The 72089-nt window shown below is 34.7% G+C and overlaps 1 protein-coding gene across 1 annotated transcript; it reads left to right on the forward strand.

Moving 5' to 3' along the window:
- Positions 1–37569: 37569 nt before the first annotated feature.
- On the forward strand, positions 37570–58126 carry LOC141689613 (uncharacterized). The gene is made up of 20 exons (XM_074493960.1): positions 37570–37830; positions 37905–37974; positions 38866–38908; positions 39204–39281; positions 39404–39482; positions 39634–39716; positions 39807–39864; positions 40377–40487; positions 41473–41530; positions 42012–42108; positions 42976–43011; positions 43768–43904; positions 44669–44739; positions 44880–44933; positions 46012–46154; positions 46746–46874; positions 55384–55617; positions 56162–56221; positions 56981–57232; positions 57619–58126. Exons 1-20 carry the CDS (start codon positions 37707–37709, stop codon positions 57751–57753), a joined length of 2052 nt encoding a protein of 683 aa, XP_074350061.1. The 5' UTR covers positions 37570–37706; the 3' UTR covers positions 57754–58126.
- The last annotated feature ends 13963 nt before the right edge of the window (positions 58127–72089 follow it).

Below are 72089 nucleotides of genomic sequence, written 5' to 3' on the forward strand. Positions count from 1 at the left end.
TGTCATCAATCCAAGTGACATACATCATCCACCATCCATTTTCCTCAAATCTCCACCACTCAACCCACCCAACTTCTCCTATAAATAAACCCCCACCCCAATCCATTTTCTTCAAGCTAAAGAGCCACAAAGTTTCTGGGACAAGAAGTGCTTCTCTTCATCTCTTTCAAATTCTATACACACACTTCTTCTCAAAAACCTTCTCTCTCTTCTATATACTTACATATATACAAGGTTTTTGAAACCCTAGCTTAGTTTCACCCAACCAAGCTTTATCCCACCAAGTGAGCTCATCCACTACCACTTTCCGGCCTCCCGAAGGGCTGCCCAAGTTTGACCAAAGTTCCAAAATCCGGCCGAACCTCCGGCGAATTTTTCCGGCGAACTTTTCTGACCGATCTTTAAAAGTGGTAACTTTTAGCTTCTTATTTGAGTTCTTATTATTTGAGCTTTGTACTTAATTTCTCTACTTCATCTTAAGCTCTAATACAAGATCTCTTATAAACAAAGTTCTCAAGAGAACTAAGATTCGAACTCGGAATTCGAATGAGTACTTGATCTTCACATAAATCATCTCAAAAAGAAGATCTATAAACAAAAGTACTTTATCTCCAAAGGGGAGATTATATTTGACCCAAGTTCACGAGTTAGCCAATTATTTTTATTATTGGATCTTGGCTAACATTATTCATGCACATAAAATATTACGAAGCAAAGTTTTAATCCCTTCTAACATCTCTAGTGTTCCGGGGGATTTTAACTCGATCTATAAACACTTCGTAATTTGTCAATTATCAAAACGGATTAAGTTCACGAGTTAGCCAATTACTTGCACTTTATTTAATTGGATCTTGGCTAACAATTTTGTGCACATAAATTATTACAAAGGAAATTTTTAATCCCTTCTAACATCTTTAGTGTTTCGGGGGATTATAACTCGATCTATAAACACTTCATAATCATCCGTTAAAATTAAGGACGAATCAAATTCACAAGTTAGCCAATTAATTTCACGCTATTTAATTGGATCTTGGCTAACACATATCGTGTATATAAACAATTACGAGTCATAACGTATAATACCCTTCTAACATCTTTCAGTGTTCCGTGGGATTATACTACGATATCTATAAAATACTCGTAATTATTCGTCCAAACTTTAAAAGCACAATCTTAAGCCAATTACTTGCACTTAACTTATTTGGATCTTGGCTAAGACTAATAAATCCTATAAACGTGCTTGAAGTTAAAAGAGTATACTTTGACCTTATAATAGTCAATATACAAGTATACCTTAAAACATTAAGTTGATATACTTAAAGGTAAATTACAACCCCGAGGTTGTAATTAAAGTATTCTTCGATCTATAAATACTTAATCGAAAGAAGAAGAATACTAAAGAAGTCATAAGCCGTAAGTGCTTAAGATAAAAACACTTCTCATATTACTCCACAACTTTATTAAATCTATAAAGGAGTAATTATAAATATACTTGACCATCTTGTATTATTCTAAGTCAAGTATAACTAATTAGTTTTAATATTCTTATTTGGATATTATACTACTTGTGGGATAGTACAGTAACATACTAGTTCAAAACAAATCCTTTCCTACTTGTTTTGTTTCGTGGATTGTCTTGTTAGTTTTATAGTGAGGTGAAGTGACGTGAGGTGATTCTCGTTCTAAGACCCAAGTCCTAGACGTACTAACGGGGAGTTAGTAGTCTTCGCACCGTCAAGAAGAGGAAAGACCCAAGACCGGATCACTAAGATCCAAGACCGAAAAAAGCTAAGGAAGCCAAGTCCACACAAAGGCTCTACAACAACTTTGAAGAAATAGCGGGGAGTTATTGTCTAAGATAAGTTGTGTAGGTAATACATTTCTTTTGAGGTGGTGACCTTTGTGTTATGAACCAAGACAAATACTTGTAAAGGGTGTAATGGCTTCTCCGCCTACTAAAGGAGCGAGTTTATTATAAGGAAAAATCCTGAGTCCGGGAGAGGAGCTCGGGGACTAGAGTAGGGGTGAGCGAATCTATTAGAGTTTGCGCCATCACGAACCAGGATAAAATCACCGTGTGGTATTTTCTTTCCTTGCACTTTATTTTCCGCACATTTAAACTGTATAACCACTCGGTAAAGTTTTAAAAAGAGATAAAATATTTTTAAAATGCCACAACAATTTTTAAATTGGTAATTAAGCTATTCAACCCCCCTTCTAGCTTAAAATAGCCCTCTTACGGGACCTTACAGTTGGTATCAGAGCAGTGCTTTTTAACGTATTTGTTAAGTGATTTGCAGATTTACAGGCACAACAAAAAGTGATCCAGAATGGCGTATATTAATCCCATTTGATGTGGTGAAGGTCTATCTAGCTCACGACCTCTTCTATTTGATGGCACCAACTTTGCAACATGGAAAACGAGGTTTCTTATTTATGCTAGATCTCAAGGAGTCAAAGTTTGGATGGCTATCGAAGACGGTGTTCGCATTCCTACCAAAACTATCAATGACATCATCATCGAAAAGAAGGTTAGTGAATATAACTTAGAGGAATAAGCCACAATGAATATAGCCGCAAAGGCGGAAATGGTTCTCACAAGTGCACTTGCAGAGAAAGAATATAAAAGAGTAAAAAATTGCAAGTCGGCACAAGAAATATGGAACAAATTAGTGGTAACCTATGAAGGAACCACTGATATAAAAGATTCTCGGATGGATATATTGATCCAATAATACGAGAACTTTAAACTCCAAGAAGGAGAAAATATCATTGATATGGAAACAAGATTTACTCGTATTATCGATGAGTTATCTCAACTTGGAAAGAATTATACTCAAAATGAAAAGAATAGAAGAGTGCTCAAATCTCCACCTCCTAGTTGGAAGGTTAAAGTCACTACTATAAAAGAGATGCACAACTTAAATGAGTATAAGATTGATAACCTATTTGGAAATCTTCGTGCTTACGAAGAAGATAATGTTCCGGAAAAGGTTGCTCCAAAAGTGGAGGATAAAAAGAAAAATATGGCTCTAAAGGCCATATTAATTGATGAAGACGAAAATGACGAGGAGTTAAACGAGGAACTTCAAAATCTCGATGAGAGTGAAATTGCTCTACTCACGAAACAACTTTGTCGTGTGCTTCAAAGTAAAGCTCAAAGATACGGAAAAGGCTTTCTTAAATCAAATAATCAACAAAGAGTTTTTAACTCTAACGGAAGGCCAAATTACTCTCAAAATTATTCTTCCAATTATAAGAGTAATTATCAGTCAATGAGCTACAACAAAGGCAAAGGCAATCAAAATACCTATAGTAATGCCAATGCTACTACAAACCATCCTGTTTACACTCCTCCAAAACCTAAAGATCCATCTCCGGAGGAAACACAAGATGTGTGTTTCGAGTGTAAACAACCTGGTCACTATAAAAGAGAATGTCCTAAACTTTCAAAGGGACGAAGTCTCATGGCCGAAAATGATTGGGATCTAAGTGAAGATGAAGAAGCTCCGAAAGCTAGTGAAGAAGTGGTCAATCTATGCTTAATGGCTCTCGGAGATGAAACTACCTCAACGGAAATCTCCTCTTCAACTCAAGAGGTAACATCTAACTATGTCTCAATTAAATCTTTATTAGATGAATCTAATTTATCTCTTATAGATATGAATAAGCATGATTTAATTGAACTTGTCGTAAGTTATAAGAATAAATATAAAGATGTTGAACAAAGGTTTCACTTGTTATGGTCCGAGAAGATGAAAATTGAGGAAATTCATCATACTCAAAATAAAGAATATACTCGGATGATGGACTCAAAAGTCCAAGATGAGAATGAGATTACATCTATAAAAGATCAAAACCATCTCATCAAGATTGAGGTAAATAAACTTCGAGAAAACATACTCAATCTTGAAACGGAGAATATATCATTAATTCTCAAAGACGGAGAGATGAAACGGGAAAAGATACAATTGAATGATAATATTTGTAAACTTCACATTGATCTATTGAACTTAAATATTCTAAATGAATCAAATGTTCAAGATATAGAAACATCTTATAAAAACAATCTTGATAAAGAAAATGAGCTATTAGAAACCAGTGAGCTTAAAGGTGAAGCTCTAAGGTTAAAAGAAGAAAATTATAAACTCATAGCTCAAGTTAAGGATCAAGAAAGAATCCTTAACAACAAGATTGATGCCTTAAAGAAAGAAAATGAAAATCTTGAAGAAGTCATTCAAAAATTAATAAAAGGCAATGAGATGTTGGATCAAATGGTGCATACAAAAACCTCATATAATCATGAAGGTTTGGGATATAATAAGAATTCTCCTCCTAAGGAAATACTCGGAGATTTGTATCACCAATAAAGACTTCACCTGAATCACCATCCTATAAATGTTCTTATTGCAATAAAATGGGACATACTATTCAATATTGCAAATTCAAGAATGGTGAAATTAAGGGGAAGCATGTATGGATTCTCAAGGAATCATACAAGAAAGATGATAAACGTGTGCCTCACAAAAATATGAAATATAAGAATCCAAGGCAAAAATGGTCTCATCAACCAACTATGTTTCAAAATAGAAATACACAATATCATATAAATGGTAATGCATTTAGAAGGCAACAACCTCTTAGTAGAAATGCTTATGCTACTTACCATGCTAATAATAGATATAATGTTTATCATGCTCCATCAAGATTTCATGATAGCTCTAGGTATTATCAACCTCAAACTAGGCCTTATGCATCTAGAAATATTTATATGCCTAATGATAATTATACCATGCCTAGATTCTTTCATAAATCAAATGTTATATATGATGTACTAACCCCAGGACCCTCAAGATAAAGGGGTACCTATAAATTTAACTAATCATGTCTGTAGATTTATCTTGCCGCAAAACAAGACATATGGTACCTTGATAGTGGATGTTCAAGACATATGGCCGGTAATAAGTCACTATTGAACAACATTACAAAGGTTACCATGGGGAGCATAACATTTGATGATAGTAGTAAAGGAAACATTGTCGGCATCGGAGATATCGGAAATGGGAAAGTTAAAATTTTCGACGTTCAATTGGTCAACGGGTTAAGTTACAATCTTCTCTCCATTAGTCAATTATGCGACAATGATTACAAGGTAATTTTCTACACTACTCATTGTTCTATATTAGATAAATTTGGAAATTTGGTTCTCACTTGCCCCAGAAATAAAAATGTTTATACATGTGACATGAGCAAGCAAGTGAACGTGTGCCTAATCACTGTAACATGAAGTTGATAAAGAATATATCAACTAAAGACCATGTCTGAGGTATACCAAAACTAAACTATCATAAAGATCATACTTGTGAAGCTTGCGAAGTTGGTAAACAAATTTGAGCTTCTCACAAAGCAAAGTTTATGGTATTTACCTCGAGACCTCTCGAGCTACTATATATGGATCTTATTGGTCCGGTTCCAATACAAAGTCTCGGAGGTTGCTCATATACATTGGTAGTTGTGGATGATTATTCACGATTCACATGGACTGAATTTCTCAAAGCCAAAAGTGATGCTTTTGAATCCTTCTCATCTTTACGTAAAAGGATTCAAAATCAACAAAATAAAACCATAGTCTATATAAGGACTGATCATGGTAAAGAATTTGAGAATTCAAGTTTCACCAACTTTTGTGATGAACATGGCATCACACATAATTTTCCTGCCTCATACACTCCTCAATCCAACGGAGTAGTTGAACATAAAAATAGAACACTCCACGAAATGGCTAGCAAAATACTAAATGAATATCGTCGACCTAAATATTTTTGGGCCGAGGCTATGTCAACCGCTTGCCATATTCTTAATCGGGTTTTGCTACGACCTATAAAACAAAAGACTCCTTACGAGTTATATTTTGGCAAAACTCCGAAACTAAGCTACTTTCGAGTATTCGGAATTAAATGCTTTATATTAAATTCAAAAGAGTGCCTTACGAAGTTTGATCCTAAATCAAATGAAGGTATATTTCTTGGATACTAGAACAATTGTAAAGCTTACCGAGTGTTTAACCTCAAATCGCTTGTGGTGGAAGAATCTATGAATGTCGCTTTTGATGAAAGTAAACCACCGGCGAAATATAAAGATCTTGTTGACCAAGAAAATGTTGAACAAGATGATATTGAAAAGGTTATTCGACAATTCGAAAATATGGATCTCGGGACTCCCGTATATAAAAATCCATTAGAGTTGGACGAAAAGGAAGATGAACTTCCTAAAGCAATTCCCACTATAAAAAGTCATCCACTAGATAATGTGCTTGGAGACTTAAGGAAGGGATTTCAAACGCGGTCACAAGTTCAAAACGTTGTGAATCATCTTAGCTTTCTATCTCAAATAGAACCTAAGACCGCGAAAGAGGCTTTATTAGACGAGGATTGGATTTCTGCTATGCAAGATAAATTGCTCCAATTTACTCATAGTAAAGTATGGGAACTTGTCCCTAAGCCTCATGATACTTCCATTATTGGCACAAAATGGGTATTTCGAAATAAATTAGACGAAAATGGAACGGTAGTTCGAAATAAAGCAAGGTTAGTTGCACAAGGATATACCCAAATGGAAGGAATAGACTTTGATGAAACATATGCACCGGTAGCAAGAATTGAATCAATTCGAATGATATTGGCTTATGCTTGTCATAAAAATTTTAAAGTCTATCAAATGGATGTGAGATCTGCATTCTTAAACGGGATCTTGGAAGAGGAAGTATATGTGAAACAACCTCCCGGGTTTGAAGATGCGACACATCCGGATTATGTCTATAAATTATATAAAGCTCTATATGGCTTAAAACAAGCCCCAAGAGCATGGTACGAAAGGTTGAGTAAGTTCCTACTAGACAATAAATTTAAGATAGAAATGGTCGATAAAACCTTATTTATGAGGCAAGAAAAAGATGATATATTGCTCGTACAAATATACATAGATGACATCATTTTTGGATCAATGAATGATGCGTTATGTAAAGAATTCTCTGAAAATATGAGTAAAGAATTTGAGATGAGTATGATGGGAGAATTAAACTTCTTTTTGGGATTACAAATAAGGCAATCTGATGGAGGCATCCATATCTCTCAATCCAAGTATTGTAAAGAGATGTTGAAAAAATTCGAAATGGATAATGCCAAACACATCTCTACTCCTATGTCTACATCCGATAAATTAATGGAAGATCCAAAAGGAATTCCCGTAGACACAAAGAAATATCGAGGAATGATCGGTAGCTTGCTCTATATAACTGCAATTCGTTCCGATATTCAATATAGTGTTTGTAAGTGTGCTAGGTTTCAAGTAGCACCTAAAGAATCTCATTTATCCGCGGTAAAAAGGATATTGAGATATCTTAAAGGAACCACTGATGTTGGTCTTTGGTATCCAAAAGGAATACCATTTGACTTAGTATGTTTTTCTGATTCGGACTATGTCGGGCATTTAGTCGACAGAAAAAGTACTAGTGGTACTTGTCAGTTTCTCGGTGGATGTTTAGTTTCTTAGTTTTCAAAGAAACAAAATTTTGTATCCATCTCAACAACCGAGGCTGAGTATATAGCAGCTGCAAAGTGTTGTGCTCAAATACTGTGGATGAAGCAAACACTAGCTGACTATAATATAAAATTTGATGTGATCTCAATCTAATGTGACAATACAAGTGCTATTGATCTTAGCAAAAATCCCGTATTACATTCTAGATCTAAACATATAGATGTGAGACATCATTTTTTATGTGATCATGTCAATAAAGGCGATATAAAATGACTCATATTGATACTAAGATCAATCTCACTGACATTCACAAAACCATTAAATTCCGAAAGATTCACTAAACTCCACTTGGATTTAGGAATGTTGGAATTTGTGAAATAATGGTTTATATAGAGAACAGTTGAGAATTATAAAGAAGTCTCAACGATAAGAATATTCTTCCGATCAAGTTATTAAGTTTATCTGAAACTCTGATTTGTCAATAAAGAAATTTATTGATCGGGTTAAGATAACTTAAACAGCCTAGATTAACCGGGAAAATAAACTTAATAGAGTGAATATTTATTATTCCATGAGATTTATAAATATTTAAAAGTCCTTCTTATATAAACTGATTACTATTTTCAGTTATTTATATATATTTATATATATTTATATATATATATCTATTTTGTTCTTAAATAAATAAATAAATATATATATATATCTAGTCTCATTTTTTTGAGATATATCTATAAATATATGTTATTTAAGTATATATATAGTTCTATGATATTTATATATATTTAAACATTTTGAAAAAAATTATATTAGGATGAATATATAATAATCCATCTATATTCATTTTTTAATCCGGCCCAAATCAAATATATATATATGTCCTAGATATGTTTTAAAAGTTTATGTAGTTTTTTTCAATCAGCCCAGATCCTGTTAAAATAACAAGGCCCAACCCATTTATTTACAAACCCAATTTCTATTAACACCATATAACCCTGGTCGTTCATCAGTAACCCTAATGAATCTTAGTCGTCCTTCCCATAAAATATATAAACGAAACACTGTTTGTACAGTGCACGCTCTCAGTTTAGCTCATAACCCTAATCTCTAAACTTTCTCTCGCCTTGCTTCTCCTCTCCGCCTTTTTCGAAGAACCCTAGATTGATTTCTTCATTTTTCCATTCAAATCCTTGATGAATTCTTACAGATACTAAGCTTAAAAATATATAATCATCATATCTCTAAAAGATATGATGAAGACAGTTGTTTGGGTTGGTAAATCAATTCGATTTAGATGATAAAAAAATCAATAATTTCTATATAAATCGAACGAGAATCATCAAATCAAACATTAAATTAATTGATTTACATATATATACACTCATTTGTATTTTTAATTCATCGATTTAATAAAAATCTAACGTATTTTCAAAGTTTGATGACAGGTTAAGACTGGTAAGTGCAATATCCTCTCGGAAAAGAAGATTCGAAGGCTGCATGCGACGGAAAAAGATAAAACGGAAGTTGACTCGGTCCGCGACTGAGCCAACCAGGTAAATCCTATGAGTCAAGCCAGACTCTAGGCTCAGGTAAGAATTCTATAATCCTTTCAGTCTAATTTGATTGATTTTGTTTGTTAAGGGACTTGACTGAAAGTTAAATTGATTATTATCTGATTAATTTGTATCTTTGTGAGATGAATGTCCTGTGATATGTTTTCGATGAAACTGTGAATTGATTCTATTATGTGTTTGATCGAATTAAAGGTATAAAGTTTGGATTATCTGTTTAATTTATGTTAATCTGGTGAATTTGTGATTAACTGTGAATTTGTGATTACCTGTTGGATTAATTTTTATCTGGTAGATTTGTGATTAACATTGAATTTGTGATTGTATGTTGGTTTGAAGATTACCTGTTAGTTGTGTTGTTTAGTCAGGAAATTTTGTTAATCTAAACTGTATCTTAATGGTTGTTTGAAGTAAGAAATTTGGTAGCTTAAAGTGAGAAATTCGTGTATGATAATCACTGGGTTAAGTTAAGAACCATTTCTCTCAGCAGTTGAAGCTTAATTGGACTAAATATGAGTGTAAAATGTAAACTTGTTGAGTTAAATAACTTGCTTGATTAAAGTTAAAATCTGTGAATCTGTGAATCTGTTTGTTTTAAAATCTCTGTGAAATTGTTTAAAATAAAGTCTATTTACTTGGTATATTATAGAGTTTTGGAATAAAATTTCAATAATAACAGATTGAGTGTTGATACATTTAAGTCCAAGAAAGTCAGTGTCCTAGTTAATTTGACTTTAAGTTCCTTAATAACTTAGTGTACTTCATAAATTCTTATCTGTCTAATGATGAAGTTACCTAGATGTAAACCCTGGTGGATTAAGTTTTTAACACAGCTGTTTATATTCGTGATCTAATTATCTAATTGAGTTTTGCAAAACAACAATTTTATATATCTGTCCTCTGAGTACCTAATTAACCTTTGCAGAACTATATGTATATGTGCTTGTGATCTGTGTGTTATTAAAGTATATTACTTGAATTTTTGACACAGCTTATATACATTATCTTTCAAATAGTACTTTAAAAAGTAATCTGTCTTGGATTGATAAATCACAGTTTTGTCTTAACAGTTCTCTACTAGCACTTTCCTTTAAAAAGAAAACAGACTCTTGCCTTCATTCTCTGTCAGGAACCAAATGTATAATCAAGATTAAAACATTGAATCTGGTCCGTTATCTCTTTAAGTGATAAAATCTGTGTAAAATAGACCCTGAACATGCTAACACTTGATTCTCTTGGTTACTTGGTTAAATTGAACTACTTACATGATAAATATAATTATATGTGATTATACTGCTTAGCATTAGTCTATTTTTAATCTACCTAATTGATCTAAGATTATTGAAATGTTAAGTCTGTTTAAATGTGTGACCAAATGAATGTGCAAGCTGTCCTGATTTCAGTCTTAAGCTGAATACATTGAATCTGGATAAGAAATGTCTTGTTGTCTCCAATCTCTACTTGTCTATTTGATAAGGTGTACTGAGTTTGTGCATCATGTTTGCTTGAATATATATAATCTATAAACTTATAGTGCAACATTGTTTACTATTCTGTGTTTGTTTGTGCTTAAGCAGCTATAAGAAATCAGATAAGGTATATTGAAGACTGGTTTGTGTAATTAAAATAAAATAATACACTCACACACCACCCTCATAGTAAGACCTGGCAGGGGAGCCTTGAGCATCCCTGTATCTGGATCACTGCTGTGATTAATGGCCACTTAGAACAATTAGGTTACATTTTTTTACTTACTGCATTTAAAGTATTATATCTTATATAAATGATCTGAGTGTTGTATTGCCTTGAATGCTTGATGAAATAAATGAAAACTGATTATGTATGCTCTGTTCTGTGTTTAATGTGCATGACATTCCCTTGGTTGCATCTCATTAATAACATAATTTCTTGAGAAATATATGTAACAGATTTTATTTGCATTAAAAATCAGTTCTTCTTTCAAACTCACTTCACACACAGCTCATCATTAAATGCTCTTGCACTGAAAGTACAGTCCCTGTGTAATAGAGTAAACTATGATATCAACTTTATGTCACACAGTTTCCAAAACTTGTACTTATGTACTGTGCTGTTTTCTAAAGTAGACACAAAGACAAAGAATTAATTCATTCTTTATTCTCTGCTGTAATAGTTTATGAATCTGTCTATATGTGTTGCATTTCATCATTCTCTCAATTGCATCATCCTAGTATCTATTCATAAAAGACTTGGATTTTTGTGTAACACAACTATGCATGCATTAAATGTTTTTCACTGTTCATGAACAGTAAACAATTTCTATAAATCTTAATTTTTAAAATCTTTTCTCTTTGCATCTGTGTTAAATGGTTATATATATGCATATCTTGTATGCTACATTTACACACATACTAGTTGCATAAACTCCACTTCACTTGCAACATGAACCCAAATGCTAACCCTTTTTACCCTAAACCAAGACCACTGATTAAAAACCCATATCTTCTTGAAGATATGGAGAAAAATCAATTTCATCGCCACAAAACCTCTGCTTTCAAAACTGTCAATCTTCATATCCTAAACACTATCACAAAAGACATTTTCCACCTAAACAACTCAGAAAGGGATACAAAAATCACACCATTCCTTTCTACCAAAGCAGAAAATTTCAGAACCCTCACTCCCCTAACCCTAGACCTCCTAAACCTTTGCAAGCCAATGATTACACCAGAAAGGCCAATCTAAGACAAAATCCAAACACCTCTATGAACACACCAAAGCCCCCTCCACCAAAACTGTCAAACCCTTCAAACTCCAAAAAGTTTCTTAAACTTATCAAAAATGTCCAACCTGGCACTTGTGTTGATGTGAAGGGTGAAGTAGAGTTCATAATTAGAAGGGCTAGGTGGGATGGTCTCATGTATAACCCACTACTGCACACACCTCATGGGAGAGTTCTATTGTAATATTAATATCATAAAAGGGATAGATGGCATACTGCATTTCACTATATCAGTCAACAAAAAGGTCATTTGTGTTGATAATAAAAGCATTAATAGGGCACTGCATTTACCTTTGCATTTGTGTGAGTTGCCTTGTGAGGATATCTTCTCTTTGTTTGTTTTTAACAAATCTGAATTTGAACTAATACTTGGCACTTTTTGTAAATCTGACATTCCTGATGGTCTATGTGATGTTAACTGTGGTATTCATTTCAAACACTTCACTGGCACATTTCAGCATCTTGTTAGGGCAAATGTTATGCCAAAACCAAATCAAAGTAAGTACTTTGATTTCTTTCATATGAAAATCATGTATCTTCTCTGCACTAACAAAATCCACTTCAGTATATCTTATGTTATTCTTCTAAACATGATCAATGCACATCTTGTAGATTATATGCCTTATGGTATGCTAATCTCATCCTTCTTTGCACTTTGCAACATTAACATGCCTGAAGCATTTTCTAATCTTGCTGATTCTCAAATCACTAATGAACACATAAGGCCACAGGTGCCCCTGATGCACTGTGAGCCTCAAGAGGAAACTCCCACAGTTATTCCTCAATTCATAAGAGAGGAAGATGTGTTTCTGTCTAAGTTTGAGTCTGTCAAAACCATGTTTCATGAGTTAAAACTTGAACTTAAGAGGGTTAAGGAAGAGAACAATGAGATTAAGGAAAAAGTGGGAGAATTAGATAGTCTCACTACCTCTTGCAAACATAGGATTGCATATTTAGAGCATTTGGCTTCATCTACTCTAGGAACTCCTTGCATGACTGATCAAGATGTTGTTAATTCTTTTCAATTCCCTATGCATGATAACACTGCTATGATTCATGAGTTAGAAGAGGTTAATGTGGGTGCTAAAGGTCAATTGATTGATAATTTGCCTAATTTGGTTCATATATGTGATGCTGATGGAAATGTGATTGCTTAAGTTTGCTTGATTCTGCTGTTTGATGAAGTCTGATCTGTGATGTTGCATTGGTACTTGATGTTATGTACCACTTTTGCTATTTTCTGATGTATTTGTACTTTGTAAGGATTTTTTATTGTCTGTTGCTATATAATATTCAATCTTTGTTGATCTTTGAGTTTCAGAAGTGTATGCACTTCTTTGGTTTGTAATGACTTAAAACTGGTTCAGGATTTTGTTCTAAATAATCAGTGAACCACACTGATTATTGAGAACACTTTTGGTAATATATCATGGCTTGTTTTGTTGCAAATCTGTCTTTATAAATCTTATGCAAGAAAAATGTTTATACTATCATGTTTCTCTATTATGATAAAACTGCTAGTATAAGAGTCAGTAATGTTTGTCAGATTCAGTCTTATTGTACTCTGCCATATCTAGTATTTTGTGGTACTTAGCAACTTCTGATTTATACTTAACAGAAATATTTACAAAATCAGTAATCAATTTTTAACCATTATGCAGAACTTTCATGATTAATCTAAATTGATATATAAATCTGCTGAATTAAAACTGACAGATTACCAAAGGGTGGTCCTTGTACTATATCTAATTAACATGCAGGAAAAATGTCCCTGAGTGAACTCCAGAAGCAAAGAATGGCAAGGTTAAGTCCTTTGAATCCAGCAAGAACCTTTCAGAAGAATACAAAGGACACAAATTGACTTCCCAAGCAACCTGTCAAAGTCCACAGGGTAAAACAGGTATATATATTCTCAACTTCTACTCTTTTTACTTCACATACACATACTAGATTAATGTATGGTGTTTCAGTCTCAAACCAATCCAGCTGTGGAAATTGACTGTGTAAAATTATTAAGTATCAATAATGTGGATTTATATGTATTGTTTTTGGTTATTTTAGAAATGTTATTTTTCCTTAGAATGTATTAGATCTCCAAATTGTGTAGTCTGTTACTAAGACCTAGAATAGACAGATTGTATTAGTGTTAGAATTTGTAACATGATAATCGCCAACAAAGTCGAGTTGACCAAATAGTATGTATTAGATCTCAGACTTTGTAACATGAACATTGATTATATTAGTGAAGGTCTTTGTAAACTATGATTGAAAATTATGTATGGTAGACTGTAAATCACTAAGGACGTGTTTGCATGAATCATGTTACGTTATAGACAAAAAAAATTGGCTTAAAACAATTTGTCTAAAGTTACATGCAATCTATCAAACTGAAATGAACTTGCTAAAACTAAAATGACTGATCTTTGATATGAGTTCAAACAGACGGCTAAATCACACCATCATGCAATTATACTTATGAAAACTGTATTGGCTACTAATAGATATAATCAGTATTGGCTCCTAAAAATTACATCCTATCTTTTAAATTAAACCATGCATGCTTAAAACACTCGTTCTTTTTGATCTGCTAAACTGACTATATCTCAACAGTCTTACATCAACTGTTTTCTTTCAATACATGCAAAAACAGATCAATAATATCATGCATATAATTCCTAAATGATCACAATACATGACTAGATCTATTATTATCAAAATGCCATGTTGTAAGGTCCCGTATGAGGGCAATTTTCAGCTAGAAGGGGGGTTGAATAGCTTAATTACCAATTTAAAAATTGTTAAGGCGTTTTAAAAATATTGTATCCCTTTTTAAAACTTTACCGAGTTATTATGCAGTTTATATGTACGGAAGATAAAGTGCAAGGAAAGAAAATACCACACGATAATTTTATCCTGGTTCGTGATGGCACAACCTCTAATAGATTCGCTCACCCCTACTCCAGTCCTCGAGCTCCTCTCCCGGACTCGGGATTTTCCCTTATAATAAACTGGCTCCTTTAGTAGGTGGAGAAGCCTTTACACCCTTTACAAGTATTTATCTTGGTGCGTAACACAAGGGTCACCACCTCAAAATAAATGTATTACCTACACAACTTATCTTAGACAATAACTCCCCGCTATTTCTTCAAAGTTGTTGTAGAGCCTTTGTGTGGACTTGGCTTCCTTAGCTTTTGTCGGTCTTGGATCTTAGTGATCCGGTCTTGGGTCTTTCCTCTTCTTCACGGTACGAAGACTACTAACTCCCCGTTAGTACATCTAGGACTTGGGTCTTTAAGGTGTGATCGTTGCCAAAGAGTGGGAAATTTGACGAGAAAGGATGAGATGTCGTTAAATGTGATGCTTGAAGTCGAGGTCTTTGATGTTTGGGGAATCGATTTCATGGGGCCTTTTGTCTCATCCTGCAATAATCAGTACATCTTGCTGGCAGTCGATTATGTCTCAAAATGGGTAGAAGTCAAAGCTCTACCGACAAATGATGCAAATGCAGTGCTGAATTTTCTTCATAAGCAGATTTTCACAAGGTTTGGAACACCTCGGGTAATCATAAGTGATGAAGGGTCGCATTTCTGCAACCGTAAGTTCACTTCTATGATGGAGCGTTATAATGTGAATCATCGAGTTACTACTGCTTATCATCCTCAAACAAATGGTCAAGCGGAAGTGTCTAAAAGAGAGATCAAGTGCATTCTAGAGAAGGTTGTTTGTCCGTCAAGGAAGGATTGGTCCTTAAAGCTCGATGAAGCTGTTTGGGCTTACAGAACAGCATACAAAACTCCACTTGGTATGTCCCCGTTTCAGTTGGTGTACGGTAAGGGATGTCATTTACCTGCGGAGCTTGAGCATAAGGCCTACTGGGCGTTGAAAAAGTTGAACCTGGATTTAGATGCAGCTGGTAAGAAAAGAATGTTTCAGCTTAATGAACTTGATAAATTCCGACTTCAAGCGTACGAGAATAACAAAATGTACAAGGAAAAGGTGAAGAGGTGGCACGATAGGAAGCTACATCCTAAGTTATTCGTGCCGGGGCAACAAGTTCTCTTATTCAACTCTCGTCTCCGACTTTTTCCTGCGAAGTTGAAATCAAGGTGGTCTGGACCTTTTATTGTCAAAACTGTGTTTCCACATGGAGCGGTGGATATTTTTGAGAATGATCCGGACCAACCATTCAAGGTTAATGGTCAGCGGTTGAAGCACTACTATGGGGACATGGAAAACCGAGAAGTGGTTAGTGCCATTTTATTGACTACTTGAGAAAGGTACGCAACGTCAAGCTAATGACGAAAAAGAAGCGCTGCGTGGGAGGCAACCCATGATTTATTGTTACAGGAACCCTTAGAAGTTAATAACCTATCCAAAAACATAAAAAAATCAGAAAAACGGGACTGAAAAATAAAAATTCCAGTGACCCCCTGAGCGCCCGCTCAGCTCTGCTGAGCGACCGCTCAGCATGCTGAGCGCCCGCTCAAGGCTCAACTGCCAGAATTTTTTTAAGTTCAGAAAAATTACAAAAAAAAAATCAGGAAATTAAAAAAACCCAAACACAGCCCATAAACCCACGACTTCTTTTCCTAATACCCCATGATTTCATCCCTCAACCCCACTCCTAATCTAATTTTAACCTAATCCACACCCTATATATACATACACCTATCCTACATATCTCCCCCAAACTTTCTACACTCAAACTCTCTCCCAAACACAAAAACTCAGTTCTTAACACTTTTATTCAAGATTCAATGGCACCCAAGAGAGCACGAAGTATTGATAGCAGTAGCACAGTCCCTACTGCTGATTCATCGAGGGGTATCGCTGCAAGGCCTCGGTTGAATGACAGAGCTGCGGAGGAGGAGTACACTAGGCTTTTGGGGAAGCCGATTCTGAAGGAGAGAGGGTTTTTACCATCGGGGAGGGATGGTGAGTTGCTACCTATGATTGCAGAGAAGGGGTGGATAGCTTTTTGTGAGTCGCCCGAAGCAGTGCCGATGAGCGTGGTTCGCGAGTTCTATGCGAACGCGAAGGCCGAGAAGAATGGGTTTTCTGTGGTCCGAGGGTTGACGGTTGATTATCACCCAGCAGCGATTCGCCGTGTGATTGGGCAGCAAGAGAGGAAGCCCGAGGAGGAGAACTGGAATGAGAAGACTGCTGAGGATTTCGAATTGGATTTGATTTGTGCTACTCTCTGTAGGCCGGGCACAGTTTCGACCTTCAAGACCGGCACTAATGAGTATCGTCACTTCCCGGCGATCGCTATGAACAGGTATGCCCGTGCATGGAATGCATTTATTTGTGCTAATATTTTGCTTTCTTCGCATGCACACGAGGTCACAGTTGAGAGAGCACAGTTGTTGTGGGGAATTCTTAATGAGGAGTACTATGTGGACCTTGGTGAGTTTATCTACCAAGGAATTCTGAAGTTTTTGAGGGGAGCTAAGCATATGAACATCCCTTATGCATCCACGGTCACAAAGCTTTGCCAAGCAGTGGGAGTGAACTGGTCGGCTCATGAGCAGTTGCAGTTGTCGGCCGCTCCAATTGATTCTGGGACTCTGAATGGGATGCAGGAGTGGACCGGTGGTGAGCCCGAGGAGCATGGGCTGGGTTATCGTCTTCCAGAAGGGCGTCCAGCACGAGGTGCTACTATGGCTAGGCCTAGGCGTGATGAGGCTGGTTCTTCGAGAGCTCAGGAGGGTGCTGGGATGGCTGATACCTAGTATAGGAGGCTTTCACGGCGGATGGATGCCATGTACGAGACATAGAGCAGGTTTTCTCAGGAGCTCACCCTTGCGTTAGGGACTGCTTTTCGGGGCCTTGGAGCCGATATCCAGTGGCCAGTTTTTGGTGAGGACTCTGCATACCCGCCGCCTGATACTCCACCCACTGAGGCTGATGATGATGATGACTCCGAGTAGGTATACCCTGTGTTCCTTTCTACTACCTTCACTGGGGACAGTGAAGATTTTAAGTTTGGGGGTGGTAGTTGAGGAATATTTTGTGTGTGTCATATAGTAGCATATTCATGCCATATAGTTTTTTTTATATAGCTTTATTTGTTTATCATGTCATATAGCTCATGCATATACCATGATCCCTTTTGCGATGATTTATCGACTGAATTGTGATATTGATGCGCGTGTAGTGATAGCATTAAAGTGATATTGAGTCATGTAGGTTGATATGCATGCTAGAAGCACTTGTATTTTCACTAAGTCTTAGAGAATGCTTAAGGGCTAGATTGTTGTTATGATCTGATTGTTTTCGAGGTTAATCTATTTATTATGTTTAGAATTCGATAATAGGTTCTTAGTGATAAAGGCATGAAAAAGAAAAAAATGGAGTAAAAATGGAATTTGTTGCTAGTTGTGGCTAGGCGTCAAATGGCTAGTAGCTGGCTCGCATGTTATGCGAGTAGTCTAGGGTTGAGCGAGATGGAGCGAAACGCACTTGCTCAGAAATTTTGAAAAAAAAAATTGTGGTGTTCACGAGTGGGCTCTTTGGTATTCGAGTTATTAAGTTCTTAGGGGACTTTGTGCCTAGTGACCTAAGGCTTTTAGAGTCTGGGATCCGCTAACCTAACGCTCACTACATGGATACCATTGTATAAGTCTTTTATGGACCTCACTCATTGCACGGTCAAATAAGCATTGTTGTCGTGAATAAAAAGCATGATTCCGTAATAAGCTCCAGAATTCTTACAGTGTTATATGTCACTTTGTGCCTAGAATTTTTATTCTTTGTATAATCATGTGATTGCCTTGATGATAGTTGAGTCATAATAACTGGTCTAGTTCCGAAGCATATCTGTTAAGCATCTGCACACACCACGTTTCTGGATGTATGTTCGTTTGCATGAGTTTATTGATCTTTAGTCGCCTAACTGCATTTGTTGAGATGTTGCAATTTGGTTGGTTTGTTCGTAGTAAGGGGGATCGCTGCATTTTCATATAGATTGCATTCATGCATGTTTTTTATTTATTTTTGAGTCTGTGACGCTTGAGGACAAACATCGATTTAAGTTTGGGGGTGTGATAAGTGGCATTTTATACCACTTAGAACATCTTAAAATGGCTTAAATTGGTGCCTTGAAATCAAGTATTTTGTGTATTTGATGCGTTTTTCTAGTGTTTATGTATTTCAGGGTATTAGTTGCATTTCGGAGGAGTAATCATCAAGAATAAGCCTTGGCATATGTTTACCATTGCGAGAGGAAAGAAAGGGGCAGATTACGGCGAAGAAACGGAGCAAACTCAGGAAAAATCCAGTAGGGTCCTGAGCGCGCTGAGCGGCTGCGCAGAAAGTTAAGTGCCCGCTCAGCTATGCTGAGCGGCCGTGCAGGGTCGGGAAATTAAATAATTATTTTTAGACTTCTACTTCTGTTTGGCTTCCAACTTCTATGTAATTTGAGTTTTATGGGACTATTATATAAGTAGATTTGGAGACGTTTTCACGAGGTTGGATCGTGGTATTAAGCAAGGAGCAAAGGAGATAAGGAAGAAGACCGTTTTAGCACACAGCAACGAAGAGGAAGCATACTTTCTTGTGATTCTTATTTCGTTGTAACGTTGGATGCTGGTTTTCTTACTTTGAACTTAATTACTCTTGTGACGTACTCTGATTTAATATAATTAGTTTAGTTATTATTTTCTTGTGTTTGTTTATCATGATTTCATATGAACCCATGATGACGATAAGTGCTATTATGGGCTAATCGTGATCATGGGGTCGCAACGGATTTACTATGGAATTCTTTAGTTAATTGTTTAATACTTTAGTGTGTGATGATTGTATGATATCTAGTATTAGTTGTGCATATTCGTCTTATGTGCGTCGCGAACATATAAGATAGGGTGTTAATCTCTTGTGAAGCGACGGTGGATCTTGAGATTTAGAACTTGCCATGCTAGCATAAGTTCATGTATGATGTGCATGATTAGTGGGTAACTCTAACAGTTTTATTTGCCCTGTGTAATCAAAAGGAATAACTTGTGCTTAAATCGTTGTGTTGTCAATTTCTGTAGACATATAGGAACTCAACATAATTGATGCATATTCAACTTCTATCTTAATTGTGGATGCTTGGTAGAATGGTATGAGTACAATGAAAGTTGGCTTTTCTCAGTTTCGTGTTATTCGATTAATATCATCACTGTCACATGCTAAAGGTAATAACAATAACTATTGAAGGAAGTAGTAATGAAGTTGTGATCTCATAAGTGTTTTAATATTGTTAATTGAAGTGTTATTTAAGTGATAAACTAAGTAATTAATTGTAGTTAATATTTAGTCAACAATTATAAGTGTTAGTGTCTTAACATTGAGAAGTAATCATACGTTGGTGCGTGTGTTTAATTAAACAATAATTATTCTGAGTCTTTGTGGGAACGAACTAGAAAGTATTCTATATTACTTGCGAACGCGTATACTTGCGTGAATATTAGCACGTGTTTTCGCCCTAACAGGGCTTCTAAGAGAATTACTTCAGGCACAACCAAGGTCTGAATTTCAATATCAGCACTTGTGCCTGTACTAACAGGAGATACAAACTTTCGAACAGGAGACACAGATGGTGTGTTGGCCTGTTCAGGAACAGCTTCCTGAGATGGAGTTGATGGAGAAGAAGTGACTTTAGCAGATTCCTTTTCTTGTGAGATCAGAGATTCCTGATCTTCTTCCTTAGTTGCTGCTTTTTCATCATCTGAAACTGGCATTTTTGCCCTCTGTTTCTTGTATCTCTTTGTAGATATGGATTCCTTGGGAGTTTCGGGAACAGTCATTCTTCTAAGCCTCTTGAGAAGCCTACATCCCCCAATTCCAGAATCCTTCTGAGAAGTCACTTTCTCAGCTTCTTTTACAACAGGTTCTGATGTAGAAACCTGTTCCTCACTGTCTGACTCATCTCTCAAAGCAATCATCCTTCTCTTTTGAGGTGGTTGAGGAACAGTCTTTATCCTCTTTGGCTTGGAAGATGAAGGCTTCACAGTAGGTGCTGAGGATGAGGGTTGAACTGGCTGTGAAGTGGAGAGATAGGATTTGATATATTGCCTGAGGGTTGGTTGAGTAGTATGAGTGGTATGGTCTGATGGTTGTTGTGGTGTTTGGGAGGTGGTTGTTGGTTGGACATCAGGATAAACAAATATATAGGAATCAGGGTCAACATTTACTAAGATCTGTTTTACAGACTGAGGAATCTGTAAAGGTCTAACCACTGGTTTCTTAGTGTCAGCATTTACCAGGTCATTAAAGTAACGTTTTGCAACTTTGAAAGGTGGAGTTAAGGTACTGGTTAGTCGAGGTTCATCAATACAAAAAGTATATATAAGTTGACAGAATCTAGCAAAGTAGACAACATTCCTATCCTCTGTCATCTTATCCCCAATAAAACCTATTATAGCTAATGCAAAATCAAAATGAGTTTGGTTTATAATGGCATACCCAATGTGCTGACTCATTATGGGGATGTCATCAAAATTCGAACACTTGTTCCCAAAAGCTTTAGTGATGCAGTCGAAGAAGAAACTCTATTCCCTTCTGATATGAGCCGTTTTCAACTGCCCAAGCTTTGCCAAACTCTGTTCATACCCCAAACTGGCCATTAACTCCTGAAGAGCTGATTCCTCTGGAATTGAAAAAGTACATCCTTCTGGAAGATGTAGAGCCTTGCGTATTGTACCAGGAGTGACTGCATAAGGAGAATCACCCACTTCGAAAACAATACTAGGAGTACCATTTTGACCACCATTATCAAAGTTTCCAGTCCTCCAAAGTGTCAGAACTTGTTGGCTTGAGAATACTGAAGGTTGGGTCAATGCATACCCGATTTCACTGTGTGCAAGAAGATCTTGCACAAAATGCAATTCAGACGGAGCTTCAGCATTAACAAGAATTACAGCATAGTTGTTTGGAACAAATTTAGCTCCATCAATGATTAAATCTTTAGGTGTCATGAAATTAATCGAGATGTATAAGTGCCTGTTAGGTGTTTGATAGAATGTCTATATGAAAAACCAACGTTAGAAGAAGAAAGAGAGTAAAAGCAAATAGAGAGAAAAAAGTATGAAAGGAAATAAAAGATTAAAAAATCCTCTCTCTGTCTTACTTATACTTTTAAAAAAAATGTAACCGTTGGACACCTGTCAGACATGCAGTAAAAATGAATAGTTAATGGGCACGAGAAAATAGTAATCATTACTTACCCACTTGCAGTTTTTCAAGGAAAAAACCGTTCCACTTACCCAGTTATTCCATTAATCAAGGTGAAACAGTTTTAATTCAAAATTGAAACCGTTCCCACTTATTTAATTATTTTTCACTGCAACATCAAGATAAAAAAAATCGAGTGAAAATGACCATAATAAATCAGATGAGCAAGTACTGATAAAATAAAATTAGAACTTAAGTTAAAACATAATTTATATGGTCATCAGAATATGTATCAGAATTTATCAATGCATTACAAAATATCTCAGAGACAGGATCTTGAAACAAAAACAAATTTCATTAATATATCAAGAGAATACATTCATGAAATTTAAATTACATCAGAACTTGTACAAGATTTCCCTAAGCTGCTAAACCTAACGTCAACAGCCTTTGTCCTAGCTCAAGAAGCAGGGCAAGGCTGATGATGAAGAAAAACAGGAAGAAGAAAATAAATCATTTCTTCTTCCTACTCTCGACAAACAGAATAGCGAGTCGTATGATTCGCTCTTGCTGACAGAGAGCTTCCAGCCTTTCCTCCTCCAATCGCTCCAGATGGCGATGGTAATCCATGTAGAAGAACAGGAGGTGGGTGAGTACCTCCTGGGGAACGGAGTCCCATATCTCATCAGGAATGGCAGTAACGTGCCATTCCTGCTGACAATCGGCGCAGCTCAGCTCCATGTTGAATGTTTCGTAGTTCAAAAACATATTGTAATTAATCATGGTGTTTTTGATATAAGGATTATGAAGGTGAGTTTGTGATAAAAGATTTGATGGGAAGGCTAATGTGAAGTGGTTGCTTATATAGGCAAGAGAATGCCAGGAGACACAAAGAAATTTAATGCTAACAGGTAGAATTAATTCTACTTCGTCTCCTCAGATTTGGAAAAAGAAAAACATTCATTGTAAAGGGAAAACATGGTTTAATACGCACAAGAAACAAGTAAAAGTTGACTGCTCATGTACGAGTACCACTATCCCTAAATATACTGACTGTTAATCTTCCACTTCAACATATTCAGATTTGAACCGAGACTGTTTCCAAATTTTATCCACAAATAAGTCAAGTAAAGAATCAGACGTTAATATCATAACTTAGACTTATATCAGAACTTAACGGTCATCAGAACATAATTTCTTAACTTGAAAAATGAATGCCTATCTTAGTAAGTCCTCACACAAACTCTGATTTATATTCTTCAGAACATAATCATCAGAACATGCAATTAGAACTTGTCCTCAGAATTTGTGCAATGTGACACAATGACTGTTCATCTAAAACAACATAGATCACCACAGTGATTTTCATCATTCATATGGAGTGTTTAGTGTGTGCATTAAGCTAAATATCAGACAAGGAGAAAAGTCTGATTCACTTCAGTACATCTTAGAAATAAGGCATAACTAAAACTTTGCTAAAGAGATGTCATTATTCTGAAACCTACTGTTGAATGAGTTCATGCTTGAGTCCACCTCAACTATTTTGTGCTAATTTTGTGCATCTTTTTAAATTCCATTTTACAGTGGCTTCTCAGTGTAAGTGAGTCACGAATGCCTATCAGAATTTATGTTATTATCAGAGTATTTCTCTAGTAATCATAGAGTGTGAAAAGTCACCACGAAAATATTTCGCTTTTCTAATGCATATTTACTTAATACCAGCCATGCACTTGGGTCCTCCCTTCCACATTTTTACTCTAGATCTCAAAGGAGTACCTGAATTTTAATCCTTGATTCTTTTGCTTTTTCTTTTGATAAGTGAGGTTTGTCAGCACTTAGTACATTCAACAGATTTACTATCATCAGAACTTAACAGATGAGAAGCAATATTCTAGTTTGTGACTTAGTAATAAGATAGACAAAGTAAACTCAACTAAGCTCAATTATCATAATTTGCTTGAGTCAATAGATTTCCACAGAAATAATTACTTCTTACATGGGATCCCTTGTTTATTGAAGACTACTAGGTCAGCATCTAGCACAGTTATCCTCATAGGATTGAATAGTTACCTAAACAGACATATCACTATCAGAGTTTAGAAACATATATCAGACAACAGTCAGTACTTAAACATATTTTTCAATTAAGCACAGAATACACAAAGAGATTAAATTCTGTAAATACTGATCATAAAGTCTGATGCATCAGAACAAAACTAAGCAGATTTAGAGAAAGAACCTGAAACCATTCCAAGTTCATTTACCAATCTTGTAAAAGTAGCTTCACGCAATGGTTTTGTGAAGATATCTGCTAGTTGTTGATCTGTTGGAACAAAGTCCAATTCCACTGTACCTTCATCCACATGTTCCCTGATGAAGTGGTACCTGATGCTGATGTGCTTTATCATAGAGTGTTGAACTGGATTACCTGTCATAGCAATAGCACTTTGATTATCACAGTAAATAGGGATTTTGAAATATGTTAACCCATAATCCAATAACTGATTCTTCATCCAAAGAATCTGTGCACAACAGCTTCCTGCAGCAATATATTCAGCTTCTGCAGTTGATGTGGAAATTGACTTTTGTTTCTTGCTAAACCAAAAAACCAATCTGCCTCCAAGAAATTGGCAGCTTCCACTTGTGCTTTTCCTGTCAATTTTGCAACCTGCAAAATCTGCATCTGAGTAACCTATTAGTTTAAAATCTGATTCTCTGGGATACCACAATCCCAAATCAGCTGTGCCCTTAAGATACTTGAAAATTCTTTTCACAGCTGTTAAGTGAGGTTCTCTTGGATCTGCTTGAAATCTTGCACAAAGACAGGTAGCATACATGATATCAGGTCTACTAGCAGTTAGATAGAGTAGAGAGCCAATCATACCTCTGTAATCAGTAATATCTACTGATTTACCAGTATCCTTATCCAGTTTTGTTGCAGTGGCCATGGGAGTGGATGCACTTGAACAATCTTGCATTCCAAATTTCTTCAGCAAGTTTCTGGTGTACTTAGTTTGACAAATAAAAGTGCCTTCTTCATTCGGCTTGACTTGAAGGCCCAGAAAATAGCTAAGTTCCCCCATCATACTCATCTGATACCTTGACTGCATCAGTTTGGCAAATTTCTTGCAAAGTCTGTCATTTGTAGACCCAAAAATGATATCATCAACATAAATCTGGACCAGAAGTAAGTCCTTTCCATGGTTGAGGTAGAACAGTGTTTTGTCTATAGTTTCTCTGTTAAATCCACTTTCCAGAAGAAACTGAGCTAAGGTCTCATACCATGCTCTAGGAGCTTGCTTAAGTCCATAAAGTGCTTTATCAAGCCTGTAGACATAATCTGGATGTTTGGAATCTACAAAGCCTGAAGGTTGTTCAACATATACTTGCTCCTCCAATTCTCCATTGAGAAAAGCACTTTTCACATCCATTTGAAAGACAGTAAACTTTTTGTGAGCAGCATAAGCCAAAAATATCTTATGGCTTCTAACCTAGCAACTGGTGCAAATGTTTCATCATAATCAATTCCCTCCTGTTGAGAATATCCTTTTGCAACCAGCCTTGCCTTATTCCTTGTAATTATGCCATCAATGTCAGTTTTGTTTCTGAATACCCATTTTGTACCAACAACATATCTATTCTTTGGTCTTGGCACTAGGGTCCAGACTTTGTTTCTTTCAAATTCATTTAACTCTTCATGTATTGCTTGCACCCAATCAGCATCTTGAAGAGCTTCTTCCACTTTCTTTGGCTCAGTCTGAGAGAGAAAAGAATTGTAAAGACATTCGTTTGAAGTACCTGTTCTAGTTCTGACACCTGCATCAGGATTTCCAATTATCAAATCAGGTGTATGTGATTTAGTCCACTTCCTTGCAGATGGAAGGTTTTCTCTAGAACTGGATGCTCCCCCATGATCCATGCTCTCTTCATTTTCATTTTTTGATGCTCCCCCTGAAACTATGCTCTCTGAGTTGGATTCCTCAGAATTTAGATTTTCAGAACTATCAGAACTTGGCTTATCAGAACTTGACGGATCAGAACTTGAAGAGCCAGATGTATGTTCTGATGCTTCTTGAGATGTGGTATATTCTTGAGTATGCTCCCCTTGTATAGGTACACCTTCCTTTGGCGTAGTCACCACAGTTTCAATAACATCAGAGTTTAATCCATCAGAGTTTACAGTATCAGGACTTAGACTGTCAGGATTTTCGGTATCAGAATTTGAGTCTTCATTTTCAAATCTCAACTGATCATGGTCAATAAAATCTTCAAGACCAGTAATCTTCTTGTCATCAAAAGAGACATTAATAGATTCCATGACCACTCTTGTTCTCAAATTATAGATTTTGAAGGCTTTTATGGAAAGTGGATATCCAACAAAGATTCCTTCATCAGCTTTTAGATCAAATTTGGATAGCTGTTCAGGATGAGTCTTGAGAACAAAACACTTGCATCCAAATACATAAAAGTACTTCAGATTTGGCTTCTTTTTCTTCACCATCTCATATGGTGTTTTTCCTTGCTTGTTAATGAGTGTTGCATTTTGAGTAAAACAAGCAGTCTGCACACCTTCAGCCCAGAAATAGGTTGGAAGTTTTGCTTCTTCAAGCATTGTACGTGCAGCTTCAATGAGAGTTCTATTCTTCCTTTCAACAACTCCATTTTGCTGTGGAGTTCCAGGAGCAGAAAATTCCTGCTTAATTCCATGGTTTTTACAGAACTCTTCCATTATCAAATTCTTGAACTCAGTGCCATTATTACTCCTTATGATTTTCACAGAATCTTTGACCAATTTATCCAGATGTTTGACATGATCAATCAAGATAGATGCAGTTTCACTTTTTGTGTGCAAGAAATACACCCATGTGTATCTGGTGAACTCATCCACTATGACCAACGCATATTTCTTCTTTGCAATAGACATGACATTCACTGGACCAAATAGATCAACATGTAGTAGATGATAAGGCTTAAGAATTGATGATTCAGTCTTGCTCTTAAATGAAGATTTTCTTTGTTTGGCCTTCTAACAAGAATCACACAGGCCATCAGGAGCAAATACTGACTTTGGCAGTCCTCTCACAAGATCTTTCTTGACCAGTTCATTTATATTGTTGAAATTTAAATGAGAGAGTTTCTTGTGCCAATTCCAGCTTTCTTCAATTGATGCTCTACTCATCAGACAGATTGCAGAACCATCAGTACTTGTTGAAAGCTTAGCTTCATAAATGTTACCACGCCTGTATCCTTTCAGAACAACTTTGCCTTTAGTTTTACTCACAACTTCACAGTGTTCTTCAAAGAAATCAACATGATAACCTCTGTCACAGATTTGACTTATACTCAGCAGATTGTGTTTAAGTCCTGAGACCAGAGCTACTTCTTTAATGATGACATTCCCAAGATTGATATTGCCATATCCCAATGTTTTTCCAATGTTACCATCTCCATAAGAAACACTTGGGCCAGCTTTCTCCAGAAAGTCTGATAGCAGGGCCTTATTTCCATTCATATGTCTTGAACATCCACTGTCCAGAACTAGAATATTTTTCCTGTTGCCCTGCAATCACAAAGGCCACTAATGATTAGTTTTAAGGACCCAGACTTGCTTGGATCCTTTGGCCTTATCAAGTTTGTTAACATTTGCAGCGGATTTAGCATCAGAGTTATGTTAACATTATTCTTATCAGAACTTACACTGTCAGACTTTGAATCAGAATTTACACTAGAAGGAACAATGGAAACTTTCTTCAAAGAAGGTTTTATTTGATAATAATCATAGTACAAACTATGATATTCCTTACAAGTATAAATGGAATGCCATAAACTACCACAATAAAAACAAGGATTTTGTGGTTTATATCTAACAGACTGACTCTTAACTCCTGATTTTGAAGGTAAGGAGTTTATGTTCTTATTCTTCCTGCAAAAAGAAGCCAGATGGTTAGAACTTCCACAGTTATGACACGTTTTCCTAAGAGCATCAGGAACAGGCTTATAATCATTGCTTTTATTCACACCTTCATTTCCATTCCTATTTTTCCTAGGTGATTTTACCTTGTTTGCATTCTTAACATCTTTCAGCTTATGCTTAAGCTGCTTCTTTGTCATTAAGCCTATGTTTACTTCAGCTGTCTTTTCCTGTATTAGTTTGTCAGAAGTTAATTCCACTTTAACTTCTGATTTCTCATTATCAGACTTTATAGGTACAAACTTAACAGGTTTTAACTTTGGCTTTTGCTTAACAACAACAGGCTTAATTTCTACAGTTCCTTTATCATTTTTATCCTCTCCATAACCTAAGCCCTCTTTCCAATTTTCACTACTTAGCAAATTTTGAGTTGTTCTTCCAGAGTTAGACCAAGTCCTGATAATCTCTCTTTCCTTTTCTAACTCAGTTTTTAGAGATTCATTCATTTTTAGCACTTCATCCCTAACATAAAAAGCATCATCTCTATCCTTCTGAGTTTGATGGAACATAACTAACTCTTTTTCTAAGAAATCATTTCTTTTCTTAAAAGCAAGATTTTCAGAAGTTAATCTTTTACATGTTAAAGTTTGATCTCTATAACTAACAAACATGGTTTTAAGATATCTTCTCAACTCATTAATATCATCAGTATGAAAAGCATAAGTAGTCTGAGGTACCTTTGTTTCAGTAGCTTCAGAACTGCTCTCAGCACTTTCTTTATCAGCACTTGCCATCAAAGCATAATTCTCCTCACTTTCAGAGTCTGAGGTGTCTATCCAGCTTTTCTTCTTTGTGACAAGAGCCTTGCCTTTGTCACCCTTCACTTTCTTGCAATCAGGAGATATGTGGTCTTTCTCACCACAGTTATAGCATTTGACATTGGTATAATCTCCTCTATCAGACTTTCCTCCTCTGCCCTCAGATCTTCTGAAATTCTTCTTATCAGAACTTGTGCCTTTCCTGGAAAACTTCTTTCCCTTCCTGAACTTTCTGTATGCAATCTTTGTGATCCCTTTCACCATAAGAGCACACAGCTTCATCATCTCCTCATCAGCATCAGTCTCAGGCAAGCTTTCAGAATCTGAGTCATCATTACTTTCAGAACTTGATGACTCAGTATCAGACTTTGTGAAAAGAGCTTTACCCTTGTCTTTCCTTGAGGTAGCTGCCTTGGGGGATTCTTCTTCAGCCTTAAGAGCAACTGTCCTTGACTTTCCTCCTTTCCTCTTGCTTCTTTGTTCCATCTCAAGTTCATGAGTCTTGAGCATTCCATAAATTTCATCAAGAGTTGTTTCATCAAGATTGTAGTTGTCTCTTATTGTTGTTGCCTTCAAATCCAAGCATTCAGGAAGAGCTAACAGGAATTTAAGGTTTGAATCTTCAAGATCATACTCTTTATCAACCAATGACAAATCATTCAAGAGTTTGACAAATCTATCATATAAATCAGTCAATGACTCATTAGCCTTTGAGTCAAAGTGTTCATACTCTTGAGTGAGTATTGTCTTCCTGTTCTTCTTAATTGTATCAGTTCCCTGACACCTTGTTTCCAGAGCATCCCATATCTCCTTAGCAGTCTTGCAGTTAATTACCCTGTTTGACATTACATTATCAATGGCACTATGCAGTAAGTGTCGTACCTTAGCATCCTTAGCAATTGATGCGATATCTTCAGCAGTATAATCACTCTTCTCCTTTGGTACGGTCTTTGCTGCTTCACCTGCAACTGCAACAGCGAGCTTGGTTGGTTTGTGAGGCCCTTCCTTGATTCTATCAAGATATTCTGGATCTGTTGCTTCCAGGAACATGGTCATCCTCACTTTCCATATGGGATATTCATATGGTCTCAGTATGGGAACTCTGATGGTCTCATACCGACTTTGAATTTGTGTCTTTGGTGGTTCTTCAGTTTTGGTAGGCTTAGTTGGAGTTTCTGTGTCAGACATGATTGTGTTTGGATCTTAAACTGTATGTGCGTTAACAGATCGGCTCTGATACCACTTGTTAGGTCACACACACTGTAGAGGGGGTGAATACAGTGTAAAGTACAATCAAATCGAACTTTAATATCTCAAGTAACAGAAAACAAACTTTATTGAAACAATAAACTCTGTTACAGTATGGAACTGTTACCTCGCAGTGATGAATAATTATCACGAGAGCTGCTAGGGTTACAATGAATAATCTTCTCGAATATGATAACACTTATAGTGTAAACCCTATGTCTGTGTTTATATACTACACAGTTACAAGATAATCGCTAATTGATATGGAATATAATTCTGCTTCCTAAAATATATCAATCTGATATCTTTTCTTCCAAGTATTATATTCTTCATAGAACTCCTTCTTCATGCATATCTCTTCTTATGTTTATCTCGATCTTCTTTCCTTTAATCAGCTACTGTCCTTATCTGAACATCCTTCAGCACTTAAGTTCTGATCTCCATCTTCTGATGATTATCTCCTGATAATATAAGTACTGATATCCTTAAGTCCTGACTTCCAGTAAGTACTGATTTATCCTGTTCAAGTAAGATCTGAAAACTAAACATAAATCATATTAGCCATGACATTATCAAATATATCTAACAAAATAATTAATTAATTAATAAATACTAAATAATTATATAAATAAATAGATAAATAAATAGATAAATAATTAAATAATTACTTTTCGAATTTCTAAATTAATAAAATAATTTAGAATTTATTTACAAAATATTTCAGATTTTTAAATCTGATTTTTATTTGATTTTATAATTTACAAAACTAATTTTATGTTTTATAAAAATAAAAGTAAATAATTAAATTTCAGAAACACAATTAGGGAATTGGGTTGGGGGTTTTCAGGATCAAACCTGGGTTGAAACCGGGTCGAACCTGGTTCGCAAAGAACATCACCGCGGTTCCGCCGCCGGTGATCGTTCCGGCGTTTCGATCGACCAAAACACAAGATTCTTGACTGATTTCATCTGCTTTCTCGTTCCACAGCAACCCACAGCAACCCCCCCCCCCCCCCGCATTCCTCCTCTTTCCTTCGTCGTTCTCGACGTCGGAAAACTCAAGAACACTGCCCGCGGAGGCGGTTCTCCGGCGACACCAAAATCAAACCCAAATTCAATGAAACAGGAACCGTTCGATCAGAAATTCGACGATCTAAACATCCCCACCAATTTAATCATCAAACAATAAACCAATCATGAAACCCGAATTCAAGAATAAACCCGAAAATAACAATTTCAAATTCGACTAATCCAACAACAAAATCGATTACAGAAATGAAAACTAGATTCAATAAGCTTCACAACGAGTATTTACATGATCGATTTGGTGCACAGAATCACGTTCAAATCGGCTTTGATTCCCAAGAACTTCAAACCCTAATTTCCAGAGAATTTGGGGATTTTCTTGAATTTTCTGATTTTTTTTTATGATTAATTAATAATTAAGCTGGTGTTTATATTATTATAGATAATGCTCCTAAATAAAATTAAGGGTCCAATTACACATCTAATAAAATTATTTGGCCCCAATTTTTATAATTTTTGAGTATTAAAATTTAATTTTTAAATATTTTATATATATAATATATATGTCAAAATTTCCCAAAAATTATGGATAATTCAAAAATACAAAGAAATGGCATAAATGAAAGTCCTATAATTTTATAAAAATAAAAATGTGATTTTTGTGAGGTTTTTGACACCCAATGGGGCCCAGAAAAGTCATTTTTCGCAAAAGAAGAAAATTTATAAATTATCTAGACACGATGGTACAGGCTATTTGATGAAAAATAAAGCTCATTATTTTATTTGAAATATCAGCTATAAAATCCTAGTTTGGGTTGTATAACTTTTGATACGAAAGCTGTAAATACAAAATAAAATATCCGGAAAACACCCTGAAAATACCCGGACGATACAGAATACACATAGCATGTAACAGTTAGGGTTTATAGCTAATTACATAGAAATGACATATTAATACACATAATTTATTATAAATATGATATAATACAAGCGTAATTTTCCCAGACATTACAGTTAAGTTCTTATTCTTATACATGAGTAAGACCGGGGATTTCCGAAATATTTTATGTTATTAATCATGTATCGATTTTATATTTACGATAATCAGAACAAATATTCAAGTACATGAATCAAACAATATAAGATATGTTACACAACAATACGGAGAAACGAAAAGTTATTTACAAAACACGTAGGCAAACAAATTATACGGAGCAACGAATATATATTTACAAAACACATAGACAAACAAATAATACGGAACAACGAATAGTTACTTACTTCAATCATGAAAACATATAATTCACATTAGAGTACATATTCAATACATATTAACCCATCAAAAATAAAACATCTAAAATCTTGAACTTCTCCACGATTCCAATTCTGATCAGATTTTAATTTTCCCCTTTTGACCCTCTAAACGACATTTTCTTGGAAACCACAAAAAATGAAAGTTGTAGAGAACTAAAAGAGATTTTCAAAAATCCAAGATCAACGAATTCTGACTTACAAAAAATTTTCTAAGAATTTAACAAGATTGCTAATTTTTCTATAAATAAGCCTATGAATTTTAATAATAAAGATGAAGAAAAGAAATGAGATGTATTTATAACGATATAAAACCCTCATTCTTAACCAAAAAAATATCCATATTAAAATCTGATTCAAATTTTAGGTCCATTAGTCGAATTCAAATTTATATCCTAGTCCTTTTCTAATTTTAATATTTTTTTTCTATTATTCTATTAATAATCTAATTTTAAAAATTACTGGATATTACAACACTTGTGAATTGAGGTATAATATTTGCAATCACCTACATAGTATGTTTTTATGACTTTCTATATTTTAAATCTCAGGTTTGGACAAACTATAAAGTTAACCGGGTGTGCACTTAGAGGGTCTCTCTCTCTCTCTCTAGACTAATTTGCACTTTGCATCCCAAAACTTTGGCTGAATGTCACTTCAGGTTAAATATTTTAAACTAAAATAATTTGCACCCCAAAGTTTAGAAACGCTGTCAATAAGCATCCCTTGAACGTTTCTGACGTTAAGTCAGACGTTAACGTTATTGTCAGAGGGGTATTTCTAGTAATGTATATTTTTAAAAAATTTATGCAAACGTAAATTACAGTCTACATCCCATATTTTATCTTTAATCTCATTTTAGGTCTATAACTTTAAATAATAACAGTTTGCATCCCACCATTATTTTAAACAAATAAACAAATTTATCTAAAATATTCAATTTTCTTTTTCCAAGTTTATATAATTTAAAATGAAATATATTAAGTCGAAGTATATTACTCTCTCTATCCTACCCAATTCTTTACATTGGAATATGAAGGCTCGACACGCATTTTAAAACTCTTATGAAATATAGTTGCCTCATTTTTTTAAATTCTTTTCTTCCAAATAAAAATTTAATGTTAAATTTTTTATAAAAAAAAGAAAATTTTAAAAATCAATTATGGTACTATAATTTGTAGTAGCCTCAGTATTATATTAAGAAAAAATAGTAAATAATCATTAGCTAAATAAAAGAAGCGTAACGAGAATAATTAAAGATAGTCTGATCCTAATACTTGAAAAATAATTTAAACGGAAAAGATTATATAATATTATATGATATCTACTTGTACAATACTTAAAATATATACTTAAATTCATAAATAACTTATACTTTTATAATTTGTAAATTTTATAAATAAAGTAATATCATATTATAAAATTCTTAATCATCTTTCTCTCTATTTTCTTTCTGATTTCAGTTATATTATAAATGTGAAAACAACACTGAATTAATTATTATTCTATGAGTTTCATGTAAGTCATAAAATTTTAGAAATTGACTTTTAGAACTTAATATGCAACAAATATAGTAAAGATTCCGCGTTAAAAAATTATATAAACTAGACCAAATTAACTAATGGTCCAATTTTAAAATCCTAATGTGAACATAAAAAATAATATAACTCGATTTATTTTTTGATAATTTGTAATTACCATTATTTTTTTATAACTGAATTACAAAACTCTAGGATGCAAAGTAAGATTTGAGGAAAATTCTAGGATGCAAACTGAAATATAAAAATATTACCAAAAATGCCCTTCTGACAATTAACGTTAACGTCTAACTTAACAGCAAAACTACCAAAGGGATGCAAAAAGTCACCGTTTTTTAAGTTTAGGATGCAAACTGTTAAGGTTAAAAATAATAGTACCAAAGTGAGATTTAGCCAAAGTTTTGGGATGTAAAGTGCTAATTAGTTATATATATATTATAATCTTCAGAGTAATCAAATGTTTCAATGTCAGGCCTTTTTTGTCATTTGTAGGCCACTTCAACATTTTGTGGGTCATCTTAGCCCCGAGATTACGGACGCCACTTAGTTTTCCTGCTCTTCTGTTTATAATACTTGCTCGTAAGTTTAAATTAGGTTTTTACTCGATATATAGTAGAGTGAAGTTAGTGGAACTATGAACCTGCCTTTTTATTCCCAGGTGTATAAGAGGATTTAGGTTTGTTTCTTGTTAGAATCAATAGGTTATTAAATTTTATTTTATTTTTCTTTCACTTATATCCGTTTACATGGTTACGTTAAGTTATATACCCTACTCATAACATGAACTTAGATTAGTGATTATTTATTGGAAGATAATTCAAGCAGCCGAGAGAACACCGCGAGAGAAGTTTGCATATGGGATATGATTCAAACATGATTGATGATTCTAGTACCAATAGTGTTTTTGATGGTGGTTAACTAGTAGTGTTAAACATTTATGTTGGTTTGTGGATTGTAAGGTAGTTTGAGTTTGCTTCTAGGTTGTAGTAAACGTTGATGTTGGTTTTCCGATATAGTTGTTAGGGATTATCCGATATAGTTGTTAGGGATTATGGTACTTTTGTGTATGGTATGAATGTTGTTTGAATGAGAAGTTAAGTTATGGTTATTTCAGCTAATGTATTATTTTTCTGGGCAGCATTACGACAGGTACAACAACAATGTCCTGTAAAATAGATAGTTTATAACAAAAAAAAATATTTTACTAAAAATTGATGTAAAAAACCACCGATCTAATAGTTTTCAGCAAACAAAAATGATGTCTTACAACATTTTATACATCAACACTTGATTTAGAACTGATGTTAAGTAGCAAATAAAGACATCGGATTTTTTCGGAAAACTGATGTCTAAAGCATATATAAACATCGTTTTAGGAAATGAAACAAATGTCTAACTCTAAATTAGACATCAAATTATTTGAGAAAACTGATGTGTTTGATGAATTATACTTTGTCATCTATATGTTCTAGTACATCTAATACAAGTAATGTAACAATATAAAAGTTTGCCTTATGTAAGTTATGTGGAAAACTTGATTTTAAACATCGTAAATAAAAATTAAACCGATATTTATTTCCATATTAAACATCAGTCAAAAACCGATGTAATAAATATTAATTTTTAACATCACCCACAAAGACATTGGTCAAAAAAAACACAGACATCGACGATAAACCGATGTCTATGAGCCAATTTCTGGTAGTGCATGTCTAGTTTCTGCTTCTTATTTTTCTAAAAAATAATCATTCTAATATTTATAAAGTCATCTCCCAAGACAAATTATCTTGCCTAAAAATATCTTTTTAGCGTCATTTCCATAATTATACAAAGTACAATTGCAGATTATTAAGAACTAATAATTATTCGTTTCACAATTCGTATATCAATCTCACGAGCTAATATTTAAATTGGGTTTATTATATTGTGCAGTAGAATTAGGATCCTCGCCCGATTCATTATAATTCCTATAGATAAGATCGAAAGTTCGCGACCCCCTTAATTATTTTAAGCCCCTCAATGAAAGATTAATAACATAACTAAACGAACACAATAAGCTAAATAATAATAACCAATCCTTGGATAAAGAGATTAATTACTCATAAACAACAAATATAAATAAGAATACACAACATGAGTTTATGAATTGATGTGGAAAAATAGAAGTTTGAAAGATAAATAAACATAATCTGGCGCGTAAAAATAATCAACACAACTTTATATGTTGCATTTGACACATTAGGGTTTTACCTTTTGATGTTATTAAATTTCAGAGTAGAGTTGAAAAAATCATGAACAAAAATGTATTAATAAAAAGTTCGTATGAATACGTATTTCAACGATTAGAATTTGCAACTCAACAAAATCTTACGATGCTTTGACCGTTCATCTCACACATTTGTAATCTAATTATTATTTTTAGAAATTTCTAGATTAATAAAAGAAATACAAAAAATAGATATATGTAATTTTTATTTTTTTATGGATAGTTGAAATGCGTATTACAATTTTATTATTTTTCTAATTTTCTAATTTTTATTATATTTACACTTATAACCATTTCTCAAATTTAAGTAAGTTTTAGGTTACACTCAAATAAAAAAATGTTATTTACGAGGTTTATTTTTTTTCGGAGCGAGAAGATCGAATTACCCTCGCATTGATTTTTCTGGTGAGTAACAAAAATAACTTTTTTAAGAGACCGACAAAAGTAGCCGGTTTTAAAAAAGTGGCCAATTTTAATGGATTAGATACGTACACATTCGTCACAAGAGTAATCTATTCAGCATAGATATATATTTAATGAGTACGTAAATGAGATCAGAGTATCATAATATATAAATATTCCTTCAATGCGTATTCCACTGTAATAAGCATTCAATGAATGCATAAATTTATTAGTTGTCATTATGATGCGATAGAGATAGTTTTCAGTTTCCTACCATTTTTTCTCTTTCCCGATATCAAGGACATACGACATTACGTAATCGGTAAAAGATATTAAGAGATTGTTTGGTATGCAGACTTTTATCCAGGAATTTGAACTTCCTAGGAATTTATTTATTATACACTTGTTTGGGATTCAAAAATAGAGGAAATAGAAATACCTAGAAAATTAAAATACATGTATAATAGAGGAAGTTACTTACCCCCTCCCCCTTATTCACACTTCCCATCCTAAAAAATAGGCATAGACATATTTGCTTATAACTATATATATATGTGTATATATATTTTGTAATTACAAGTTCCTGCATGTTAACCAAACAGAAAATTTCATTTCCCAGGAACTTTAAAAAAATAGAAAATATGACTTACCATGAAAAGTTAATTCCCAATGTATACCAAACAAGCACTAAAACAGTTACGATTGACCAACTTTTTTAAAGTTGTTAGTTTTGTTAAAATTTCCGAAAAGAAGTTATATTTATCATTTTTCTGATTTTTTTCAAAGGACTATTTATGCGACTCTTTTTTCTTTCTGCCATATTTTTGCTCTGAAATTTATCTTTACGCTGAAATGAAGGAATGCCTCTGAAAATAACATCCCGATCAAAACCGTAATCCTATTGTAAAAGTTTTAAAAAAAGTTATAACGACATTCTATTTATTATTTATTGTGAACTTAAATCATTTGGCCAAAAATTATGGCATAATTGTAACTGAAGCAAAATGTTTGTTACAGGAATCACACTTGCCCCCGAAAACCTACCTTTGTACTGTCCGAATGAGAAACAAATTACACAGCGAGATAAAACCTAAAATAAACGAGAGTCAAGCCAAGCTTTGTTCTCCTCTTAATTCAAAGAATTTTAGGGTTTTTTAATGGCAAAATCTGCGGTGACTTCGATTCTAAAAGCTTACTCAATACCTTTAATTCTCTTCATACTCTCTCTTTACTGTCAACTTATAATCATTCCTCGTTCTTTTCCTACTTCTCATTACGACGGTAATTTTTACACCTCTATTAACTTTTTTGTGTGTGTTTCTTTATTAATTGTTTGTTTTTGTTGTTTTTTACAGTGCTTGGGATTAAGTTGGATAGCTCTATCGAAGAAGTTACTGATGCCTATCGCGATCTTACAGCTCACTGGTAATTTTTACTTCTATTGCTGTTACTATAAATTGTGTGTGATAATTCGGAGTTCGGAAAGTAGTAGTTTTCACTTGCGGTTGTTGTCGTAGTTATGGAATCTGTTATAATTGTATTCACGGTTGTCAAGTTAATGAAATTGGTAAGTAAGCTCGGCATTTTTACTAATTAAACTCCAATTTACGGAAAACTACTGGTTTTAGTTGGGGTTATAATTGTAGTCACGGTTGCTGTTATAATTGTAGTCACGGTTGTTAAGTGAAGGGAATTGGTAAAATAACTAATTAATTTTACATTCACGATATTACAATATTGAAATTACCACCCACACATTTTCTGAATGCGTACTCGGTCAGTATAAAGGGACAGTCTTCTGAAAAGCGATTCGAAATTAGTTGGTGTGGGAAAAAAGCTATATAGGGCTATCACCAAACCACATAAGTAAAAAACCGCAAAATTTGATCCATTTTATTTTCAGTTGTACTAAAAGTATAGAACACAAATACAATGATATTTATAAATTTATTTATATATATTCCCTCTATATTAAATTATAGGTAAAAATGTAAGCATTTTAAGTTGAAGTAGGAAGTAGGATTTGTGCAAGTTGTTATATATGTGACACATAAACATTCCGGATGTAATGAAAGCTGATTTGTACAGGGTTGGCTAAATTCTGTGTCCATTTTAGTTGTAGTGCATGTGTGTACGTATAGTTGGTTTTATATGTACATGTTTGAATTTAAAATCTTGCAATGCAAAAATTGTCAGGCAACGTAGAGGCAAATATAACTATGAAAGAACATGGTTATGGATGTTGATAAATATAAACATGATTCTTTTATTGTGTTATTAGTTTTTCCAATATTATATTTGTTGATCTATAACCAGGAATTCCAGCGTTGAACCACTTGAGACTGCGGAATTTATCAAGGTCTGTTATTATTCTTTCTGATGCTAAAGGCAGACTGTTATTAATGCACATGCTTATATTATATCGATCATTTATTTTCTAATCACTTGGAAAAGGATGAGGTAGAGTAGGGAGTTTGGTGTAAAACATTATGATGGTTTAGCCATAAATGTAAGTGGTACACCATTATCTTTGTTCTCCCAGAGTAATCACTGAATTGGAAGGGGGAAGTTTTTATATTGCTTTAATAATTAGTAATGTCTGTAGTATGTCTTTCAAATTTAATTTTATAATATTTTACTCGACTTCTTTGCAGATTCAATATGCATTTGAGCTACTTACAGATGATTTGTGGAAGAGGGATTATGACATTTATGGTATTGATGAGCAGTATGTGAGTAACTAACTTTTGTAACTTAATATTTGTGTTTTAAATGTTCATCCGTATTTTCTCTACTTTTTTTTTTGTGTTACGTATTATTCAGTAATTGTAATTCTTGTACATTTTATTTCTAGCATGTAATTGAAAAGGAGCAGTATTCCAGGGAAAAAATCTCTGATGTGGCCCTTCCATTGCTGGAGGCGAACTCTTTTAGTTAAGTCGTTTGATAATATACAACTCTTTAAGTTAATTTGTTTGATAAGATACACTTACTTCTACTAGTAAAATTGCTCCTTTAAATATGTAGAACGAATATGAAATATTGTTATGTCATATTATTGATCTGATTTCATTTAAATTCCAGATCCCTTGGATCATAATACTGATGTCGTTAAATCAGAGGATTTTTCATCTAAAGTTGGCACTGGCAACCAAATGCTAATTCAGGTACAATAACTTGTAACTTGGATAATCACTAAATTTCTGTTCTTTTTATTCTTAATGGTCATATTTCTCATAATGGTCACTGACATTCAGGTTTTTTCTCTTGGAAGTAATCGCTGTGCAAAATTTGCCGGAATATGGAAGAGAATCAGTTAGTAATTAATATTCTTAAACAAATCCAATTTTTTTTTTTTTACATTTATACTTCTTGATAATGATGGAAATTCAAAGTAATTTCGATTTGAATAAAAATGCAATCAAAGCTTGGAACTTACAGTTGAGATGAGAAAGAGCAATGTAGAAATTTTATAATTGTAAATCAAAGAAGATGCGGACTATATAGAGTCTTGTATTGTGTAAGTTCAATGCATAGTATAGAAGATAGCATGCGTAAAAGCAACAATGCACAGATTTATTGTAACTATATGATTCTGGCAGACATATTAATTGTTTGCATACTATGGTGGACTTTGTACGTGATAGGATTGCACCGAGGCAATAAGTTTTTAACCATATGCAACCTGATTGGTCATTATATTTATTTTGATGACTTATCATTGTATTTAATTTTCAAAATAAACCTTAATTTATATGGAAAGTTCTGATATGTATGGATTTCAAGTATAATATATGATAAATTTATCTTCTTCATTATTTTTGAAGCAAACCTACTGGAAGGGATTGCAAAGACTGGTGTGGTTGAACTTGGTGATGTTAAGCTTGCTGCATACTTATCAGAGAAGAGATCTACTGGAAAACCTTTCTTTCGGAATGGTATATATAGTGCAATGCATCTGCATATTTTATTTCATTTCTGCTCACTGGTTTTCTCCCAGTGACGACATGTATATGTGGAGTCTAGGACCAACGACCAAGTATGCTGACGTGTAACTCATGTTTTTATTAAATGCATACATTATTAAGGTAATTTTGAGGCGAACTGAATCATTTAATATGAGATCGCTTCACACCTCACGGTGCTTACACCTCTAGCCTGTCGAAGTTCTGCTCAAACCTCGTCCGAGAACTTGTATAGAGAGAGATATCCTGGGGTGCTCATTTTTTGGCTTGGTTCACGGTGAAAAGGTGACAGGGCCTGAAAATGGAAACAAAGTTACGTGGAATTCATGTTGAGGCATTTAAAAACCATTGTCTCCCTTGAATGGAAATATAGGCAGGAGTCATCATGGTGACCCATTTTATGCGCTGCAGCTTTTAATGCCTAAATGACTATTTCTGACTTTTGTTGTTTCACCATTAGTATCCCATGTCCACTATGAACATGTTCTATAATTATCTAGTCCAAACAGTTACGTCGTATCTAAAAACAGATAACCGCCTAGCATACTGCCTAAGTGAGCTAGGAAAGAAGTGAAAAAAGTTTGGCCTGGTTATTTATTTCAGAGTTATTCAAGTATGCACGACAAACAGAGAGAAGAACCAGTCTAGCAGTAGCTCTCAGACTTGTTTATATTTTAATTGGCAGAGGGTATGTTTTTAGTTTGAAGCTCACCTAGTGACCTCTCCTTCATAATGAGAAACTTCAAACTAAACTAGTACAATAAAGTTCTAACACTTAGAAAAACATTTGCCTGCCAACTAGTTTCAGATATGCTTAAGTAAAATATACTATACTATGTACTACCAGTAATCTTTATTTTTTTCCATCCAAATTGGAGGAGACATCTCACTCTCCAACCTTCTGAATGTATTATAGTCATACTCCTTTCTTGTTATAACTCGTTTAATTTGTACACAGGCCTTCCCAGTCTTTTGGCATTCCCCCCTGGCTGTAAAACTTCAGAGTGCCTTGTTCGGTAAGTGTATATATTGGGAAAATTATAGTACTTGATAAACCAATAAAATAATGATCCTTGCTTTGTATTTCTGTTCCACACCCTGCCAATTACTAAAATTTTTAGACTTTACACCCCTTATTTAACAGATGCCACAAAAGGTTGCTCCTTTTAATGACTTGAGCATTTTTTGGGGCCATTTATCTTTGTTAGCTCGAGTATATTATTCACATTTAATTTGAAATTCTGGTTCTTGTGAACTGCAAAGTAAATAGGAGTTACATGTTATTATCGTAATTCTGAGAGGACCAGTTAAACCTCTCAGTACACTAAATGTGATTTATTACATTCGCCATTGGCAGATTTGTCAATATACCATGTACATACCAATTGGAACTATGTTGGGACCTTGGATTTTTTCAGTGCATATTTCTTTCTGTCAAATAGTGGGCCTTGTAGCATTTGTTCATTATTCCTTTTTTATGTTTTTGAACGTCGTTAGGTATTCAGGGGAGCTTTCTGTCGATGCAATTACTGATTGGTTTTCAACTACCATTCTTGGTTTACCTCGTATAATGTACTATACTAAGGAGTCCTTGGTAACTTTTCTCATCCATTTTGCATCACATATGATATGACAATATCACCTATTTTTGTTGGCATTTATGATATTGTGGTTGTACATGAAATGCTTGTAGTAGATCATTATACTGTGAAATGTAAATGTTTGCATTCAGATATGTTCTTTACGAATATTGAGATGCCGTAGGTGGGTCTAGCTTCTTGACTATGGGGTCTATTTTCCATGTTGGTGGAAGGATCCTGGACCCTGGCCCCTGACCCATCCATGTATCTGAATGTAATATATTCAATATAAGGATGAGCTTGTGTAATTCGAGTAGAGGCCAGTCAGCAGTTTAAACTTTTAAAGCATTACACATGACTTGATACATCATCATCTATACAAGTATAAATCAAACCCTAGTAATTTATATATCCTTGTTTTTGCATTATTATATCTAAGAACATTTATTACCTTTTAAAATAATTTTATATTTGTGGTTTTCTTTTAATTTGTCTGCTTTTGATATTTACTGACTTGGTAATCTATTTATCAACTACATCTTTTTACAAGAGGGTTAACCTAGTGTATTGGACTAGTTTTCTGCAAAGAGAGCTTTTAGATGCTTTGGGTACATAAAAAGAAAATGAAGGCCAAGAACCTGAGAGTCATTAATCTAGGCTCTGAATTGTAGTGCGTAAAAGGGATATCTAATTCTTCACTTTCACATCCTGATTGTTTTCAACAGTCGGATACTTGCACTGTTTTCTTAAATTTTTAGTAGCATCAAGTATTAGGTATAATTTGTGATATGTAAAAGCCCACCTCTCAGTCATGTTATCATTTGTTTTTACTTTTCGTTTGTTGTTCATGTTGATATAGTACTGGAAATCTTCAATTCCAGGTTCAAAATTTCCTACAAAAAAGTAGTCGCCACAAGGTACGTACTATTTGATTTTACTGCTTTTATGTCTACAGTTACAATTTTATACATTATAATTTTCGGATGTAATATTTTTCTTTCTCGTAATACCAAAGACTAGTTCTTACATAAGAATAAAGTATCAAGCACTAATTTAGGTTGAGTTGGAAGTAACTTAATGATGTAGGATATTGCAAAGATGTGAGACAATTGGTGTACAATATAGAAGACCTTAGGTCAATTAATAGTAATCTGTTTGTTATCGATGTAGGATTGTATATCTGTTTATCTTTATCCTTTTTAGAATTTGATTCGGTTTATAAAAGTTGTTTACGTTTGTTATATTTAGGAACTTTATATGTAATTTAGTCGGCGTTTTACTTTTGAGACTAGTGCATTGTTGGGTTTTTACTGTTGAGAATTCCCCAAAACCTTAATTCTGTTGCCGATCCCCATCACTTTAAACCCAATATTGCACCACATGTGCTTGTATTTAGTCATATAACTTTCCTTGATGTATAGATATTCATCTTATCGGTTAGGTTTCTTATCTTAAAGTATACTTTAGTATGTTGATTTTATAAATGCGGCCCATGTAAATGCTCAAGTCACGTCTCGGCTCAAGCTTGTTCTGATCTTTGTCAAGATGTGCTTGTCCTGTACGTTTTTTGTGTTTATTACCTGGAGATTTTACTCACATGCGAACCTTGAATTCTTGCCAAATTGGCAAAACAAGCTATACTATATCTTAACAATCGCCATTATTTCTGGTAGGTCAAAACTATTTTCATTTCAAAAACTGGAGAGCGTGCCACTCCATTTGTACGGCAAGCTGCGAAAAAATATTGGGCATATGTCTCTTTTGCCTTCGCACTGTGGAAAGAAGAGGAATCTTCCTTTTGGTGGAATACGTATGTTGATATGCTCGTTTATTCATTTTATTGCAGACAGTATTGTTTTCTTACCAGAAGTGCATGCTTATAGAGTTGGTGTAAACAATTATTTCACTTACAAACTTTCACTCTCACATGTATTCCTTAATTATATGTCAGTACCTAAAGATTCATTTGCTTAACTACTTGACAATCTACCAAGTCTCTTCAAATCAGTAGAAAGTTAATTACATCCACCACACGACACCATACCACTTTCTTTTAATTTGTGTTGTGTATCGAAAGTTTTGAGCTCAACCTTCCAAGTACACTGTCTTTATCTAGGATTAAATACAGCTTTAGTTTTGCTTATGATTTTCTACAAGGTATAGTTTTCATGAATAACCCATCACTCGTTCATTCCTCGAAGAAATGACAAAGGAATTAAAGGCTGAAACTATTTTTCTTAGCTGTAGAGTGTCATTGCAGCCTACAAATCTAACACTTTTCATGTGAAAAAATGAGTAAGGAATTAATACTGAGGATTAGTTTGGAAACAAGTAACTTAAAGTTGGATGATAGTTTCCAAAAAATATATGGGAGAAATCATTCAGCTTCACCTGTCCATCCTTCCTTTAGGCTGCATACCTCATTAGCAATTACATCCTTGCCCCTCAGTTTTGTACTTTGTTAGTGAAATTAAACCTGCAGCTGACTTTTTTGCATAAACAGAAATTATAATTGGTGAAGTTGTAATCATGCATATCATGCTAACATATAGTTCATGCAAAAACAATCGACAGGTTTGGCGTGGAATCTGCTCCAGCAATCATATTTTTGAAAGATCCTGGTCTTGACCCTGTTGTGTACCATGGCATGTTTCTCTTCCTCGTTGTTTGAGGACCCTCTTTAATATGTTATATACGGATAACTTGTGTATGTGTGGGTGTGTGTACAAATTGTAGCAATGATATATCAAATCATTTCTAATAAGCTGAAGTGTTCTCTTTGCAGGGTCAATCAACAACTCATATTTTATAGATATTATGGAACAGAATAAGTATCATGGTAATACTTTTGTCTTCTAGTGATTAACTGTTGGTCTTCTCCCTGTTAAATAAACAAATGTGCTTTCTAATGACAGGAAAAATATTGTATGTTTTTGTGGTTGCTTGAAATATAGGACCTTATATACAGATGAGTTCAATAATATTTTCAAGTACTCTACTTTGCGATTGTTCAAAAAAAAATTCCCTATACATTTTCCTTTACACCATGTTCCAGTTAGTTTCCACGAAGAAAAGAAAAGAAAAGAAAGAAAAATACTTTCTATATGTTCTTTTCTCACATCCTGAGTTTTTGCAAAGAAAAAAATGCGAGGATGTGATGGAATATATAATTATTATTATATTTGTCCCTCCTCCAATCTTTCCACTTTTTGGAGCAAGATTTTCGGGAGAAATTAACTTTTATTTTTCTAGTTTCCTTTTCCTTTCTCCACTTTAAAAAGCTTGGGACCGCAAGAGACATTTCCTTAACTTTTCCTTCCTCTCAAAAATAAAAAAATTGGTAACAGTGTTGAAGGATCCTGATGCATATAGGTACGAATGGAGTTCCAGAGCAATTCCGTATAACCAAACTTTGTAGCTTCTTGAAAATGTACTGTCAATTTTTTTTCTCTTTTACTTTCATGCACATTACTATCCTCAAGTTTGACTAAAGTAATGATTAAAGGATAGCCACACCTTTTCTGCTTTTAAGTTCTGATGGGGTAATACTTCCATACATATAGAAACTACCAAATTTTCCATCTTCAGTTTTTCTTCTTTTGGGAAATGTGAGTTCACAGTTTAACTTCAATCCTGCACCCATATCCCTTTTTCTCGGAGTTTTAGGTACTGATCTGTTATAAAATTAAAGACTTGTCTATCCAGTTCCCATAACTTGTAATTTTAGGATGTTCTCTATCATATCTTACTAATCATCTGTTACGGGGAGCACATGCTATGGGAAGGTAGAGTTAATTCTACAAGTTTGATAATTATATGTCTGATTAATTTTTTCGTGTAATTTGACCAGAATATATAAGGCTTTTTAAAGTGATTATGTGATATTGCTGTCCTTTGACTTCAATTTTTTACCCCAGAGCTTCCCCAGTTGAGGAGTGTGACGTCTATGGAGTTGGGTTGTGATCCCCGAGGTTATTCTCGAGCCGGGAATGATATGATGGTTTGGTATTGTGTTGTTCTTGCTGGGAGGCAAAGCCTGGAACTTAACAAAATGCGTCAAGTAAGCAACTTTTCTTTGGCATTACTAGTCATGAAGTTTTACTTGGTAACTCTAATTTACATAGGTTTCAGCTAAGCTAAACTATTGAGGCACATGTAAGTTCTTATACATAAAGAATAAAATGACACAGATGAAAATGGGAAGAATTGTGATTAGATACATTAAAGTTAAGCAGAAAGAGTTGGTTGATTGTCTGGTTGATTGTCTGCCAAATTTTTATTTTACCAAGATTAATTGATATACACCAGGGAGACATTAATCTTTTTTTTCCTCCCCCTTTTCTTGGCTCTGTAAAAATTGGCAAATGGAGTTAGAAGGTTATCACCATTATAGATAGTTTCCTTTAAGTTCTGAAATTGTCTCGTAAGTGATTTTCTATTCACAGTACATGAATCAGTATACCTTGTTATGTTTTGAATTGGTTAAGACCTGATTAGAAGCAAGATAAACCAGATTTTGAGTTTCTAAACTTCCATGCAAATCTTTAGAGGCCAGAGACCAAATATGCCATCTTACTTATCTGCTATTTTTTTAGTAGCAGGTAGCAACATACTCTTCCATTATGGCCAATTTTATTACATTTTTTCAAAGACCATGCGCAGGGTTCAGGAAAAGCTATCAAATGATGGAGAAGCAGCTGCTCAAGACGAATTGTCAGCAGCAATTGCTTTGAAAGATAAACGACTGACATTTACATGGCTTGATGGAGAAGCGCAAAATGTTAGTAGCTCTCTTGCTTATTAGGCTTGGTAATGTGTGTTTTTGCTTGTTTTTGTGTCATCAAATTTGTCAAAATCTCTATCTCTATCTTGAAACTTTTCTTGTGAAATAATAATGGGTGGTTCTTCATGTTTGCACTCTCTAGTGCACGATGAATAAATAAACATTTTTAAATAACATATAACTTTAATTTAGTATAGTAATAAATTATAAATAAAAAAGTTATTGCATACTACATAATTGCGTTAATGAATCTAAAGCATCAATGTTTTGAAATTTATTATTAGCATGATTATTTAGTAGGACTGCAAATGAACAAACAGAGCTGTTCGTGAACAAAACTCGGGCTCGGCTCGTTTAAGCGAACTCGGCTCGGTTTGTTTTTTTAAACGAGCCGGTCATCGAGCCGGTCTTGAACATGAAAATGAGCTCGGATAAATAAACGAGCCGAGCCGAACTGAGTTCGGCTCGGACTCGACTCGAGTTCGGCTCGGACTCGACTCGTTTAGTTTGGGATCGGCTCGGACTCGGAGGCTCGGACTCGGAGGCTCGAACTCGGTAACTCGACTTGGATAAAGTTTATATATATTAGAGAGAATTGCATTTTGCACCCCTTTTTTTGGCCAAAAGTCAATTTTGTATACCTATTTTTATAGATTGCAGTTTGCATCCCCCTACTTTGAAATCCGCTTCAAGTTGCACCCTTTTTGCCAAATTTGTCAAATTTTTTCCCCAAATTATTATCTTCAAGAACATATATAATCTATTATTGAAGAGAAAGATGAGATATATTGTTGGAGACAACAATTAGGGCTAAAAAATTAGGCAAAAAGGGTGCATGTTGAAGCGAATTTCAAAGTAAGGGGATGCAAACTGCAATTTATGAAAATAGGTATACAAAATTGAGTTTTGGCCAAATATAAGGGGTGCACAATGCAATTCTCTCTATATATTATAAATAATAAATTATTACTAATCACATAAATGTTGCAAAGTTCATCATTCAGCAGCGGGGTGTTCATTTTACTGGTACATTTATTTATCATTTATTAATAATTTAATTGTTTTAGAGATTTTGTTTATTTTTCTAAATTTAACCCTTAGTTTTTCGTAAGTAAACTGTCAAATTGTTATTATACATTCATCTCCAATTATTCATATTTCATAAACATCATTAAATAACTTGTAATTTACATAAAATAAATTTAAGTAAAACAACAAAACATATAAAATTTGACATCGTCATTTTAAAAAGTAATGTACGATTTATAAAGTTAAGAATATCTCAATAATTAAAAATAAAATGGGATATATTTTTAAAAATCGTCTTGAAAAATAAAATGAGATAGCTAGATTAAGAAATAAGTGTAAAGTGTGAGTATATATAATTTTAAGGTAAATCTAGTAGTTGATCTCAATACAACTTGTAAAATTATAAATTATAATTTAAGGTTATTCGATTTAAAAATATATTCAAAATATTAGTGGACAACTCGACTCGGCTCGAGTTCGGCTCAGCTCGGTTGTTCGTGAACAAACTCGTGTTTGGTTCGGGCTCGACTTCTTTATAAACGAGCCGAGTTTGAACGTCACTTTCCGCTCGGTTATTGAACTCGACTCGGCTCTTTTTTAAAAATAAATTAAGCTTGGCTCGGCTCGGACAGAACTCGGCTCGACTCTGTTTGTTTGTAGCCCTGTTTGTTTGTAGCCCTCTTATTTAGTAATCACAAACAGGAATTTGTTTGGATTTTTTTATTCGTGCAGGTTAATAGATAGTGCCCATAAATATTGTAAATGAGAATGTATACAACCCTACTCCGGTATGGTATTATTAATAAATTTTATGAATATTTTAATCTCAAAAAAGAATGCAAAATTTTATGTGATTTCATCTTCGTATAAGTATTCATTGAGCTTGTCTTATTAGTTGTCAATTTTATCTAATCTAACTTCTTGAAATAAAAATTCTATCGTACTTTGATATTGAAATTTCGAGTCAACTGTATATATATAAATATTTAAATTACATCATAGTCACATATTCAAATTAATTACTTGTATGTAGTTCATATTTAAGTCTCCTACTCGTGTTACACTTTCTGCTTTCAGTCTTCTATTTACGAAACCCTTTCCTTCCTTCGTAAAACACTAGGGAAACATTGAAAAGTACATAAATCACCATCATATCAGATTCTAACGGTATTCTAACCCTTTTATACGTATTTTTAGGAAATGTGAAATTTATTATAATTAGGATTGATTAATTTAAGAGGTGGTGATTTAAGTTTACTACGTATATGTGAGCAAAGTAAATTATATTAAATATAGCCTAGTGTATATAGGTTGAGAACTTGAGCCCTTAATTTTTCATCTCCAGCTCAGTCGATCTCCAAGTGGAGACATGTCTTTTAAAAAAATAATGCTTTAAAATGCATTTAAGCGATTGAAACTTATGGAGACTTAAGGGTTTGATTATTCAGAAACTTTAAATTGGTAAATGATTCCGGTGCTTAAGTTAAAGGATTATTTGTGTTCTTTGGGAAATTTGAAACAATGTACATTGCATTTTGTAAACTTGCTGTGAATGAAATATATATCTTGTTTGGACATATATTTTTGAATATCCTTTGTGGCTTTTGCCGTTGGTACCACTACCTTTTTGACGCGCTTAACATCCCTATATTTTGAACATTTATCAAACTTTTCATTAACGGCCAACATGAGGGTACTTGATGTAGGACAGGGTTAGGGAAGGGGTAAAAGGAGGGGATAAAGGAATTTCTCCGCAGAGAATCAACAAGAACAAACAAAATCCGCAGATTTAATTTATAATAATCAACTCTATATAATAAAGAAGGATTAGAAGACTTTATATAGCTAAATAATTACTTGGGAGCCAAGTAATTTTCTATAAAACTAAGCCCTATAAATATCTACTACCATAACTAATTGAAGGAAACAAATCCTTCTATTATTCTTCTAGAATCTTCCTAATAAATATATTAAAATAACTTAGCTACCTAATCAATCATAATTACCTTTAAATCTAAAATATAATGTAAAACATACATAAAGTAAATTAATTATTCTTTGTTCCGCATCATTCTACTCTCTAAAAAACTCGACCGTGAGTTTTATTGTAAAGGAGAATCCACAATCCTCGAACAGGACTCCACACGTGTTGAAGATAAAGAAATCTTTGGAAGCCATTCAGAAATATCATTTACATGTTTGACTTCGTAAAACCAACGAAGAAATATGAAGTCAATATGATCAGTTCGAAAACTTTCTTTGACATCTTCCAGGAATGACTTATCATTGATATCCTTGTTATGATCTTCCCATCATCAACATCAATCTCGTGAACTGGAACATCAATTTGATGACGAACAAGTTTTTCATTGTTAACTTGTACATCTTGCACATCTGCATCGCCAAAAGTGTTCTCAGCTATGGTTATACCTGAAGTTGTCACATTTAGTTGCTCAACAATACGAGGTTTTATAGGCTGTCAACTTGATGTATAATTCTTCAAAGAGTTTCGTTTGATTCCTCACAGATTCTTTGTACTCATCATACAATTCCTCACGTTTGATCCTTAGTTCTTTGTACCTATCAGCGGCTGCCCAATAGTCAGAATCACGTTGATTTTATTGTTCAAGAATGTCTTCGATGCCATGAAATAATCCATTAAGTTTTGAAACTTGAACATATAGTACTTGTGGATCTGTATTAGACATGATTTTTGAATAATTATAGGGTTTTGGAAGCCTTATAACTATTCTGGAAAGTACCAGAGGCTGACGGCGGCCGCTGACGGCGGCCGCTGACGGCTGTTCGTGACTGTTAACGGCTGCTGGTGACCGATGGAGGCAGGATATGGCTGTTGGTGGCTGATGTTGGCTGGTGGTGGTTTATGGAAATGTGGTTAAAGGCGCGCCGAGGCGCACGATTAACGCATAGTTTTTACCGAGGCACAACGCCTTCAATGATGCGCGCGCCTAGACCCCTGAGGCGAGAGGCGCAGCGAGGCACAAAAAACTGTCAAAAAAGTCAAAACCAGCCCTAAAACCATACTTGTTATTAAGCCCAAAATCCCATAAGTGTTTAGAAATCCATGTTATTAATAATAACAAACGTGAAGACATATCCTTACATATACATTTATATTCTACTTCTTTTCCTCTTGAGTAAAGATGTGTGTGTATCATATTTATATATAGTTATATATATATTGTGTGTATTTTACAGTAATAGTGTTCTACACACTAATATACCATGTATTTGCTTGTTCTTTTGTGTTTCCAGTTACATACTAATCTATCTGTATGAATTTACACCACAGAGGAGCAATGGCCACCAAAAAAGTGATAGTAAGAAAACTGATCCAACATGGAAGTTCCTTTAAGGTTTCATAATCCTATTTGTGCTGTTTTTGCAGAATTTCTATAATAAATAATTTGTTTTCTAAATAAATTCATTTCATTTCGATGAATTTGTTTTCTAAATAAATTCATTTCATTCGCACCTCATCGCCCAGGCTCCAAGGGACCCGAGCGCCTCGGTGCCATCTCGCCTTTAATAACATTGGTTTATGGTGTTTGGGTGGAGGAAGAGTGGCTCTTGATCCCACTTGACGTAGGGCAGGGATAGGGAGGGGCAAAAGGAGGGGATAAAGGCCTATCTCCGTAGCAACAAGAACACATAAAATCCGTAGATTTAATTCATAATAATCAATTCTATTTAATAAAGAAGGATTGCAAGACTTTATATAACTAATTAATTACTTGGGAGCCAAGTAATTTCCTAATAAAACTAAGCCATATAAATATCTACTACCATAACTAATTGAAGGGAACAAATCCTTCTATAATCTTCCTAATAAATATAATAAAATAACTTAACTACCTAATCAATCATAACTACTTTTAAATCTAAAAAATAATGTAAAACATTCAAAAATTATTTAATATTCTTTGTTCTGCATCAGTACTGTAAATAAAAAATAGAAAGTTCAAGGGTGCCACAAGTAGAAGTCAAAAAGGTAGTGGGGTCAGCTGCAAAAGCCAATAGCACGACGGTGCTGTAGAGAATGTCTTCTTTTTTAGCCTATGTCCGCTGCTTAAAAGAAGTTGCCTGACTAATAATAACTTTTAGTACGGAATGATATCTTCTGATCGTGTATTTCTTTGTTCTTTCATTATGGCATACCTTTGTTTCCTGGTATTGGTAAAATTTGCAATTAGATTATAATTATAACATTTAGTGCGGAGATCTAGGATTGTCAAGTTCTATATAGATTTGTGTATTCCTTTTAGAGCCGGTTTAGATTGGCTTAAGTTTAGATAATATTGATATTTCTTAAAAAGGGCAATGTGCCTTCTTTTTTTTCAGGAAATAAACACAAATCTTTAGGGTTTTTAGCAACATGGACTTTATCCTTCGACATTAATTGGTTTTTTAATAGTGTTTGATATAATAATAATATTATATAATTGCAATGACTTTTGACTTCATGATATCTTCTATTAATCCGTAAATAATAGAAATAATATTATATAATTATAATTTCAATTTTTTTAATTATTAAAAGTGAACACAAAATATTCATTTATAAGCCTTGCTTAGTATAGGTATGTACTTTCGTATGTAGGAATGAAAAGACGTTAAAAAAACAAATGATTCCAGAGGCAACACATCCTTCTTTTTAAGAAGTTTTGTTTTTCAAGCACAAACTGTTAGGCTTTAATTTCCGAGTTGAGACATTTTTTGAACATGAATTTGATTTATTTTTTAAAGGAATTTTTTTAATTAAATTATCAAAATTGAAAGATTCTTAATTTTTGAATTATATTTAGGCATATACTATTGTTAGGAGGAAACACAAACACATAGATTCGAGATTCAGTTCTCCTAATACATAGTACACACAACATATATCACGCGAAAAACCCACGCTCCAACTTGTATTATTAATCCAAACAATTATCAGTAATAAAATCAATACATAACACCTCAGTAGTGTCCTGAACTGATACTTGAGCCAACCAATGCTCAAGCATCTCTCACACGATACCTAAGACGACTACATCTCTTAAGCATACATCAAAACAATAACATGACTATGTATATATAGCCATAACAAACTTAGCCAACAAGACAAATCTAATCTGATTATAATAATAATAATTGTCTACCCATTCAATTATTACCCAATCCCATTATGATAATAATTCTCAGCACATACAATTATTACCCAATCCAATTATGTCTTGTATCACCAAACTCATATCCCGTATTGGGTTTAAACCCAACAATCCTCCCCTTCAACCCAATACACCAAATCAGATTGAATAGCAACCATCAAAACATCAACGTCCGTTCGCCGATACCTCCCCTCGAACAAGAAACCATTCATCTCGCTCTTCCAACTTTTGCGAATCACTAAAACCCGTATAGTGACCTCCAATAACGCCAAACTACCGTTCTTCATTATAAAGACAGATCCATCCACAAAATCACCTGCATCAACTACGAGTGCCTCCTTTCACCATTGAGTCACTTGATACTTTTACAATCCTTCGGCCTCTTTTGAAGAACATCACGAGCATCATCCAAATTCTTCACCTGGTTGATCAACCATCAAACCATTGAAACTATTGCAATGATTCCGTCCATCTTCCGGCTCGAGTCTGAACGAATTGATCCACGGTGCAAGTCAACCGCCATACTGCATGTAACTTTGTCAGCAATCCATCACATACCCCACCATACCAATTGAAATTCAAACTTTCCTCCAGCCCAATTCATCACGAACCTCGAACCTGGCTCTGATACCACTTGTTAGGAGGAAACACAAATGCATATTCGATATTCAATTCTCTTAATACATAGTACACACAACATATATCACGCGGAAAACCCACGCTCCAACTTGTATTATTAATTCAAACAATTATTATTAATACAATCAATACATAACACCTCAATAGTGTCCTGAATTGATACTTGAGCCAACCAATGCTCAAGCATCTCTCACACGATACCTAAGACGACTACATCTCTTAAGCATACATCAAAACAATAACATGACTGTATATATAGCCATAACAAACTTAGCCAACAAGACAAATCTAATTTGATTATAATAATAATTGTCTACCCATACAATTATTACCCAATCTCATTATGATAATAATTGTCGGCACGTGCAATTATTACCCAATCCAATTATGTCTTGTATCACCAAACTCATACCACATATTGGGTTTAAACCCAACAACTATAATTTGAGGACAATGTGTTGTTTATGAAGATTATGATTAACATATTAAGGCATGTAATGTGTTTGTTAGTAGTTTATTTTTTGAGTTACACAATTCTTGTAGTAGATACTAATTTTTGTTACCTGAAGGTTAAAGTCAAGTAATAGGGGAGTATAAGATAATTAGTAATAAATAAAAAAAGGAATTCCATCACACATAAGAGCAGATTCAAGTACTTTTTTCCCTTTTGGAGGTCAATTAAGATATTTTAAATACTCTCGCAGACATGTGTCTCCATTGAGGCCTAAATCCGTGACCTCTTTAAAACAAGGATAAAGGGTTATCCACTAGGCTTCAATGCTTAGTATAAGCATATGCAGTTTCTTTCCATCCCGAGATTCGCTTTTCTCATCTTGTGCAGTAAAGCCGATATGCTCTCTATTTTCTAGTGGGAATATGTATTTCCTGCAAATTCCGTACTAGTAGTGATATCCTAATCCAGAGACTAAACGTCTCCCAATATAGATCCCCTGTTTCTATCATTTGATGACGCAAGTGGCAAATATCTAATCTTGGTCCACCTTATCGTTTTGTAGTATTAGATCCTCTGAAGATTTGAATTTGTAGTTCTGGGATAATTAATTTGTTAACTCTATCAGCCAGCGCTCTTCGAATGTTGGAGTATTTTATAAGTACAACAATTCATTCTTGAGAGGAACCAGAGACCTATTTCTGAATAATGAGAGTTCTAACCACCAAGCTAAGTGCACTTTGTATTTCAGCTAATACACGTTTTCATAATGCTTGTTAAATATGGTAAAGAGGCCAAAAGTTAAAAAGCATAGTCAAAAAAATGTAACGCGTAACGTTCTTAATTTTGCATGTGTGAAGATTTATTATATGAACCACTGACACTTTTATAATATGTAGTACATTGCTGGGGATTTCTCTTTCCAGTACTGTATTAGTTTTGGACCTTTGGTGCGATCCATTGTTCTAAATTAAACGGCGCAACATATATATTTTTACGTTTCTGTGCTGCCCATAAGGGTTTCTATGGATACTTGTGTTTTTATAAATATTTAGTCCTTTCTAGGCGTTATAGTTTTTCTCTCTAGGATATTTATTGTCTATGGATACTTGTGTTTTTATAAAGATCTTGCATATTTAGACATTCATGATAGTGTTCGTATTGTTTTCTATGATTAAGTGTTCATACTAAAACTCAATCTTTTCTTGTCTAGAGGCGCTGTCTCTTCTACATTCATTCAGAGTACAGTTATGAAACATGTGGACCAAGGAGGGATTTAAGTGATGTCCCAAAGTTAATTATTGTACGTTATGCAAGAAATGATAGTGAAGTAGATGATAATATAGAGAAAGATTCAAGAAATTATATGGCTGCATATCTTGCTAAAAATATTGATCCTACGTCCCAACTTGTGGCGCAATACAATGGTTCAGATGACATCGGTCAGGTTTGAGACCCTCTGTCTTACTGACACAATTTGTGATATTGTTTGCAAGCAAATAATGATTTGATTACTTGTGTGTATTTTCGTACTCCCTTAGTTCCTTTTATATCGTCCATGTCACAAATTGGTTTTTACTATTTATCAAAATGTTTTTGTAATTTAGTATTTCCATATGTTACAAAAAAAAATTATGAACATCCAATAACTTGGCAATGCGGCTGAAATAAATGAGATAAAAGAGGAAGGAAATTTAACCAAAATACAAGGATGAAGGGACTATCTCCTAAATTTAATTTGAATACTTAAATACTTTGTCATATTGTGTCTATCTTGTAACTTATTCTGAAGGTATTTAATCTGATGTATTAGAAGTTTAGAACTTTATCATGGATTTAGAAGTATATATCACTAAGGGGATAAAGGTGCAAATGGGAATGTAATCCTTATAACATTCTTGTTATAATAAATAAAAAACTGAATGCACAGTTCACTACTCTTCATGATTCACTTGTTTATTATTGCGCTTGCTAATGTATTTGTTTGGCAGATCACGCAATGGATCTCTACTATAATAAAAAATGGTGATTCACGTAATATCCCCTTTTTTGTAAGTCAACTCCTGTACCCTTTTCACAGCCAAATTAATATATCGTTTCTGATATTCCCTTATTTATCCTGGAAGAAGAAAAAATAAACATTCATGGTAGATGCATCAAAAATTTAGAGACCGTGCAAAGCAAAATGTTAGATTGCAGTGAATTAATTTTTTCTAGGATATAGGAAATGATTTTTCTGGAATGAGTGAGCTGAAGTAAAGTATATGCACTAATATACTAATGTTCTTAGTACTTGCAATCTTCAGTAGGCTTAGATGTTCCCCAAAAGTTACCACTAAAGATTGTGCAGTAGTTTGTAATATTAGCACAAAATGGAAGCCTTTGTATATCTTTTGCAATAAATGATGTTTGCTGTTCTTTTTAAAGTTCTGTAATTCTATTGTCCCTAAAAAATAAAAAGCTTTGTACTTCTATTTAGAATAAACCTTTATGTACTGATAAAACTGACAAGAATTTTACACTGTGATGAAGATTATAGATAGTCAGGTGTCATGGATGGTTTGAAAGCTGAAACTTGTACACAAAAATAAAATGAAAAGATATTGTAAACCGAACCTATTACAACAAATCACCCCCCGCCCCCCCACCAAGTGAACCAGAACTCCAAGCCGCTGCATTCTAATTGTAATTAATTCCACGACTAAGAGGCAAAGAATACCTCTTGAGCTACCAGTTCTGGAAGTTTTGCATATTCATTGTTCATATCGAATTCTGTATCACGTGGAACTAATTTTGGTCTCCTGATATAGAAAACAGAAACTCCTGAGCTTGTTCCTGAGGATGTGGACCCTATATGGTCAACTGGCACAGAGAAGATACTTTCCTCGGGTAAAGGAATAATGCAGCGAATCATCAGTATTACTACCGGATTCTATGATCTCTTATGTGATCCACGATGCGGACCATTCTTGCTTCTAGGAGCATTAATGTCTTTTGGGGGTGTTTGGATGCGGAGATCTCAAGCAACTAATCTGAAGGAGAATAAAAAATCTAGTGCAGTGGTAAGTTGTTGGTCTAGAAATAATGTCTTCTCATATCACTGATCCTTTTAATTACCAAATATATCTTTTGCAGCTTTCCATGCGTTTATCAACCTTGATTGTTTATCAATATTGACTGTTTTATACTTCATTGTATCTTTATTAATCAAAATATCATCTTTAATCAGTGAGACCAAACTAAACAAAACAGGGCGGCGTTTTTTTTGAACTAAAAGTGCAATGGAGAACAATTTTTTTTTGCAATATAGCACTAAACAAACTTATTTATATGCTCTAGTATTCACATTTTCCATAGTACTATTGATTTGCACAGCAATGTTACATTTGCTGTATTTACTTTAAACCCTTTTGCCTTGGCCTGTTATGTGTTGTTTTTTCATTTCCAGGATAATGAGGTTAGAAAAAAGCGTAGGCCCCATTTGGAACCGGGATCAAAGAGATATAAACTTTCTTCCATGACGGATGAAGAACCAAAAGATGCTTATCAGGTGCCATTTTCTGATTCTGATTCAGACGAGTAGGACAGTATCTGTAAAAAGCAAGTTGGTGGGAGTGTAGGACGTGGTCAACAATGTCCCTTATTGGATGACATGGCTGCTCTTATATTTTACCAGGGAAATCGAAATTGATTGTGTGTTATGACCTGTGCCATCATAGAAAGGTAGATTCCAAATTTTCTTTACACATGAAGTAAGATTTCTGCTACTATGTTCAGGGGGAAGGCACGTCGCAAATAATATAAACCAAAAGTACCCTGATATTTCATAATATACTCCCCCGTTTCAAAATAGTAATCAAGTTTCCTATTTTGGTCAGATAATTAGTACCCATTTATTAAGTTTAATATGTGATGGTTAACATGTATAACCAAGTTTAATAGAGTTATTTTGTTCAGCGTAGCATTAAACTTTATTGTTTAGAATTTTTTTTTATTATCCCGGACGCGACTGCTCCATGGACGACTGACAAGTGTAATCCTCGAACATTAAGCGAGGGTCCATGAAATCTTTTTCTTGTAGTGATACTAAACCCGCATAATACAAGTCAAACAAAAACTTTTTACAATTCGAGGTGCTTAGAAGTACTAATCCATGTTTAATGAACACTAATACATGCATTCGGTTAGTATGAGGTATCTTATTATTAATAATCTAGTGGTTAAATAGGGGGACAGGGTTAATCCTCACCGACTTAACTGAATTTATAAGGGCCTACGGTAATACCAATGTCTTGGGCAGATATATTTAGTGGATATAATTATTCTATAACATCTTCAATTGCATATATGTAAGTAGATGCATGGAACAGAGGAGCATGTGCCAAGGCAAGGGTATCATTTATAGTATGCTGGAGACATGAAGAAACAAAAGTAAAAATATATGTTCATTTTTATTTATCAGACTAGGCGGCCTGCCCATTGGATACAATATTTACAAGATGAGACTTTGTAAAAAAATCAAATAAACAAACTAGTTGGGGGGGGGGGGGGCTTCTTGGTTGGCTAGTGACCCTGAGTACACTCCAGACTGTTAACCGGATCTTAGGGTCATGTGCCCCCCAGGATGCTTGCTGAACAATCCCATTTTTTTTTATATACCTGATCCTGATTTATATTGTACACATATCACCTAATCTTTCTGTTTTCCTTTGTTATTTAGTTATAATTTAATCAAGAATATATCATATAAAATATTGCAAAATTTGGTTCCGTAAATCTCAGACACACGGGTCAGGTGCCTAAACAGACCATGAACGAAATGAACATATGTTTACAATTGTATGATGTTTATACACCGCAAATCTTACGGTGTGTATATTGGGAATAATGGAACATGAAGCAGAGTTCATGTGTGTTCCTGCTGAACTAGGAGAGCTTGTGTTTCTTCTGAACTGGAGTTCATGTGTGTGCTGTGGCAAAACCATAGGGAGCTAGCCTAAACAACGGTCTTTAGGTCCAATATTTTCGTAGGCTTCTGTTCCTTACGAATTGAGTACCATATGATATAACAAACAGGTGAGTGAGAATTGAACTTGGAAAACATAGGAAATCACTTTAGCCATCGTTCAATTTTTTTAAGCCCTATCTGACATCCAAAAGTCACTTCCAAGTAATTTTGGATGGGCACTAGAATATGTATATATATGTTAAAGGGAGAATTCCGTTTAACAGTGTTTTGGAGGTTGGTCATCGGAATAAAGATCAAGAATGGTGTTCTAGGACAGAGGAGTGTTGTTTATGGTATGATGACTTCTCAAGAAAAAATAGGATTTTCTTTATTTTTTGTCAAGTATCAACTCATTTCTTATATAAGTGTCTACGTACCCTATTTATAGGGATTAAGTCTCACGTAATTTTTAGGAACAAGTTACCAAGCTTAGGGTTAGGGTTTTTCTATCCATACAGCCCAAGCTCATTTCTTAGTCGTGCCTTGAGCCAATTAGTCACGCGAATTCCGACCGACCTCACACGCTCCCTACAATCTCGTGGTATCTCTGCATTTTTTCCGTGATCGTAGAAATATCCTGTAACAGCCCGGAAATTTATGAATAATCTAGTCATTTATGAGTCATTTTCCATAATGCGAGCCGAGGAACAAGTTACCTAGCTTAGGGTTAGGGTTTTTCTATCCATACAGCCCAAGCTCATTTCTTAGTCGTGCCTTGAGCCAATTAGTCACGTAAATTCCGACCGACCTCACACTCTCCCTACAATCTCGTGGTATCTCTGCATTTTTTCCGTGATCGTAGAAATATCCTGTAACAGCCCGGAAATTTATGAATAATCCAGTCATTTATGAGTCATTTTCCATAATACGAGCCGGCTTGGTCACCTCGACTCGCATCAACAAGAATTACTCAAAAAAGCAGAAAGGTGAGCCCGTCTGGTCTCTGATGTTATGCCAGTTCCTCATTACTTTATTCTAGCTCGCATGACCCTTTCATGCAATGCGAGCCCGCAATTTAGAAAGTCTTAAATTGTCTTATTTACTGGGTGCGAGCTCATGAGCCCAGCGTGCGATGTCCATCGATCGTGTGACAGGCCTTCATGCAGTGGGTCTGCATCCCATTCATCCAAAATTAGGTGATGCGAGCTGGCCGGGTCACCTCGGCTCACACTAACCCTCATGGCGGGGACATTCCCACCTCCGAAAGAAAGTCATGAAGTGAGCTATCGTGGTCTCGCTTCGTTCTTTTTTCCGCATTTCCTTTATGTATTTGTATTCATGATGTAGGTCGGCTGGTGTCTCACCACAATTCAAGTCTTCACAATAGCCCAAGTATTGTGGGTTTGCGACATATCTTCTAAATCATGCCCGTGATGAGAGTTGGAGCTTCTGTTAGTGAAGTGATGCCGAGCTTCTGTTAGCGAAGTGAGGTTGAGCTTCTTACAGGGGTGAGCCTGAACCTATGAGTGAGAGGAGAGCTCGAACTCATGAGTGCCGAAGTGAGCCCGAATCTCTGAGAGAGAGTAGAGCCCGAACCCATAAGTGAGAGGTGACCCGAATCTCTAAGAGAGCGGAGACCCTGATTCCTTCAGAGAGAGGCGAGCCTGAATCTCTGCTAACAAAGAGAGAGGAGAGCCCGAATCTCTAAGAGAGAGGAGAGCCTGTCTGCTAGCGTAAAGAGCTCGAATCTATGAGAGAGAGGAGAGCCCGTCTAGTCGCGTAGAGAGTCCGAATATCTGAGAGAGAGTAGAGCCTGTCTGCTAGCGTAGAATGCCCGAATCTCTCAAAGGGAGGAGAGTCCGTCTGCTAGCGTAGAGAGCTCGAATCTCTGAGAGAGAGGAGAGCCCGTTTGCTAGCGTAGAGAGCCTGAATCTCTGAGAGAGAGGAGAGTCCGTCTGCTAACATAGAGAGCTCGAATATCTGAGACAGAGTAGAGCACGTCTACTAGCGTAGAAAGCCTGAATCTCTGAAAGAGAGGAGAGACAGTCTGCTAGCGTAGAGAGCCCAAATATCTTTGAGAGAGGAGAGCCCGTCTGTTAGCGTAGAGAGCCCACTTATGATCATGACTAGTTCTTATGTCATGTTTTAGTTTTTAAATTAAGTCTTCTAAAAATAGAAAATCCTAAAATTACAAGTCCAGCTCCAGCAGGGTCGTCATTCATAGGATTCCTTTGTTTCCAGACTCTTCCATAAAAAATAATGTCTCATGTCATTGATTTTAGTAAACTAGAATGATCATCACTTGCTGTGTAAGTACTAATATATTAATTCAAAGTGTCTTATGATTAGCTTATCTAGATCGATTGTACTAATTTTAATCATAATATATATACGTCGGAAGTACATTGATCCAGGGCCATTTCATATTTTTCGAGGGTCTCTCGTTACGAAAAAATGAGTCCTAATTTTTTTTATAAATTTAATAAAATAAAAAATGTAGTAAATAAAATTCAAATTTTAATAAATATGAATAAAAAGACTAATTAAATAAAATATTCATGTGTTCAAGGGGCATACCTAGCCCCTGGATAGGGTGGGTCTAAGCCTCAGTTATTTTTTTACTTTTCAAATTTTATCATTATTATTGATTGTTACATCAAGTTCAGTCAGGTTCGAAAAATTGAGCAACCTTTGTTCTTAGTTTTTTTCCCATAATTTATGATTGAAAACACTAGTTACATGACTAAATAAGTACTCCCTCCCTCCCCCTCAATTCTTTACATAGGGGGACGGGGGCTCGACACACTTTAATGCTCTTATTAAATGTAGTTGCATATTTTTTTTTAAAATTTTTTCTTCTAAAATAAAATATAATGTTCAAATTTTTATACAAAAAAAATATTCTAAAAATGAATTCCGGAACTATACTTTATAGTTGCCTTAAAATGCGTGTCAAACATGTGAAAAAAATGTAAGAAAATGATGGGTGTTGGAATAATATAAATATTATAGCGAAGGACCTCTAGAGCGTTCATGAAAATCCAGGTACAACATGAGGTATTTTTATATAATACTGGGAAATCACTTCTTGATTTGAGAAAGGTTTAAGTGCGCAAGTATGTTCTCACTAACTATCATGAGAGGTTCAAGAACTTTCTAACTAACATGGTTGTGAAGCATGTTTGTATGCACTGGGTATCAATTCAAGTCCACAAGACATTGATGCTTAGAAACTGACTATCCATTGCCCATATTTTTTTTCTTTTGAATCATGTGGGGGAATGTTGGAATAATATAAATATTATTTTAAAATTAAGTTTGCTTCAAAAGAAAATGATGTGTGAGACTTTTGGTTGCAAGACCTTTCATTTTGAGACTATTCAATTTAAGGCTTTTTACAGACTTTTGGTTGCAAGACCTTTCATTTTGAGACTCTTCATTCTAAGGATTTTTACCCCTTTTAATCAATAATGTGACCTATGACTTTCTATTATCCTTAGAGTTACTAGTTTTCATCCCTATAAAAAGGAGCTCTCTCCCATCATTTGGGAACACACAAAGAAGATTTCCTCTCAAGTACTCTCATATAAATATAAACATGCTTTTGGGCAATGATCAAGAGTGATTTCAATCTATTTCTTTGCACTACACCAAAGAAATAGAGGTCGTGTAACCCTGGAAGTTGATTGCTAAGAGGCCGTGTGTACGTAGCGGAGCAAATTCAACTTTAGGGCAGCGTTAATTCACGCCACGACTCTTACATTCTCACAAGTTATTCGGTTTGCATTCTCACCTTTTCTTACATTCTAAAGTTGAAATTGGTATTATTACATATCTTATCTAACACAATGACTTCCAATACCTTTATTCATGATATGTCTAAATTAGACCCTTTTGATGGAAAAAATTATAAAATGTGGTCCGATAAGATGGAATTTTTTTGGGTCAGATTGGAGTAGATTATTGTCTTACTAATGATTCAGCCCCTGAAAATTCTAAAAGAGATTTTGAAAAGGATAATAAGACTTGTCGTGAAATGTTATTACATTATATGACTGCTGCTTTATATTTAATCTATAGTAAAACTTTAATGGCCAAAGAAATATGAGATGCTTTAAAAACCAAGTATGGTTCCGATGATTTTGGGATGCATCTAGTCGCTGGCTAAATTTTCGTATGTCTGATGATAAGCCTGTTCTTCAACAAGTTCATGAATATGAATATTTGTGTGCTGATATTATTGCTAAATGAATGAAAATATGTGAAATGTTTTAAGCTAATTGTCTTCTTGAGAAATTACCAGCTTCTTGGCAAACATATGTTCATGCGATGAAGCATAAACAAAAGGACTTTACTCTTCAAAAGTTAGTGTCTCATATCAAGATTAAGGAACAAAATGGAATTCAAACAAATGAGACATCACTTGTTCATTCTTCCTTTACTGCTAATCTTATTGAGTCAAAAGATGTAGGTCGTAAAAGAGGACCAAAAGATAAGGGTCCAAATCAGCTTCATGACACTAAAATGAAGAATAAGAACTTCAAAGGGAGAAGTCAGTTTAAAGGGAATTGTTTCACTTGTGGAAAGTTCGGACATACCGCCAAGGAGTGCAGGCAAGGACATAGACCTGGTTCAAAAATAAAAGAAGAAAAATCTCAAGCTTAAGCCAATCTCACTGAAGAAATCATAGCTGCTCTCGTATCTGAAGTAATTTTAGTGAGCAATATTTCTGAATGGGTGGTGGATACAGGTGCAACTCACCATATTTGTTCAAATAGGGAGATGTTCGAGGACTATGACAAAGCATCTAATGGAGAATGTGTCTTCATGGGCTACTCAAGCACTGTTCATATACTTGGAAAAGGAAAGGTTTATCTTAAACTTACCCCTGGAAAACTATTGCATTGCATAATGTTTTGCATGTTCCTGATATTCGTAGAAACCTAATTTCTGGAGCTTTATTGAACAAAGCTGGTATTAAATTAACTTTTGAATCTGATAAGCTTGTTCTTACTAAAAATGGTAATTTTGTGGGCAAAGGCTTTTGTAATGGAGGACTGTTTGTACTTGATATTTTGACTGATAATAAAATTGCTACTTCTTCTGCTTATTTTGCTGAATCTGTTACTTTATGGCATGCTAGACTAAGTCACGTCAATGCTGCTTCTGTCAAAAGGCTTAAACGTTATTGCTTGAATTAATTCACAGTAATTTAGGTGACTTTAAGAATACTATAAGCATAGGAGGTAAACGTTATTATATCACTTTTGTGGATGATTTTTCTCGATACACCAAGCTCTACCTGTTGAGTTCGAAAGATGAGACCGAAGAAACATTTCTTATTTATAAGGCTGAAGTTAAAAATCAGTTAAATACAAAAATTAAAAGGTTAAGATCAGTTAAATACAAAAATTAAAAGGTTAAGATCAGATAGGGGCAGCAAAAATTAATCAGCGTCATGCTCCACCATTAAATCCTTAAATTCCTGAGTATCCATCCAGCCGTCAAAAGCTTTGTCTTTTTGAGCCTTGAGGATAACATTCTCAGCCCGGGCCGTTTCAAGGTCAGAAGTTGATGAGGCAAGTTGGGCTTCAAGAGCCTCTATCCTCTGGTTGGCCTTCTCCAACTTCTTGTTTGCATCCTCTAGGCTAACTTTCCAAGCCTTGGCTTGGTGAATCGCCCCTTGAAAATGGACGTTCGCCTACAAGATACAAAGCAAAAGTGAGAAATGAGAAAAAATTACGGTAAAAAGCTATGAATGCCAAAAGAGAAAGACGTACTGTCGCCAAAGCCTGAGCTCCGAAAAGCTCATTAGCAAGTCCTGTTGAAGGACAAGGTCATGATATTCAACCGGGAAAATAGAATGCATAGACCATTCCTTGGCAAGCACTGCGTTGCCAACAATTGAATCCTTGCCCCCGATTCCCCAAGCGGGTTGGAAGAAAGCCCCTGGTTTTTGTTTAGTACGTAAAAGTTGGCTGGGGCCTTCCTCGCCTGGTTCCTTCACCTGGAGTAGGAACTCCGGGAAACGATCCCCGAGGCGCGGGTCTTTGAAGACCTTTCCAGCACGCTTCATCCTGGTCGTTTCCAGATCTTTAGGCTTTGTAGCCTCCTCAATCTTCTCAGCCACTGCAACAAATAAGATAAGTGAGTTGAGAAATTAGCAAAGTAAAAGATGGAAGAAACGAAGACAACTAGAGAAGAAAGGAAACATACTCTTTTTAGTGGACATGGAGAAAGGGCTGCAGATTTGCTAGGATTGGTACACACGGATGTATGTGGACCAATGTCTACGCAAGCCATGAGTGGATTTTCATACTTCATTACTTTCATAGATGATCGATCTAGATTCGGATATGTGTATTTGATGAAACACAAGTCTGAAGCCTTTGAAAAGTTCAAAGAATATAAGTATGAAGTGGAGAAACAAACCAAACATAGTATTATAACTCTTCGATTAGATCGAGGTGGTGAATACTTGAATGGAGAGTTTCTAGATTATCTCAAAAAAAATGGTATAGTCTCCCAGTGGACTCCTCCATATACTCCACAGTTGAATGGGGTATCTGAAAGGAGAAATCGAACTTTTTAGACATGGTTCGGTCCATGATGAGCTATGCGAATCTTCCAGTATTCCTATTGGGTTATGCATTGGAAACCTCAGCATATTTACTGAATAAGGTGCCTTCCAAATCTGTTCCTCAAACACCATATGAGATATGGAAAGAAAGGAAACCGAGTCTTAAACACGTTAAGATTTGGGGATGTCCAGCTTATGTCAAGAAAGTTGACCCAGATAAGCTGGAATCTCGATCCGTAAAATGTAATTTTGTGGGATATCCTAAAGAGACTTTGGGGTATTACTTTTACACCGATCATCGGGTGTTTGTCTCCAGACATGCTACCTTCTTGGAAAAGGAGTTTATCCTTGAAGGAAACAGCGGGAGCAAAATTGAACTTGATGAAGTTCAAGAAGCACAAACTATTACGGATTAAGTGGAAACACCTGTTCAGACTGAACAACCTTATGTGGAACAACCCATTCGTAGGACAGGGAGAGTGTCTCGCCAACCTGAGAGGTATTATGGCCTTGTCATTGAGAATGGCAATGAGTTGTCAATCATTGATGATGACGACCCTGTGACCTATAATGAGGCTATGAGTAGTGTTGACTCAGAGAAATGGCATAGTGCCATGAAAGCCGAATTGGAATCTATGTATACCAACTAAATATGGACTCTGGTTGAGGCGCCTGAAGGTGTTAAGCCTATTGGGTGCAAGTGGGTATACAAGAGAAAGATTGGAGCAGATGGCCAGGTGGAGACCTATAAGGCCAGGCTCGTGGCAAAAGGATTCAAACAAAGGCAAGGGATTGACTTTGATGAAACTTTTTCGCCTGTAGCCCTGTTAAAATCAATTCGGATTTTTCTTGCGATTGCTGCTTACTACGACTATGAGATCTGGCAAATGGACGTGAAAACGGCCTTCCTCAATGGGGAACTTGAGGAGGAAGTGTATATGACACAGCCAGAGGGTTTTCTTTCCAAGGGAAATGAACACCTAGTGTGTAAGCTGCTGCGAACCATATATGGTTTAAGGCAAGCTTCTCGTAGATGGAACATCCGTTTTGATGAGAGAATCAAAGAGTTTGGTTTTATCAAAAACATAGATGAACCATGTATCTACAAGAAGGTTAGTGGGAGCGCGGTAACATTTCTTGTATTGTATGTGGATGACATACTTCTTATAGGAAATGATATACCGATGCTACAATTAGTCAAAGTATGGATATCAAAGAACTTCACCATGAAGGACTTGGGAGAAGCATCCTACATTCTCGGTTACCCAGGGTACATACATCCAGAAAGTGCTTAAAAGGTTTAGCATGGAAAACTCCAAAAGAGGTCTCATACCGATGAGCAATGGAGTGTCCCTTTCCGAAAAAATGTCTCCTAAGACACCTGAGGAAAGAGAGCGTATGAGTAAGATTCCTTATGCTTCAGCAATAGGATCTATCATGTACGCGATGTTGTCTACAAGGCCTAATGTTGCTTATTCAATTAGTGTGACGAGCAGATATCAGTCCAATCCAAGGTGAAGACCACTGGAAAGCAGTGAAAAACATCCTTAAGTACTTGCGAAGGACTCAGGACATTTTTCTTGTTTTTGGTGGTGAATCTGAGTTAAAAATAGAGGGTTATACTGACTCTAGTTTTCAATTAGAAGGTGATAGCAAATCCATGTCAGGGTACGTGTTTACTCTGAATGGTGGTGCGATTAGTTGGAAGAGTTCCAAACAGTCTACAACGGCTGACTCCACAGCGGAAGCAGAATATATAGCTGCAAGTGAGGCTGCAAAAGAAGCCGTTTGGATGAGGAAATTTGTTTCTGAGTTGGAATTTGTTCCTAGTGTTGAAGAGCCTATTTTGTTGTATTGTGATAACAACGCAGCAATAGCACAAGCCAAGAAACCTAGGTCTCATAAAAATTCCAAACATGTCCTGCGGCGCTTTCATCTGATTAGGGAGATTGTTGAAAAAGGAGATGTCAACGTCGAGAGAGTTGACACACATAATAACGTAGCAGACCCACTCACAAAGCCACTTTCTCAAAGTCACTTTGATCGTCATAAAGACAAGATGGGTATTAGATACCAGAGTGATTGGCTTTAGTACAAGCGGGAGATTGAAAGAGATATGTCCTAAGTCCAATCATGTATGAGGATTTAGGAATAACTTTTATGTAATCTGTTTTGATTTCATTGATATTAATAAAAGACTTGTTTTGTTTTTATTTCCGGCTCTATCTATTTAAATGTTTAAATAAGATATAGCACAGTTTAGAGTAAAGCTTTTTATGGATTGTGATGAGATCATAATAATGAGACCTAAAAGATGATAACTCTAAACTTAAATAGTTCCTGGTCGTAGGATTACTAACTGGTAATTAATAATCCGCAAAGATCGGTACATATCATGCTTGCTTCATTATGAAGGATGTCTGTTCTCATAGACATTTGTGTGGTGACACTATAGCTAGTATGTAGGTGCTTATTATAGAATAAGTTCACTGAACATAACTTACACAGCTGAACAACTGATGGAGTTCACTCACGTGTCAGCAGTTGTTCACATAGTGATAGTTGTACAAGTATCCTTAGACTTGAGGTCATCATAGTCATCTTGTGTACACTGAACTATGCTTTGGTTTAGTTCTTAGTCTCAAGGGACAATTATAAGGGCTCTACTGGGTATATGAATTTGTACACGAAGATAGTGTATGATCAATAAAGGATCTACCCCTTTCAGTGAAGAAAAAAAATGTTCAATATTGATCCACTTATGTTAGTTTAGGAATCTCTGGCCAGAGTGAATGAAATTAGAAAGGAGTTTCTAATTTACATTAAATAGAACTAAGCATAGTGAATAGGAAAGCAAGTGATTAAATAAGATAGGCTTGACACAAGTTCCATGCCTTATATTTAATCGTGACACTGCAGGGTAGAAGGAATTAATTGTACGGTAACTACTCACTGAATAGGTTCTTGGTATTCTAAGCAGTGAATTCGTATTATCCGGATAGTCCCGATATGCTGAGAAGTATCCCTCACGATATAGAATAATATGATTAATTAATTAATCATATTTAATGAATTAGAGAATTTATATAAATAATGATAAAATAGTTTTATTATTATTTATTTCCACTACCGGCTTAATATTGAACCTACAGGGTCACACCATAAAAGAGAATGATTTAATGGTGGAGGAATTAATTAATAATGGCTGATAATTATTTATTTATGAAATAAATAATTAATTGGAAAATTTAATAATTGATTAAATGAGATTTAATTGATTATAAATTAATTAAGAAAAGGTTCTTAATATTATTAATTAAGAATTTAAATTTTGGAAATTAAATCAAGAGAGAGAATTATTTCTAAAGTGTTTAGAAAAATGATTAATAATTAAAAGGTGTTTTAATTATTAATGAGAATAATAAAGGGTTAATAATAATAATATTTTATGGGAAAATTTTCAGCTGAAAATTTTGCCTATAAATATACTATTATAAACCCTAATTTTGCCTCAGACTAAAAAGTTATGAAAATCCTAATTTTCCCAACCTCTTCCTTCCTCCATTATTTTGATCCCTTGGTGGATACCGGTGGAGTACTTCACAATTGAGGAGCAGCTGCTAGGGATCTCCGCTCGTCGTTCTTGGATCGCTATTAAAGACCTCCATCTTTCCATTAACGTAAAGTTTCTTAAGGTAAACATACTGAACTACGAATTAAATATTATTTTTCGCATGGATCCTGCAGAGGGTTTCAGTTTTTTTTTTAAGATTTAAATTTACGTTTTCGTTGCGTTTATGTGCTAAAAACCCTTCAGTGAAGCTATTATTTATGCTTGTTATGTGCTTAATCGTGTGACACATAAAAGGTTTGATAAAACTCCTTATGAATTATGGAAGGGTTTCGAGCCTAATCGGAGTTACCTCAAAGTGTAGGGGTGTTTGGGAAAAATAGGGCTCCCAGATTTTCAAAGAAGTAAAATTGGGCCCAAGACTGTTGATGGTATTTTTGTCGATTTTAATGGTGGTGAATATAGACTCATTCTTAAGGATGCATATGGCTTTGGTCCATTTAAAGAGTCAAGAGATGCCGAGTTTTTTGAGCATATTTTTCCTATGAAAGTTCATGTGCAACCGTCCTTAGCTTCTACATCTTCTTCATCTATATCACATCATAATATTACATCTTTTAATGAAAGTCCTGAACCTAGAAGGAGTAAAAGAGATAGAGTTGATACTAGCTTTGGGCATGACTTTTTAACTACCTTTTTGACTGAAAAAGAGTTTCTAGGTGAGGAGGAGATAAATGCTTTCATTCTTGAAGAAGACCCTAAAACCTATGTGGAGGCTATGAGATCAATTGACTCTAATCTTTGGCTAGAAACCATTAACAGTGAAATAGAGTCCATTATGAATAATAACACTTGGGTTTTATGTGATCTTCCTAGAGGTTGCAAAGCACTGAGAAGCAAGTGGATTTTCAGAAAGAAATATAAACCCGATGAATCAATTGAAAAATACAAAGCCAGGCTAGTGGTTGGTGGACATCGACAAAAGAAAGGGGTAGATTTCTTTGATACTTATTCTCCCATGACCAATATTTCCATCATAAGAGTTTTAATAGCTCTTGCATCCATTCATAATCTTATTGTGCATCAAATGGATGTAAAGACTGCCTTTTTGAATGAAGATTTAAATGAGGAGATACACATGAAGCAACTAGAGGGATGTGTTGTCCCTGGATATGAAGACAAGGTATGCCGACTTATAAGATCATTATATGGTTTTAAACAAGCTCCGAAAGACTGGTATGAAAATTGTCATCAAACTATCACCTCTAATGGCTTTCAGGTAAATGGTTCTGATGCATGTGTTTATTCTAAATTTGATCAATTTGGTTGTGTGATCATATGTTTATATGTGGACGATATATTAATCTTTGGTACCAATATTGATGTAGTAAATACAAGCAAATCTTTCTTAAGCTCATATTTTGATATGAAGGATTTAGAAGAAGCAAATGTGTGGCATAAAGATTACTAGGAATTCATATGGGCTAACATTAAATCAGTCTCATTATATTGAGAAATTTTTAATGAAATTTAATCAATTTGATTGTACCCCTGTAAAAACTCCATATGATCTTAGTATTCATTTGAAAAAGAATAAAGGTACTAGTGTTTTACAGGAAGAATATGACAAGATAATTGGAAGCGTAATGTTTTTAATGAACGATACCAGGCCTGATATAGCGTATGATGTGAGTAGACTGAGTAGATACACTTACAATCCTAATCGTGATCATTGGGGTGCTTTGATTAGATTGTTGAAGTATTTAAAAGGCACTATCAATTAGGGTTTGAATTATCAAAGAACTCCATGTGTTTTATAAGGATATTTTGATGCAAATTGGGTGTCAGACTTAATGATGAGATTCAGTCTCCTAGTGGCTATGTCTTTACTCTTGTTGGAGCTGCTATATCTTGGAAATCTTCAAAACAAACTTTTCATGCTAAATCCACACAGGATTATGAGTTTATTGCGCTGGAGTTGGAAGGACAAGAAGCTGAGTGGCTAAGATGTTTACTTGCCGATACTCCTTTGTGGGGGAAGCCAACTCCATCAAATTCAATGCATTGTGACTCACAAGCTGCAATGGGACTAGCGAGAAATAAACTCTATAATGGAAAAAAAGACATATTCTCTTGAGGCATGCCATAGTTCGAAGTCTGATCAGAAATAATGTGATATCACTCAAGTATGTAAAATCAGAGATGAATATTGCGGATCCTCTCACCAAAGGCCTTTGCAGAAAATTAGTGTTGGAGTCAGCACTAGGAATAGGTACAAAGCCTAATATGGAGTGAATTGTGGTGGATACCCATCTTAGACATGTCTAAGTTCAACGGGTCAAACAAAATCACAAAAGAACTCATTTTATGTATACTACTACCATTCCTATAAATAAAGTGATGTAGTATTTTTTTTATTGTCATATGTGTAAGGATGAGTTAATACTCTTAGTAAGTTCATAGCCTCGTAAGAGGTGGTTTGCGACAATACAAACTTGATGAACTTACCTATGTGAATGTGGGGGCTATGCCCAACCCCCTATTAGAGTCCTTTAGGCGAAGGACCTCTTGAGCGTTCACGAAAATTAGGTACAACATGGGGCATTTTTATATAATAATGCGAAATCACTTATTGATTTGAGAAAGATTTAAGTGCGCAAGTATGTTCTCACTAACTATCATGAGAGGTTCAAGAACTTTCTACCTAACATGGTTGTGAAGCATGTTTGTATGCACTGGGTATCAATTCAAGTCCACAAGACATTAATGCTTAGAAACCGACTATCCATTGCCCAAATTATTTTTCTTTTGAATCATGTG

The sequence above is a fragment of the Apium graveolens genome, chromosome 10, assembly GCF_009905375.1.
Source record: "Apium graveolens cultivar Ventura chromosome 10, ASM990537v1, whole genome shotgun sequence".
Lineage (NCBI taxonomy): Eukaryota > Viridiplantae > Streptophyta > Magnoliopsida > Apiales > Apiaceae > Apium > Apium graveolens.

Coding starts and splice junctions, on each gene's coding strand:
- LOC141689613 (XM_074493960.1), top strand. CDS start 37,707: ATGGCAAAATCTGCGGTGACTTCGATTCTAAAAGCTTACTCAATACCT. Junction 43,012..43,767: donor AAAAAAGTAGTCGCCACAAG/GTACGTACTATT, acceptor TATTTCTGGTAG/GTCAAAACTATTTTCATTTC. Junction 43,905..44,668: donor TCTTCCTTTTGGTGGAATAC/GTATGTTGATAT, acceptor AACAATCGACAG/GTTTGGCGTGGAATCTGCTC.